Source organism: Saccostrea echinata, unplaced genomic scaffold (assembly GCF_033153115.1).
Source record: "Saccostrea echinata isolate AGI-Se365-2 ecotype Australia unplaced genomic scaffold, CSIRO_AGI_Sech_v1 ptg000002l, whole genome shotgun sequence".
NCBI classification, from domain to species: domain Eukaryota; kingdom Metazoa; phylum Mollusca; class Bivalvia; order Ostreida; family Ostreidae; genus Saccostrea; species Saccostrea echinata.
The window spans coordinates 9,103,048-9,175,136 of NW_026889751.1; the positions used below are offsets into that span (position 1 = coordinate 9,103,048).

General features: G+C 33.9%; 1 protein-coding gene, 1 long non-coding RNA gene and 1 pseudogene across 2 annotated transcripts; all 3 read left to right on the forward strand.

The window, feature by feature from the left end:
• Positions 1–5,644: 5,644 nt before the first annotated feature.
• LOC133204117 (uncharacterized) lies at positions 5,645–7,057 on the forward strand. The gene has a single exon (XM_061339888.1). The coding sequence runs from the start codon at positions 5,645–5,647 to the stop codon at positions 7,055–7,057; it is 1,413 nt and encodes a 470-aa protein (XP_061195872.1).
• Positions 7,058–24,232: 17,175 nt separating this feature from the next.
• LOC133200048 (uncharacterized) lies at positions 24,233–27,755 on the forward strand. Its single transcript, XR_009722877.1, has 3 exons — positions 24,233–24,298; positions 24,737–24,865; positions 26,757–27,755. It is a non-coding gene; the product is annotated as an uncharacterized LOC133200048 (long non-coding RNA).
• Positions 27,756–54,122: 26,367 nt separating this feature from the next.
• Positions 54,123–57,587, forward strand: LOC133204126 (uncharacterized; annotated as a pseudogene).
• The last annotated feature ends 14,502 nt before the right edge of the window (positions 57,588–72,089 follow it).

Genomic DNA, 72,089 nt, shown 5'->3' on the forward strand with positions numbered 1-72,089 from the left:
TCTAAAATAGATTAATCAATGTTTATCAAATTTTAGACATAGTGCTTAAATATTTAACTGTTAACAACAAATTGAAAGATTTACACAGATATCGAAACTCTATTCATTTTAGTAAAATTTATGATTTCAAATTATTGACCTCCTATTTGAAATTTCACACCAGTGGGACTCTTTGATTATGTACAACCCAAGGAGGTAACTTCAAGTGGCTATTTCTTAAATAGTATTACAGAAGACATTCCCAAACCTCTTGGTTATAGCTTTTTTTTTTAATTTTAATTTTGACGTAATAAGTTATCTCATTTTGATCACACTGGCCTCCCTGTTTACTTACTCACCGATAAATCTTTTTGAAATCAAAGAAATCCGTTTCTTTTTTCTTTCTTGAAAGTACTCAAAAGCTGGAAACTGTTTATCAAATTATTTTAGATTAGAAGAGTTAAATACTTTGTTACCTTATATATGGGGTAGTGACATTTCCGTGTGATATTAAGTAGATTTGTTTTCTTTTTTTTTTCTCAACAGTTCATAAATTAATGTGATTCTAGTACAAGACTTATAAATCATTTATGATCGTTCTATACTTTTTTTTTCATTGTTTGATATTTATATTTTATTTGTGACAATGTATTGGCAATTAAATAAAGAATAGAACACGTAAGTTGAAAGAATTTTTTCCTTTTTGTACTTGCAAAATACAATTACATGCCTTTTGTGTACTATTAAAAGGATGTGGATTTCTCGATCGTGCAAACAGAATACAATAAAGGTAAACACTAGTACGTTCCTATTTAATCAACATAACTTCTAATAATCAGAAAACTTTGAAATTGAATTGAACACTAAATCTTACTAAATATGAGATCATTAAAAGTCTGATCTCCTCTACAGTAAATATTATAATGAAAGACAATAATATTTTTTGGGGGAAGACAATATGTTAAATTATGTATCTTGGCGTGACAAATTGTTTAGGAAGACTGAAATTGTGTACAAATTGTAGTAAAAGAACAATATGAAGAAAGTTATTTACAGGCAGACAGATGAACAACTGACACCTTTCCTTCACAAAAGCTCTTCTGGTCTTCGAGAGTAGAACTATCATTTGCATCGAAAGCTTGTAATCTACAATAGATTTAAAAATAACCCTAATTATCAGGAAGACCCCTGACTCCCATTTCTTATATCAACCGTTTGGTGTTTGGTAACTGACTAAAGTTAGTAATTCGAACTCACGACCTTCCGCTCACTAAGAATAAAAAAAGGTGAAGATAACGAAACAGTGACCGGTCTAAACAAATTTACAAACAATACAAATCTGGTAACAGGGCATAAAACACGGACCCCCGGAAATTCCAAAGGTGGGATCAGTTGCCTAAGAGTAAGGATCCCCTGTTGACCGTTCACACCCGCCGTGAGCTCTATGTATTGATCAGGTAATCGGTGATAGGTTATATTTGCTAAAGGTCATTATAATGACCATAAAATTTACTTTTTAAATTTAAAATTAAATAGATTGTTAAAATTCTTGTGTTAATCATAGCCTGCCTCGATTTAAAAAATGATCGTACTCAGGGCATGCTCTTGAGTATCGAATAAGTTGGGAGACGTGAACACCAAATGCAGGTAATAACTGAATATAACTACATAAACAAGAAAGTTGACGATGGAAAAGCTGACGTCATCTCGTTAAGTTGCTAACTGGCACTTATCGTCTATAGTCAGTCAAACATCCAGATATGAAACAGATGTGACAGACTTTGTGGTGTCTTTTAAGTTCACTGGGATATACTGAGTCGACATATGAATGGAAGTAACTATTGTTAATTGATAAAACGTCGTCGATATATCTGAATGTCGAATTGAAGGCCACAACAAGAACCTAAATATGTACGAGGGGTGATCAACAAGTTCCAATTGAATTGCTTCCATAAAAGAAATAAAATTTGATTTCAGTGTTCATTATTTTTTAAAGTAGTCTTCGATTTTAATGCACATCTTCCACGTTAGATGCCCGTGCGCGAATCACGTGATCCAGGCGGTCACGTGACATGCTCCGTAGCGTTCTGTTAACAATGTTTAAAGATTTTTCCGAGTCTTATACTTTCCATGAAAGTTATTTTTTATAACAAGAACAGTCTATTTGTCAGAAATGGCTAAATCTCGGCAATAGGATGGGTGGATAAGGATATCCTTTCCCAGGATGAGCATGGTGACCATCAAAACCCGAGTCCTCTGTCTTGGGAGCGTCGTTTATAATCCAATGTGGATAGAGCATGGACGCCTTTTTTTCTTATCATATCTGATGTTTCAAGTCTAAAGTAAACGATATTTTAGTGATTTTATAATTATATTATTGTTAAGAAATTCTACTATTTTTTCTAATTGTAACTTGGCAATCTTTCATAACAGATTGCTCAACTAAGGACACATCTTTTCCCCAGCTTGCTTTCACTGGGCAACAGAACAAACATCATTTTTAACCATCTCCCTTCCTTCGCTAAAACAATCAATCCAATTAATGATTGAACTTCTGGTAAGTCTTTTGTCTTCATAATCTTTGTACAAATTATAATATGTTACTGCAAAGGAATTTCCAAGATATATGAAAAACTTTACAGCCGTTCGTTGCTCGAGTACGTACGACTGAGTAAACCATTTTTTGTCACAAGTCGTCTACACATAGACGTCATTTTCACATTGTGACGTCAAAACATCACATAACATCTGCTATTTATAGAAAATTTGTATGACTTCCTGTGCCAAATTTCATTCTGATCTGAATTGTGGTTTTGTAAATATAGAGATAGTTTCCGAACTTTTTGATCACCCCTCGTACTTTTAAGAAGTATAGAACCAAATGGTGCATCTGTATCTGGCTGCATTCAGAATATGAGTTAATATATTTTTTTAAATAAACAAACTGAAGAAGCTATTTTAGCCCTCTTATTTAAGAAGGAATTTTAGCCTCTTATTTATAGAAAAAAAAGAGCTGAATTTAGGAAAACAGTGAGAGATTTCGATTTAAATTTACAGCTCAATGAAAGGTCAGGCAATTCAAATGACCGTTGTGCATGGACAATGAGATTTTGTTCAAGTCCAGTTCCTTGACATGCATCTTATGAGACGGAAACTTCTTCAGCTGAACCATACTATCAGAAGTGTTAATTAAAATGGATTGCAACTACAATAAACCAAAAGCTCAAAGACTAGTTTTTACAAAAATAGTATAGTGATATGAATAATTCCAGGAAAGTTATTACATATAGAATTATTAAAGCAAAGTTTGAATGTGAAAAATACTTAACTATTTTACCAAAAACATTAAAAAACATCTTTTCAAAATTCACAGTAACCATCGTCTTCCCGTAGAGGTGGGTAGATGAAAAAATATTGAAAGAAATGAGTGTGCTATTTATATAATAATAATCAAATTGGAGACGAATTTCATTACTTACTGGAATGTAATGTATAATGTAATATTCGAAAATATTATTTACATCCAAATATAATAAAATTCTGTAATTTGATGACAAATACTGATCCAGCATTCTTAAGAAAATTATGTATATTTATCACGAAAATTTTTGACACTGTCTGTCCTCCTGTAATCTCTGCTCGTCCACAATTATTGTAAATATGTATATATGTACCTCTTGTACCATTCATATGGTTTTTGATAGAATAAATGAATGAATGAAAAAGAAGGGAAGGAAGCCAGGGATACGACAAGAGTTCTACATTGAATTTCCACTCCCTCTTTTAAACAAAGAGATATTTTACAAAATTTGAACTTTTTAGCACACTGACGCACATGCAAACGTCGACTAAACTGTATACTCGTATATACTAATTCCTTCTCTGGACGGATTAAGTATAATCTCATTGCAAAGATTATAAACTTCTTTTGTTTCCCAATCGAAAAGTTGCCAAATTTTCATTATACCTGACCATATACAGGTATTTGATGCAAATCCTCATTAAGAAATATATCGACTGTAATAAAGGAAAAAAGCCCGTTTAATTGCGTTATATGAATAATATTGATTACCGGATGTGAGAGGTAGGCGATATTGTCAAATTCTATAGATTTTCATATTAATTATTTTACCTTTTTGAATTAAATGTTAATTGTAATGCATTGTACGACCACATTTTTTTTCAGAAATGTTTAATTCTACACTTGAACTGAAAATTAAAAACTTCGTTAAAAAAATTGTCGCAGCACTTTCATGTGTACATGTGTAAAACAAACTCGGAAAGTAAAATTTTGTGATCCGTCATATGCTTTATAATATTCAGAAAATTGGTCTCTGTCTTTGTGTGACATATAGGGCTTTACTTTAAAAAAAAAAAAAGAATCACTACATATTCAACAGTGAGATAATAGCATCTCATACAGTGGCGGATCCAGGAATCTTGAAAAGGGGAGGGGGCGATAATAAATAAATGGAGGTGGGGTAGGGGCCCACGGCCACACACAAAAAAAAATGATTTATTAAATTTTATGAATATTTTGGACACAAAAAGGGGGGGGGGCTCTAAACTAAATAACAAACTAAATATGTAACTTCCTTTTTTTTTTTTTAACTCTTTGTAACTAATATCTACATGTACTTAATTAGACATCAGTATTGAAAATGGTTTCTTGTAATCCCCGACCTGTTTATCTGGTACGGATCTGTAAACTAGGGCGTTTTTTTAAATTATTTACTTTAATAATCAACATTTATATTAACCATGTTACAAGCAGTGTTACTCTATTTAGAAACTTAATCTACTAAATCTCATTAATCTCCTTTGGGACTGAGTGATCCTCGTGTATAATGTTTGTCTGTAATTGGATTAACACAACTAGTCTACCCGGTGGTTTAATCCATTGTAAGTGTGAGAATTTCTGAGGAAAAGGGACTCCATGCTAATAGTACTTTAATTATATTTTTGCGGTTCCATCCAGGGTTATTAGAGTTCATGTAGTCAAAAGTTAAAAATTTTGAATCATGGTTTTAAAAAAAATTATTGGTTTTAATACCAATAATGAAAGTAAACCTTTTTAGTCTTACATTTTTGTGAATTTTTAACCTCATCATTTCATCCTTATGCAAAGAAAATCATACGTGTTTAACTGTTGAATTTACCCGGTATTTCGGTACTTGTTTGTCATCTGGGAATATGAAAGTTTATTTGAAAAAAATGAAATCGAGAATAAAATGTAAATAATGAAAAAAAAAAAAAAATTAACACGACAACCCTAGTCAAAAAATAAAAGAAGCTAGTGGGATTACGAAGTGGGAATTATTTTTACGTCGTGATGGAAAAACTACTTTGTAATGAGCTGCGTTATTATCACATGTAAAACAATGAAGTTTAGAAATTTTCCTCTTCGAAAGTAATTCAGAAAGAATAATCTGATCTCCGATGGAACTGCTGAAAACAAATATATAAATTATTCAACATCTCAATCACATACACAAACAACTGAAACTATGAAACTAAAAATATTTTGATTTATCATATAAAAAAATTTAAAATCTTGAACATTTTCGAGCATATTTTAAAAATAATCTACTCTAAACATAAACTAAGCCTACTATGTCACCAATACGCAATATTTTTTTTTTTTATACTTACAGAAACCACAACCATGTCGCGTCCAAATTCCGTTAAAAATGACAAAGAGGTCAACGCTGTCATCTTTAATATGAAGGAACAGAGATGTCTCTTGAAAAATTTACATACACTTGATGCAGAAGCCTCATATTCGTTAAAATTGATCGACCTAAATAACCGTGGAATCAAACTCTTCTACCGACGGTTCAAAGACAAAGTGAACAAAATTAAGTCCCATCTCCAAACGGACGAAATTGCTCATCTCAAAATTCTAGATGAAAGTGGCAAAATGAAAGAGCTTGTGAAGCCCTTAAACATAACAGGTGCGCTGAGAATCGCAGATGCAGAGAAACGTCTGAAACTTCAAGGACGCGATAACCAAAGAGTGACAAGAAGCGCGATGCATAGGAAAAGTAGTGAAGCATTCCTCGAATCGCCGCGAATGCTTCGTCCAAACACTTGCATGGGTAGTCTTAGAAGAGATTCAGTACGCCCAAAAAGACCAAGAAGTCTGTCAACGGGACGGAAAAGTCCAATTATTACTTTATCATCCCCAGTGGCTGAAAAGCAGTTAAAAGACGAATTAAGCAACCAGGGGATTAGTGACACCATGAAACTCGATCAAGCTGCGAGTAGCCCTGTTGCGAATGAAACGAAAATGCTGAATGCTCCTACCTCAACAAATTCTCCTGAGAGTCAGCCGCAAAATACACATCAACCTTCTGCTCATTCGGTTACGGAAAATCAGTCTGAAACTGAAAAACTGAAGCCTGCTTTTAACCAGACTGCAATCCCACGAGTATTAGTAACACCAATTGACTTAAGTCAAATAACGGAAGGTTACGGAAATTCACAGCAACCCGAGGAGTCTAATAAAAATTCGCAAAATGAAAAATCATCAAACAAAAAAGTCACGATAGTGGAAGATTTTGAGACATTCCGAAAATCAGCTGTTGAAAAAAGATGTCAAAGCAGAGGTTCCTCGATATCCAGAATGAGTGCCAATGCAGCCATGAAAGCAGGATTATTTTCTTGTCATATGCACAGTCAGGATCAATTGAAAGAATCTGCAAAATCACTCTCAAATCAAGGGGATCACTTGGGAAATTACATAATAGATGATCCGTATGAAGAACGCCGTCGAATGCTACTTGATATTGAAAACTCTTATGCCAATAACTTGCTGGAAAGAAAAGAAGAGTTTTTAGATGAACTTGATGCATATATCACGATGCAAAAAACAGTTGTTCCAAAGAATCCTGCTGCAGGAGACGGCGATCCAAATGATCCACTTCAGACGCCAAAACATGGAGAAACTTCATTAGAAAAGCTTACCCGGCGGGAAATGAGACTTTTGCGGGAACAAGCAAGGCGTCTTTCGCAGGCAGAGGCTAAGCTTCGAGGGTTAGATTTATGGGAGGATAAACCGAAATGTAGGTATAAATAGGTGAAAATCTGAAGAGGTTGCAATGTTTTTGGACAAAGACTAGTTCGTTGATACTATATATCTAAGTAATTTATAGGTACGATTGTTAAGTTCACCAGAACCAACATTTTTTTCTGATTAAATGAAACTTTGCAGGCTAATTTCTAAGAAATTTATCAATTTATCAATTTTGAAGGAAAGATAATCATGTTGTTCAAACAAAAAACATGTCATTTTCCAAGGGAAAATAGTTATGAAATAGTGAAAATACTGTGTTATACTATCTTAAAATCCATATAGATTCAATTTTTTTCTTAAATTATGACCCCTGATGTTTGAATAGGACTGATTGAAAGGGTTTAAAGATTAAGAATTGTTTACAATGTTGTCCAACAAAGCAAGGCTCTAATTGCTAGTAGTAGTAGTACTAGCGTATGACTCCCTCTGGAATTAGCTAAACGGCGTTGCTGTAATAGGTATCATGGTCTCTTTCTGTAAAATAGGTGAACCCTGCAGCCTATAGCTTTGCTCTTTTATATACCAGTACTAGTGCCTTTTGTGGGGTATGTGACGTAGAGCTCAGCTGTCAATCAGGTTTCTAGAGCTTCACTTGTAGTGTCTCGATTCCCTTAGGCTGAATTCCATATTCTAAATACAGAAAGGTATAAATGCCGCCCGCGTGGTGCAGTGGTTAGAGCGTTTGCTCTAGAGTCGCGGAGTAGGGAGTTGAACCATACGTCGCGGGTTCGAATCCCACTGTGGGACGCGGAGACCGGTCCATCGGAGATGACCGTATAAATCGAGGTCGCGTGTCGTATAGTACATGAATGTACTGGCACGAAAAAGATCCCTCACTGCTCAATGGCCCTGAGTGCCGAGTATAGGACAAAATTTGCAGCTCTCCACCAGCAAGTGGTGGCGTCTCCATATGAGTGAAAAATGGAGGTTCACCAATGTTACCCTGACAGACACTCGTTCATCTTTCAGACGCTTATGACTAGTATCTGCCACAATGGCAAACCCATTCATACACTGATGACCAGCCTCCTCCAACAGTAGATACTGCGTAGCCCTTATTCTGGACGAAGCCTCATTGCATATTCATTTTGTTGTCATATGCAACTCATGTGCTTTTCACATTTTTAAAAATCAACTTAACTTTTAACTTCGGTACAAAAAAGTGACTTTTCTTGGTAAATTATGTCAACTGGTTTAAATACTAGTATAAAAACATCAGAGACTAATAATTAACGAAATGGTTGCTACTAAATTGCCGGATTTAGAGCCCCCTTTCGCTGACGACTATGTGAATTTTACATAGTACTGAAAAAAGTCTAGTAAAACTGTGTTTACAAATTCTTTTTTATTTTCGAAGAAATGTTATGAATTTCATACAAAAACATGTTGATAAAGTGAATTTTTTCTTCTTGTTTCTTCATACTTATAATCAAGAATCATGGAAGCTCTTGAGTCGTTAATTAACGTTTGATCCAAGTCGAGGTCACTTGAATGAAAGAAAAATATTTATATTTTTCTTTTCTAATATAACCATTTTGTAAACCTTTAATTTTGATTTTGCATTTGTAGAAGAACAAACTACATGATCCGCAAAAGCCAACCATCTGCTTCTTATTTTCCCACTTCCTTGAGAAGTTGGATACATCAGTCAGACAGAGTGCTTCTTGTTGCAGAGATAAATATAAAATGGGGCTCAACATTAACATTTGACCGCTCGCCAGTGTCCAGTTCATGTTGTGATCGGACAAATCAAACTCCACAAACACGTGTCCGATCGGACAAGTAAACTTTTAAAAAAAAAATCTTTATGGAATGAATCATTGAGAGACTGATGGTAGAATCAAGATTCAAAATATAATTATGTTCCCCAAACGAAGTTTGGGAACATGTTGTTTTTACTCTGTTTCTTCTTCTTCTTCTTCTTATTATTATTATTAAGGTCTTCCGTTCCAGACGGAAGACCTTATAGTGATTGTACTGTTTATTATTATTATTATTATTTTCCCCTTTTTTTGTCGGCAGGATTTCTCAGAGATGACTAAATGGATTTTCCTGAAATTTTCAGGGTTATTCTTTTTTGAATTTTTTTTTTGCATCACATTATTGCATCTCATGTGTAGTTTCGAAATATGTCAGTCCCACCGGAAACAAAAACGACAACTTCCGGTTAGAAGAGGAAAACTACATAATTTGAGTATTTTACTTTCCCTTAAATATCTTTTATAGATAAAGTATTTGAAAAGATTTTTAGATATGTTATTCAGACTGCAAATGTCTAGAGTAACGTCAAAAATCTTAGTAAAATTCACTTCCGGTCGCGTGTTTTTCCTGTCCTCAAAATGAAAAGTTATCTCAGCGAGATCTCGGAAACGTCATGAGATTAAGACACCAAACTTAAATTAGTAATAGACCTTGAGGAGTAGGCAAAACACATAGGGTTAGACGCGTCAGCCGTCACTTCCGGTCGTCACAGGAAGTGATCAAAAAATCGAAAATTTCAACTTTTCTTTATAAAATTAAAACTTGCATCACTTTGTTGCATCTCTTTCGTGTTTTGAAATATGTTAAATTCCACCGGAAACAAAAACTGTAAACTTCCGGTTTAAAGAGATAAACTACGTTATTTCGATGTTTAGCTTTCTCATAAATATCACTTACAGATAAGTATTTGAAATGTTTTTGTTTTGTTTTGTTTTTTTACATATGCTGTAGATACTACAATTGTCATGAGAAAAATTCAGAGATTCTTATTCAATTCACTTCCGGTCGTGTGTTTTCCTGTCCCCAAAATTAGAATGTGTTGTCACAATTGCTCGGTAAGAGTAAAAGAATGAAGTCTAAAACTTTCAGGAATTATAGTCAGTCATCAGTTCATTTGCATCGTGTAAAAATCGTCTGTCGTCATTACTTCCGGTCGTGACAGGAAATGAAGAAAAAAGTATTTTTTAAAGTTATTTTGTTTCTACATCAGTTTTAGGCTTAAACCGACGTTGGAAAAGACATGTTCATGCAAACAGGAAGTAGTATAACGGAAGACCTTCTCATTACTAGTAATGAGTTTCTAGTTATTATTATTATTATTCTTTTTTATTCTTATTTCTTCTCCGGTACTTTTTGTTCCGCGAGTGTTCTCGGAAACTGCTCATCCAATTGAGTTAAAACCTTTTTAGGGTTAATAGGCATGTTGTGTAGATGTGCTCGTCGAAGGTCATTTTGCGCGCACATGCATGCACGTGCGGGCGCGTGCAATGAGTGAAATGACTGACATTTTTCATATAGCCGTAACTTTTACATTTTTTGATGAAATGCTTTGAAACTCATAACATAAGGATATATTAGTAGAGTAAACAAGATAACATGGTCAAATTAGCATGAACTCACGAGCGTGCACGTGCACTTCGCTCTGATTGGCTGAAACAAAAGTCTCAATATCTTTCTTGGTTTCTGACAAAATTCTTTGAAATTTAAAACATAGTCAAACATTAGGAGGTTCTACAATATAATATATAAGAATTATCATGAAAACATGCGCGTGTGCTGCAATCTGATTGGCTTAAATTTTAAATGGCTATAACTTTTTTGGTTTTCAACAAAACAAGATGAAATTTAGAATATAAATAGGTATAATGGATTCCTACATTATGTTACTATCAAAATTGAATGCAAGAACATGCATGCACGTGCGCGCGCGTGCAATACGTAAAATGACCAATATATTTGATATAGCCGTATAACTTTTAAATTTTTGATGCTTTGAAACTCAAAATAATAGAAATATATTTTAAAGTGTAGACAAGGCGATATGGTCATCATGCATATGCATGCATGTGCGCGCGCGTGCAATGCTAAAATGACCAATATATTTGATATAGCCCTAACTTTTATACTTTTTGATGAAATTCTTTGATACTCAGTTTTATAAAATATATTTACAGTGTAGACAAGATGACATAGTAATCATAAACATGTATGCACGTGCGCGCGCTTGCAATGCTTAAATGACCTATATACTTGATATAGCCGTAACTTTTATATTTTTTGATGAAATGTTTTGATACTAAGAACACAGAAATATATTAATCTAGTAGACAAGATGATATGGTCAACATGTACATGCATGCACGTGTGCGTGCGTGTTATGCGTAAAACGATTAATATACTTGATTGCCTTATTTAATGCAGCTTACGGGAAATAAGACACCAAAAGGGAGTTGGGGAGCGTTTGGGGAACATCTGTAACGGTCCCCGTTACAATTATAACTAGTTTGTTATTGTAACTCATTGTATTTGAAACAAAAATGCATTCCCAATTAAAAAAAAAATCAACTCTGAGCCGGTTTGTTTATTGACCATTAATAAAAAGATATGGAGTTAGGACAAGAGGCCCAATGGCCTTTACGGTCACTTGAGTATAATGCAACACTGTAAATAATCAATACATTGAATAAAAAATAAAACAAAATACGCTGATACATGCAAATGAAACTATGTTGTCCAAACGCAAGAGAAACGGGCAAATCAGGTATCAGTTAAATAATTAAATTAGTGCTCAATTACAATTCTTAAAGTTAATCTATTTACTTTCCAGTACTTGTCCCCATTTGTCACTATCCCCATGCAGACTAAAGAAAACAATATTTCTTAAAGTACTATCAGTAAAACCATCTCTTTCCCTCTCACAATGGCCTCTCTTGGTCTTTGAAGAACATTAAAGGTACACTGTACAAGGATGAGGTATTTTTGTCCCATTTTTATTTATCTATTATTTACAAGTCTAATATTGAAACGTCCTTTAACTTTTCATGTGTGCTTAGTAACACTGCCTTCAATTACTTTTGCTATAACAATATCTCATTGCTTGAAGTTCAAATTCTTTTTAGCATATTGTAGAATCTAAAGCTAGGGAGAAAATTCAAATCTGAGTTGACATAAACCTTTCATCTAAGCACTGAAACAAATAAAATGGAGTTGTCTTCCTTCCACCATATTAAGGTCTGGCCAATTTTTTAAACTCCTCACTCTAATTGGTTGTATAACGTTTTCCTGTGGCAGGGACAGGAGCTTGGTTCTCATTTCCCTTTCACGCTAGTTTCTTTGATCATAAAGACAACACCTTCTCCGTCCTGGTTCCCCATTTGTAAATAAATAGATTACTGCTGGTTTTTCTGTTAATTTTACACAAGTCAACTGTTCCTCCATGCTCCATACTTGGCATGACTATTACTTCTGAAGCTTTGGACTGTGAACTGAGCGGCATACATCAATTTAACTTTTCATTGTTTGACCGGTGCACCAAACTGGAACACATTTACATATCATGTAAATATTGTGACAGTGTAAACAATACTATGTTTAGTTTCGTCTTTTTTTATGTACCTCACAGCACAGGTGTTAGAATGTTATTCTACTAGCGTTGCAATTTTAAACTGAATTTTTATTAATTAATTATAATGTGAACTTGACCTCTGTCTCTCCCAGGGTCAAGTTCGCATTAACATTATACAACAGTAATTCAAAGTAAGTGTTCGTCATATAGAAAATGTATAATAAAAAATCTTAATTAGTAATATATTATTTTTATCACGTTTACCCCATTATCCAGTGGGTATTGTATTAGTTAATGGATATACTCTTTAGTATCCAACAGTTCGTATTCCTGCGCTTGGTGAGGTTACCATTTTAAGAAGGGATTTATCAATGTTATTTTTATTACCAGTAAATGGCACCTTTCCCCTCTTAAAAAAGAGTAAAATTTCCTCTTTTTAGATATGAAATAGAACATAGAATATCTAAAACATCGTTTGTAAATTTCCGATCTTGTCTGATTGAAATTTAACTGCATATCCTTGTGTAACGTGTTCTTTTCTGATGTATGGATCCCTCAGTTACTAAACTGAGACCGAGACTCAAAAATAATACAAACTTAAATATTAAATAGATCGCCTGCCAAAATATACAGATACGGCGAACGTATGTACAAAAATAATCGCCTGCAAAATATACAAATAAGGCGAAACGAATTCCTCTCGTGAAAAATAACCAGAAGTCTCTGACGAGACTGTAGCTCTACTGGTTGTATTTATAAAGGAAGATAAAAGTAGCACTTGGACTTGAAACTTTGCAACAGCAATAAATAGAATAATGATCCTTGGTTTAGTTTCTTTTGTGGCAAGATTTATTATTATATCAGACTAAAACTGTAGGAGGAGTAGCCTTTTAAAACAATTTTACACAGAAATTTTGATTTAAGTAACCATGGCAACATCATTCAACAAAATCAAAAAACAATAACACCAATTATGTATCTTTGTAGTCTACTTGTATACCACATTATACTGAAATCAGACAAAAAAGTGCAGGAGGAGTAGGAGGATTTTCAAGAAAATTTCTATTTTTAGTAACCATGGCAACACTGTTCATCGAAATCCGAAACTGGTACAGAGAATTATGTATCTTAGTGTAGTCTACTTGTGTGCCTAGTACTACTAAAATCAGACAAAACTGTAGGGGTAGCATTTTGAAGGTATTTCAAGGAAATTTCTATTTTTAGTAACCATGGCAACAATGTTCATCGAAATCATAAAATCAATATAAGGAATTATGTATCTTAGTGTAGTCTACTTGTTTGCCAAGTTATACTGAACTCAGACCAAAACTGTAAGAAGGGTAGCATTTGTATTTCACAGAAATTTCTATTTTTAGTAACCATAGCATAGTCTACTTGTGTGCCAAGTTATATTGAAATCAGATAAAAACTGTAGGAGGAGTAGCATTTTGAAAGTATTTCACAGAAATTTCTATTTTTAGTAACCATGGCAACACCGTTCAATGAAATCAAAAACCGGTATACAGAATTATGCATCTTAGTATAGTCTACTTGTGTGCCAAGTTATATTGAAATCAGATCAAAACTGTAGAAGGAGTAGCATTTTGAAAGTATTTCACAGAAATTTCTATTTTAGTAACCATGGCAACACCGTTCATTGAAATCAAAATCCAATACACAGAATTATGTATCTTAGTAAAGTGTACTTATGTGCCAAGTTATACTGATATCAGACCAAAACTGTAGGAGGAGTAGCGTTTTGAAAGTATTTCCCAGAAATCTCTATTTTTAGTCACCATGGCAACACTGTTCATTGAAATCAAAAACCGATAAACAGAATTATGTATCTTAGTGTAGTCTACTTGTGTGCCAAGTTATACTGAAATCAGACCAAATCTGTAGGAGGAGTAGCATTTTGAAAAATTGTTTACGGACGGACGGACAGACAGATGGACGGACGACGGACACCTTACTATCGCATAAGCTCTTCTGGTCTCTGTCCAGTAGAGGTAAAAATAAGAGAAAAATTGGTCAAGTAAACTTCAGGATTTCGGTTTTACTGTAATATCAAATTATGCAAATTGGCATTTCGAGTGGTGACCCTACATCTGAATTGGTCTAGATTTTAACCCATCTTTTGTCTAAGTGCATCCAATCACACAATATAAGTAGATTTCAGAGACGCGAATTCCGATTTATTTCCTGTAGTGATGCACTTCTCCAGATGTGTTTTAGCTGCATGAAATTAAAAAAAGAACTGGTGCTTTATCACAATTAGGTTCGATCGATCATTACCTCGACACTTTATAGAAAAAGACAGAAAAGATTCATTTGATCGCACACAGAAATGTGTCTAATGAACCTCATTACCTAGACTTCCATCTGCAGATGCAAGACAAGTTGTCTTCCTTCAAAGACCTTGAGTGTCAGTCGTTCTAGATATATAAATTAAATAATGTTAAATTTTGTTCATTGAAATAACACTGGCACCAATTATAATATTTTTTTTCTTTAAAACAACACAATCTTGTAAACGTATTTTGAAGGAAAGAGCATACATGGTTAACAGCGTTTACAAGGTCTACTTGTTATGAAAAGTGAAACAACAGTAATAAACTGTATTTAACAGATAGTCTTACTTTCCACATTTCACGAATAAATGTATCAGAGGTGTTAATTAGCTCTTTAAGTAGGAAAAAAATAGAAACTTCTGTTACGTAATTCGGCATCATTTTGACAGTTCCTTGTAAAAAATATGGTTCGACTTTGAAAAAAATAATTTGACAATATCAATTTAAAGATACGTGATATTTGTGTACTATAAGCGGGTAATGAAAAATGGCCGTCATATTTATGTTTTAAACATCAGGCTCCGGTGCCATATAACTTAGACGCGCTCATTTTTGATCTCAGTCTCACTTTTACCAAAGGAATTAATAGTAGAAACTATCTAAAATTTATGGCCCCATGGCGAAGGGGGGGGGGGGGGGTTGTCCCCTCAAAAGTAAGGTCTGAAATGGGGGGGGGGGGCTTGTCAAGAAATTTTTCTTTGGTGTCCCCTCCCAAATGAAATTGCATCCTACGGGTTTGAAAACGAGAAAACACGCAAAAAATGATATCATACATGGTATTGAAATTAAATATACAATATTTTTCATGCTCCAGGAAAATATTTCTTAATAGTACATGTATGTTTCGAAAATTGATCACAAGACGTACATAAAAGGCCGTAGAGCTCCTTTTCGTTTCAATTTCATCCGGATTACTTAATTTAATTCTCTTAGTCCTACTTTTTAATTCAAACTTTCGTTTCTGCTTATAGTTGTACCCAATAAAATTAGTATAACGTTAGGTATAGTGAAACAATTTACCAACTTTCAAGTCTGGATTTTTGAACACGATTACTCTCCATAGACGCAATTATAGTGTATATTTGCTTACTCATAATAACCATAGACTTTACGAAATGCTGACTTCAAACGAGGTTGTTGAAATCCCTGTAACATCAACATATCTGTTAATAAACTATCTCGGTTTAAAACTGATCATACTCGGGGCACGCTCCTGAGAATCGAATAAGGTGGGAGACGTGGACCCCATATACAGGTGATAGCAGAACACTACTACATAAATACAGAAAGTTGATGATGGAAAGCTAAAGTTACCTCGTTTGTCACACAATTTTGTTGTTAATTGGTCCTTATCGTCTATAGTAAAACATCCAAACATGAAACAGATGTGGCAGACTGTGATGTCTTTTTTTTCGAGTTCACTGGGATATACCGAGTCGACGATGTGAAGGGAAATAACTATTGTTAATTGATAAAACGTCGTCAATATATCTGAATGTCGAGTTGAAGGCCCCTGCAGATATGCGTCAAAACACTATCAATAAAAGATTACAATTTCAAATAAAGTTAATTATGGAACCTATGTAAAGTAGCTGAGCTTGTTTGTGTAGCACCTATATACAGGGTCTCAGACTAAGCACCAGGTATAAGACATGGATTTTACAATTTGGTCAAGACCTAACATCTTCCTGCAGTTTGTCTATTAAATGGTCAGAAGTTTGAAAAACAAGATAATTCAGAGAATTTATGTCCCCCGCTTAAGGAAAAAAGAAGAGGTTGGAAGAAAGGTAAACGTTGACCTTTCAGATTTTGGCCTTAATGCCACATACATTTTAAGATTTTTTCCTAATTTGCTCGACTATTGGGGCAACATGTAAACATCTACAAAACGATCTTCCGAAACAGAGTTTTTACATCGTAAATGCCAATATGGATATAAGGATTTGATTGCGTAATCTTGAAAATGTGTACAGAAGATTCATTTTATATAAAATATTTATCGCACTTTATGAGAACGTTTGTACATGCCACACATAACTGCTTGTATGAAATTGGGCGCGGATCCAAATACTTTGGGCATATTGGTGCTTTACGTGTTATTCACCACTTCTCGGGGGCTTTTTTTCCGTTTGACAAATACTTGTGCTTTGTCTGAAAATATCAGATTTCCACTGTCCTTATAACGTGTTTATTTTTATGCCCCTGTATCTAAGATACGGGGGTATATAGTTTTTGCCCTGTCCGTCCGTCTGTTTGCCCGAAAAAAACTTTAACCTTGCCTATAACTTTTGATTGGTTGGAGCTATGACTTTTCATATTTCACATGTGTATTACCTTTCTTTGGGTACCAGCATATTTGACCTTGACCTTGGAGTTTGACCCACTTTTGCAAAATTTTATGAGACTTAACCTTGGCCATAACTTTTGAACAGTTAGTGCCTGGGGTTTCAAACTTCACATGTGTATTTCTTTTGAATGGTTGGTGCTAGGGCTTTCATACTTCACATATGTAATCCTTGTGACAAGACCTTCCTTAGAATACCAACTACTCTGACCTTGACCTAGGAGTTTGACCTACTTTTGAAAAATTTTAACCTTAGCCATAACTTTTGAAGGGTTGGTGCTTGGCTTTCATACTTCACATATGTTATCCTTGGGACAGAACTTTTCTTTGGATACCAACAACTTTGACCTTGGGGTTTGACCTTCTTTTGAAAATTTTTAATCTTTGCCATACCTTTTAAACATTTGGTGCTACGGATTTCATACTGCACATGTGCATTCTTTGGGACAGAACTTTTCTTTGGATACCAACAATTTTGGCATTGAACTTGACTTTGGAGTTTGACCTACTTTTAAAAAAACTTTAACCTTGGCCATAACATGTGAACGTTTGGTTCTATGGCTTTCACATTTCACGAAACATGTGTATCACTTTTGACAAAACCTTCCCTTTGGGCCCCACTTGACCTTGACGTTTACTTACTTTAAAAAAAAAACTTTAACCTTCACCATAACTTTTGAACAGTTGGAGCTAAGGCTTTCAAATTTCACAGGTATATTCCTCGAGACAAGACCTTTCTTTGGATACCAACATTTTTTATCTGTTGACCTGGATTTTGACTTGCATTTGAGAAACTTAAACCATCGCCATAAGCTGACATAGTGCTTCACAAACACATATTGTTCTTGACATGTTCGACATTGTCAGAATTTTACACAACACGTGGGGCCCGTTTCTCAAAAAGGCCTACGACCAGGCGTTAGCTTAGTCCGGACTTAGTCAGTGACTAAACCCCAAAATTGGACTAAGTAGCGTTTCACAGAAAGGCGCAGACTTAGTCGAGACTAAACTTAAGCTTAAATCTACGCCTGCTCACGAGTAGGCGTAAGTTCTTAGTTTGTACACAACTTGAAAAAAAGTGGCAAGAGTTTTGATCATAAAGAGATAAAAGAATATTTTTTTTGTATGTATACTAATTAATACCTATTCATGTACATATATGATATGCGAAAATCGTGAAAAAAAAACAATTATTATATAGGTAAATAGAAAGGTAATAAAAATCCAGCGAGGATGCAGACCTTTTTTTTCCGTAAAAAGGTTTAATGAACTAGAAATTTGTAAGTAAGAATTTTGAATAGTGAAACTGGGTAAGATATTAAGAAGTGGCCGAGATTTACAAAAAAAAATCAGGTACGCGTAGTGTTGGGGAGAGGACTGCAATCCTCCCAATCCTTTCCGATAATAGTGTTTTCTGTTAAAAATTAAGTTGTAATTTAGTCTGACCCAACCTTCAGTATTTCTTTTCTTGTACTGTCAAAGTTTTCTGAATATTTTGGTTACTCAATTACCTACCCCACCCCACCCCATCTCCCCCACACATTGGGTCCCTGATAGTTTTTATTTTTGAAATGGATAATGTTTTTAATAAAAACATCCCCAAACAATATACATTTGATATATTTTCGATAATAAGAAATATTCGGTAATTATGCCATCAACTTAGTTAATGCACCTTTTACCTTTAGGTAATTTCTCCTTTAATTAAATATAAAATTTACAGAACAATAAAACGTGAATTTGTAAAATGTTTCAGTAATTAAACTATCTTGTTTTTTCCTATTTCAAAGGAGTAACTGTCATGGCGTATAAGATGTGCAGATGGGTCTATCATTGGGTTTTTTAAATAGGTATTTGTTTTTAATTAATTTACAATCTATCGAAACTTTGCTGTCATTTAATGCATTTACTCATAAAACATATCAAGAAGAAAATTTGAAAATCATTACTTGTTAATATCTTTAAACCTAGATAAACTCTTAAAAAACACTCTGCATCTATAAAAGAAATATTATATGATCATATTCTTAATAGAAATTGAAATGGAATTGCTAGATTTAAAAGAAAAAGATAGTAATGTTGAAATCTGTACCTTTCCCGATCTAAATAAATCTGATCCCGACATATATCAAATGAAAATATTTCAGAAATTTATAAAAAAAAAAAAAAAAAAAAAAAAAAAAAAAAAAAATAAATAAATACTAGATTGCTTGTCGAATATGGTTTACATAATATTCCATGACTTGGACCGTAAATTAGGTTACCCCCCCCCCCTTCTCCAATTTTGAAGCAGTTGCTAAGAACCTGTTCCAGCCCTTTGCCATTACCTAAGTTATTTAGTTTAATGTAAAACATAAGTGAAAGGACAATATGGCTTACTTTCAAAAGAGAATTACAACAGTAAAATTCTTCGTCCTTAAATCCAATTTTTCACAAGTACGTATGTTATGTACATCGTTTGGGTTTTTATGTACGATTGTATATCGAAATATCACAATCTTGTATATGCACGTTTAATTACGTTTTTCTAATGTAATTTGTACCTATAAAGATTTTTAAAAATTTATCTGAGCATACAAAAATAGTTATTTGATTTTAATGCTTTGACCTTGAAAATACAGATAGGTTTGCGTAATATGTCTGTTTGAAAGATGGCGAAGAGAGAAAACATGCACGCGCGCTAATGCTTTCCGTGCTTTAGTTCTGTATTTAGGTTTAAGTTTGATATAAAATCGATCCGCCTCATGTATAGTAGTCTCTAAACCAAATTAAATACGAACTGCGCTTGCTTAGTACTTAGCGGGGAGGTCTTAGTCTTAGGCCCAGTCTTACGTCGCTTTCTGAAACGCGATTTAGGCCCATCAAAATTTTGCGTAACTTACTTAGTCGGACTGAGGCCCAAATCTACAACTTTTTGAGAAACGAGCCCATGGTGTCTAATTTAGCGTTTACTAAACAGTTCTTAAATATTTACCGTGTAACGTCCACAGACAACCTTTATTACATGTAATAAACTTTGCTCTCTTTGTTCTCTACATGCTCCTGCGCTAAAAATAGTCCTATGCGACTTTTAATACAAACGGATGTAACTCTAAAAATTTCACCATTTCGCCAACGAACTTCCAATTAATTGATAAGAACAACAACAAAACAAAACAAAACAAACAAACAAAAATACAAAATAAATAACAACGGTGCCGGGGCCATGGGGAGATCTGTATAAAAATTTCTTTGCAAAAGCTCAAAAAGCTTTTTAAGAAATCGTCCGGAAACAAAAGTGTGGCACCTGATTCCACCTCTAATGTTTTAGAGGTCCGTGTTTGCTCTCATCCTGAATTTATGACCTTGACTTTTGGACCTCATAATCAGTAAGGATCTTCTTTATACCATAGGGCATTGTGGTATAAAATTTTATTGCAAAAGCTCAAAGGCTTCTCGAGATATCGATAGTGTTAAGCACAAACAGAACGTGTGAAATTATTACCTTGACTTTTTTTTTACCTCAAATTAGTAGGGGTATTCTTTAGGCCATAAGGAGTTGTGATTTAAAATTTCATTGCAAAATCTGAAAGGTGCATAGACACAGATTTGAAGTTTATATTTTCTCAAATTTTCTGTATAATATCACAACTTATATGTTGCTATTATAGCATTTCACACGAAAATAAAATTAAAAACTTACTTAATCTGGAAATTATTGAAACTACGAATTTCGGGAGGCGTTTGATTAACACATCCTTGCATTTTCACAATTTCTAACTTCATCCTTAATACTTAAAAAAAGTAGCAATTTTGTTGTGTATTAATGAATAATATTACATCTATAATCCAGAAAATTCAGAGTAAAAATGTGCGAAAGCAAACCCCACTCACTTAGTATTGTCAGCTCGTGATCAGTGTTGTGTAGTTGTGTACAGAGTTTAACAAATTGAATACACCCGTGAAACGTAAACTGTTTTTGTAAACAGGGCACGAGCTCTGTTGTTGTTAATGTTTACGTTTCACCAGGTGTGTTCAATTGTTAAACTCTGCACACACCATTGAGCAATGACTGACAATACTGGTGAAAGGATTTTGCTTTCTACATTTCTATTTTGAAATTTCTGCATTACAGTTTTAATGTTTTTCATTAATAAACACCAAAATAGCTACTTTTCTAAAGTAATAAGGATAAAGTTAAAATTTGTGAAAGTGCAAGGATGTGTCTATCAAACGCGTCCAGAAATTCAAAGTTTCAATAGCTTCCAGATAAAATACGATTTTTATCAAATTTTCGTATGAAATGCTATAGCAACATATAAGTCATGAAATTATACAGAAAATTTGAGCAAATATTTACTTCAAATCTGTGTCCAAGCACCTTTAAAGGCTTCTTGAGTTATCGCCCGGAAACGAAAGTGTTACAGACGGACAGACAGACCCAAATTAATATCCTTCACTTTCAGTGAAAGCGGGGGACAATAAGTCTTGTGAATTTTAAATTAATGATGAACAAAACCTTATCTTTTAGATCGAGCCCACACAATTCACAATTTTGTTAAGTACTCATGGCCTATTCAAAAATGCAAACATTTTTCTTCTTAAGTGAACAGTTATATATATTTTCAAACGTACTCTGTACATATAAATACCTTTGCTTGAACTTCGAGTCTCAACCAAGATGACATGAATTTGAAAATTCTGCAACAAAGTGGCGGATTAGAAACAGTTGCCTGCTATATTTCGTAGATTTCCACGAGAAAAGATTTTTCAATTGCTTATGTATTCTTAAAATTACATGACCCAATAAATTATCCTTTAATCTTATTCGAGAATTTTTAACTCATGTAGAGATATCAGCATATGCTAATAAAAGTTTACTTGGCATTCAGTGCCATTGAGCAGTGAGGGATCTTTATCGTGCTAATTCACGCCTACCGTGACAAAGGGGCTCGGTTTATTATTTTGATGGTTTTTAAATTTAACCCAAAGGCTTGGATATTGGAATAAAATTCAATTTATTTTGTTTTCTTTCATCCATAGATGCTGCATACCAACCTTGGTCGAAATTAGCTAAGCCAATTCAGAGGATGGCAGTGTTCTATAAACCATTAAGTTATTGGACCTATAAAAAATCATCCTCAATTTTCTTATAATTAGGCTTTTGCATGCATTTTGAAACAAAATAAAACTCGTTACCTCGTTTTTATCCTTTAGTTATTACATTTCTTCATAGCAAATGGAAACCAAGTGAATTTATTACCAATCACTATCTGGATTGGTTTTATGTAGGTTGAACAATGCATAACGGTAATCAAATCTTGAAAGACAAATGATTTTTGCGATTGCAATGATCTTTCGTCAAAAATGCAAGCGAATGATCCATTTTCAGTATCATGACAAGAAAATCGGAAATACCAATTCAGTAAAATGTCTTATTTACATCATTACGAATTCTCCTATTCCGACCTGTAGAAAATATGTCCCACTCCCTGTGAGAGCGCTGTTTCGACCCTGAAATAAGATATCATAGTCGCCCGCGTGGCGCAGTGGTTAGAGCGTTCGCTCTAGAGTCGCGGAGTAAAGAGTTGATCCTTACGTCGCGGGTTTGAATCCCACTGCTGGACGTGGAGACCGGTCCTTCGGATGAGACCGTATAAACCGAGGTCCCGTATCGCAGTAATTGCTGGCACGAAAAAGATCCTTCGCTGCTCAATGACCCCGAGTGCCGAGTAAAGGTCAAAATTTGTAGCTCTCCACCGGCAAGTGGTGGCGTCTCCATATGGGTGAAAAATTGTCGAGAGGGACGTTAAACAATAAACAAACAAACAAAACAAATAAGATATCATACTCTTTTTATTTCTTGTTACATGATTTGCTTAGCGAACCTGTCGCTGTTCAGTCCTTCGCCGTCCCTCGTTAAACATTAATTTTCAGCTTTCTCGCTGGAACGTCAAATTATGCCCCCGTAATCGAAGATTTAGGGCATACAGTTTTTGATCTGTTTGTCTGTTCGGAAAAACTTCAACCTTGGCCATAACCTTAAATTGATTGGAAATAGGGTTTTTTATATTTCACATGTTTTCCTTATGACGAAACCTTTCTTTGCGTACCAACAAATTTTAGCTCTTGACTGACCTTTGAGTTTTACATACTTTTGAAAACTTTTACCAAACTTAAACATTCACCATAACCTTTGAACGGTTTGTGCTAGGGCTTTTATATTTTAGGTATATTTTTTGTGACAAGACCTTTCCTTGGGTACCAATATATACAACCTCTTGACCTGGGTGCATAGCTCTAATTATTTTTAGAATCGGTAGGAGAAGAAAGTAGTGCAGAAAAAATTACAAGTTCCTTAATTTGCAGACCTGAATAAAAAAAACTGTGATAATGTATTAAACTGAGCCTCATACTTGTTGATAAGGAGTATGTTTCCTTGCGAAAAGGCTTAGCAAATGTAATTTATCAAGATCAGCAGAATTATTTTATGCATTACAACACCAGTGAGAAGTCTAGAATTCCCCTACTTTCACTTTAATTTTCAGAGGTTAATGCAGACAGACGCATTTTGCAGGAAAACGAATCTGACATGCCACCTCGAGATTTTAACCAATAAAAGACAACTTGATGTGCTTTGATTTGAGGGGTTACTCAATGCTGAACGAAAATTAGGGACATTGCTATGTGAAGAAACGTTAACATTGCCGCCTAGTGGAAAACAATTAGTGGGCTGTACCCAATATGTGGAGCCTATTGGTAAGAGAAAATTCGCATAGATCTTTACTTTGTTTTGAACTTGGTGTTTACTATCATTTCCAATTGTTTAAATTTATGAAAGAAGCAAATTTTAATTTGTTTATACATATTTTGAAACAATTAAATCGATATGTTAATACCCCCCTCACCCCCACCCCCCCTTAGGAACAAACAGCTTATGCCTCATATCTCCCATTGTGTACACATGTAGCATGTAAATTAAGTGTATCGATTTTATACAATTTATTAATTCAGAGCCATTAATAGATATTTAGAAAAGGAACAATTATTTTAGAAGTACATCCACCACTATTGTTTATTTTCCAATACACAAAAATTCACAAATGAGGTCGGAATCGGTATTCAGTGAAGTTCAAGGTCGGAGTGTTAGTAGAGTGGCAGTTAGTTATCAAAACTGCTTAGTGCTACCTAGTGCAGAGTCTTGCAGTATGTAGGTGATATGGATATTTCATTTTATGAAAGAGGTAAAGAAAAAAAGGTTTCCATGCCTTATTACAATACTTGTAGATGAAAACTTTCATGGATTAGAATTACATGAACGAGGACATACATGTGCATTCTTTCAAAGAAGTCGGTCAGGCTACAGTTGTGTAGAAGTTAATTTAAGCAGTGTGTGCGTGAACATGCACACTAACATTTTATTAACTGCTTTACATGTATTTGTCTAATGTATAATTATTGTCAGTAAATATGCTTTTTACCTGTATTATTAATTTACATGTAATTTAACACTGCTGAGACTAATCAGTGCATATTCATAATTTTCAATTGATATCAAATTATGGGCATAAAATTAATGTGGTAAGATTGTGTGTGTTTGTTGTCTGCATGTCTGTGAATGTTTTAGGTGCTTTTTGATGCTGATAAATTATTGCACTGTTTTTTAAATTGATTTTTTTTAGGTTCATGGTGATACAGGACAACTTCGAGGTTCATGCAGATGGTGTTTAAAACTATCAGTCAGTAAAAAGAAACTCATTTGAACACATCTTGAGTCTTCACATGTAAAATGATGGCAGTACTTATAATATGTAAGTTGAATTTTCTAAAGCTTCTTTGTATATATGTGTGTGGGGGGGGGGGGGGTGTTAAAGCTAAGAAAATGGAGATTTTAAATGAATATTTGAGCTATGAAAGTGACCATCCAAGTAGTCTGTACATGTATGCTATATATTTTACAGCTAATTTTTTTTGAAAAGAATTTCAAAACAATTACATTTATAGAGTTGTGTCATCTTCGCTAGGCAAGGGTTTCCGATCCGAAATCTACTCTACAACCCTTGGCAGATTTAGTCCTATCAAACGGGAACTTTAATTGCGCCGCCTATCGCCGTAATTGAGTTAAGTCCCTTGAAGCTCTTTAATATTTGTCCAATGAAAATAGCTGTAACATACGTAAATCAATATGACGTTTGAAACAATATGGCGACCTACATGCAATTTGATGTGGAATATAACCCAGCAACCTCATACAGCTGTTGGCACACCTCAAAAGTGGTAGAAAATATCGTTCGTCGTGATTTTTTGTCAAGAGTTTGACAACACTTTCTACATGTTTCCGTATCAATTATTATCAATAAGCCGTGACATTTGATTGGCTTAAATTGATGCACCTAAAATGCGGAACACGGACTTATGTGGTCCTTTCAATAATTCTTGAAAACGTATAGAATCAAAAGAAAAAATTTCGAATTAATTACTCCCTTGTTTTTTAGCATATATCACGTCACTTTCATCCCTTGTAAATAATACTCTTCTTTTGCATAAAACACGAACAGACTTTAAATCAGTCGAAAATCGTCGATTAGTAAAAACCTTGCGTAGACTGGGACTTCGCAGCCAATCAAATTCGTTTGCGCGAGTTCTAAAATTTTCAGCCAAATCTGCCAAGGGTTGTAGAGTAGATTTCGGATCGGAAACCCTTGGCTAGCGAAGATGGAGTTGTGTATGATAAGATATTAAGATTAAAAAATATAAGAGTTGAAATTTCTTTAATATTTGTCACTCAGAATGAGCGACTTGTAGGGAAATTCAAAATTTTCAAAGTTCTCTTTCATTTTCCTACAAATTACAAAATGGTTACCATGGAAACAAAAATTTTTCTGTAGACTATTTGATCTGCTCATGCAAGTATTTTTATTATTTTTATTGTTATAATGAATATTTTAGTTCTTATTTCATCTTTAATTAAAAGTCCGGGAAAAGTAACACTACATGTGTAATAAGCAATCCATTATTATGATGTCATTATGACATTATGGACAGGAAATAATCAGTACTTTCTAGTTTTACTACTTTCAGGGTATTTGTAAACTTAATTTTTTTGTCAATCATGGAGAAACAATGAATTCAAGGGTGAGGGATGATAAAATTTTGTGCGAAAATGCATTAATTTTTTGAAATAAGAGAAATGGACCCATATGAATGCTTGATTATGATTTTGCTTGATGTATTTAAAGTTATAAAAGACGATGACTTAAAATTTGGGTGCAGTTGTGGCTAGATTGAAGCATTTAAAAAGGATTTTGCATATAGAACTGTGCATGCTGTTAAATCTTTATTAATGATTGAATTTTCCTAAAATTTGGCATGTCACTACATAGACTGTAGTACGACTTCTGATGTAAAATGTTGTAAAATCCAGAAAATACTTTTTCACATTGGGTACATACCTCTAATTACTTTTAGAATCGGTAGGAGAAGAAAGTAGTGCAGAAAAAATTACAAGTTCCTTAATTTGCAGACCTGAATAAAAAAAACTGTGATAATGTATTAAACTGAGCCTCATACTTGTTGATAAGGAGTATGTTTCCTTGCGAAAAGGCTTAGCAAATGTAATTTATCAAGATCAGCAGAATTATTTTATGTATTATAACACAAGTGAGAAGTCTAGAATTCCCCTACTTTCACTTTAATTTTCAGAGGTTAATGCAGACAGACGCATTTTGCTGGAAAACGAATCTGACATGCCACCTCGAGATTTTAACCAAGGAAAGACAACTTGATGTGCTTTGATTTGAGGGGTCACTCAATGCTGAACGAAAATTAGGGACATGCTATATGTGAAGAAACATTAACATTGCCGCCTATGGGAAAACAATTAGTGGGCTGTACCCACCTACACCTTGGAGTTTGAGTAACTTTGGGAAAAAACACTAGCCTTGGCCTTATCTTTTTAACGGTTAGTGCTAGGGCTTTTTTACTTCACGTGAATTCATTGTGACAAGACCTTTCCTTGGGTACCAATATTTTATTTACCTTTTAACCTTGATCTTGGAAGTAGACCTACTTTTTAAAAGCTTTAATCATGGTCATAACTTTAAAAATGTTAGTGCTAGAGCTATCATATTTCATTTGTGTATTCTTTGTGACGATACCTTTCATTGAATTCCAATATTTATGACCATTTGACCTTGAGTATGACCTACTTTTGAAAAACTTTTAACCTTAGTCATAACCTTGGAACAGTTGGCACTATAGTTTTCATATTCTACTTCCGTATTACTTGCAACAAGACCTTCCTCTGGATAATAACATTTTTGACTCTAACCTTGGAGTTTGTCCTATTTCTGAAGAAGAGACCCAAGGGCCTTGACGGTCACCTGAATATAATACAACAATTTAGAGGATCCATAGAGTATAAAATAAACTGACAGATAAAGCTTTGTTACCCAAAAGAAGAGAAATAGGATGATCAGGATCAACAAATTAATTAGTCTAGCATTTAGTAACAACTCACAAATTAAGTTTTTTAATCTGTCCCCCATTTATCACTATCACAATGCAGACTATAACAAACTATAAGTGCTTCTTTACTATTTAAACCCGATGTTAAAACCTCTCGCATTGGCCTTCCTTGATTTTTGAAGAACATTCAATAAGTTATTTTTGTCTTATTTTTATTTATCTATTATTTACAAGTTTATCTGATCATTAAAACTATGAAAGTATTTTATATATTATACAATAAAAATTCTTACATAATTCTCTTATTCTATTAACTTTTCAAATACATTATTTACAGTGATCCATTATCAAAAGTGAATGGCAAAGGGAGACAACTTCTCTCGGTAGAATACAAATTAATAGAACCCTGGTCAGGACCAGAACACTTGGCCAAATAGTCCAGATGTTCAAAAATCTGGTGAAATACCCTTGCTTATTGAAACTATTATTCTCCCTCTGATATGTCCAGGAGCAGAAATATTTCAAAGAAATAATGTATTTTCACTACAGATTCAACACGGCTCTACCCTAACACCAGAACCCAAGACTCAGGATGAGGAAATTTACGAATTTGGAAGAGGTACCCTAATCATCATAACTATGCACTTACTGGAAGATTTTCAAAGAATTGACACATTTTCACTATATAATCAACACCCCCCCCCCCCTTGAGAAACACTAGAACTCCTTACCCTGGGACCACAAGTTTAAAAAAAAATTGTTAGAAGCACCCTTCTTCATCATATATTTGCACTATGTTTATCTGCTCAACACCTATATATTCAAAAGAGTCCACCCTTATACCAGAACATTTGACCCAGGGCCATGAAACTCGCAATTCTGGAAGAAGCACACTTGCTTGTCATAACAATGTACTTAGTTTTTTTAAATATCCAGGAGCAGAGAAGAAGATTTTTAAAGAATGATGCATTTGCACTATATAATCAATACCTCCCCCCCTTTCTTGACCAGAACCCTGGGATCATGAATTTCACAATTTTGGAAGAGGCATCCTTGCTTATCATTATCATGCACTAAGTTTATTTAAATAATAACCAGGAGCAGAGAAGAAGATTTTCAAAGAATTAATGCATCTTCACTATATAATCATTAGAGCACCATCCTTATACCAGAACCCCCGGACCAGGGGGCCATAAAATTCACAATTTTGCAAGAAGCACTGTTGCTCGTCATAACTATATACTTACTTAGTTTGATTAATATCCAGGAGCAGAGAAGATTTTAAAGAATTTATGCATTTTCACTATATAATCAATAGCGGTTCCAGAAAAGAAGTTGAAAAATGTCCAAATGTTAACGCAGGACGACGGACAAAAACGGATAGCAATAGGTCACCTGAGTGACTCTGGTGACCTAAAATACTTTAAACTTGGTCAAAACTGTTGAACAGGTGGATTTTACCTGTGTATTCCTTGTGACAAGACTTTACCTTGCATACCAACATTTATGACCTCATGACTTCACCTGAAGTTTGACCTACTTTTGAAAAACTTTAACCTTGACCATAATTTCTGAATGGTTGGTGCAAGGGCGTTCATATTTCACATGTATATACTCCTGGTGACAGAAACTTTCTTTGGGTACCAACATTTTTTATTTCTTCACCTTGGAGTTTGACTTGCATTTGTGAAACTTTAAGCCTAGCAATGAGCTATCAGTGTTGCAAAAACACATCTTCTTTCGGTATATGACATAATGGGGGTCATTGCTATTGTCTCCTTCGATGTGTAGAGCTAAAGCCATCAAAACTCTAATCTCCTTTACTTCTGGGCATATAGCAAACTAACTTTGCCCATGATTATTCTGTTTGTTTGCTTATGTCCTTGTTTAACGTCCTTTCGAGAATTTTTCACTAATATCGAGACCCACCACTTGCCGGTGGAGGACTGCAATTTTAGACATATACTCGGCAATTACGGCCTTTGAGCAGAGACGTAAGGATCAGATCCTTACGCCGCGACTCTAGAGCAAACGCTCTAACAACTGCGCCACGCGGGCGGCTGATCATTCTGACAAATGAGTCTATCTACCGAAATCGTATTTTATTTCATATCCACTTGGTCATTGGTTCAGGTACCCAATTTGAAACTTATTTGGGCACAATGAAGGTGCATTATGTTCTTAAAAATCTCTTTTATCCGCAAAGATATGGCAGAGAATCTAAGTGGAGCTAAGAGCATCATATATAGCTTTTTAGCTCCACTGGTCAGAAACCAGAAGAGCTTACGCATTGGTAAGGTATCCGTTCGTTTATCTTTCTGTCTATAGACAATTTTCAAAATGCTATTCCTCCTACAGTTTTGGTGCAACTTCAGTAAGACTTGGTACACAAGATACAAAATTCTTATTGCAACAAACGATCTTTCCATGGTTACGAAAAATAGAATTTCTCAAAATGCTAAACCTCTTATAATTATGGTTTAATTTAAATAAAACGTCTACACACACATTTATACTAACTAAAGATACATAATTCTGTTCATAGGTTTTGACAGAAAGTGTTGTCATTATTACTTAAAATTTCTTTGAAATTATTTTAAAACGTTGATCCTACAATTTTTGTCCAATTTCAATATAACTTGGTACACAGTCAAGTAGACTACACTTTGATGCACAATTCTATATATTTTTTTATGGATTTCGATGAAGGGTATTGCCTTGGTTACTAGAAATATATTTTTTTGTGAATTTCTTTCAAAATGCTAATCCTCTTACAGATTTGGTTGATTCATATAAGTTGAACAGACTAAAATACATAATTTTATATATCAGTTTTTGATTTAGGTTTTGCCATAGTTACTGAAAATAGAAATTCCTGTAAAATTCTTTGAACACGCTACATGTACCTTGTATTTCCTACAAATATACATCGACTATTGCTTCCAAACTTTTTAATTACAAGAAAACTTTACAGGGCCTGGATATCGAATATCTGAAACATAATCCTCCATCGTGTTCATGTTCTTCTTCGCCCTATAACTATAGTCCTGCTGGACACGTTATTACTGGTGACGTAAATATAGATAATAATGAGGATCTTAGATCACTAATTGTAAAAGGTCCAAAATTTAGGGAACTCAGATCCTTCAACAAGCGTAAGAATTTCATAAATATTATGGATTCTGTAGAGGACTACGCCAGGCGATGGGCCAGACATGAAAAAGAAGACCTTGACACTTTGTCAGAATGGATTTAATGTATCAGATGTATGTTAAAATCGCGCATTAAAAGATTGAGAGGCAATATGAAAACCATCTATCCTTCTATATTCAATAATCCAGAAGTGAAAAAAGAATTAGATAGATTACATGATCAGTACGTACTGGTCCCTGCTGACAAAGCAGGTAACAACATTGTCTTTGTTTGTAAGGCTCATTATATTAAATGTATTTTAGAGGAACTTGGATTTAATTCTACAAGTGGTAATCCAACTTATACTCATAGTTCCCTTTCTAAGGAAGAAATTCTTCAAAATCATATGTCAGTTTTGAATAGTTTTAATATTCCAAACAACCAAAATGAATTCGAATTCGAATTGCCATATTTATATTGGATTCCGAAACTTCATAAAAATCCTTACAAACAAAGATACATAGCGGGTTCCAGTAAATGTTCAACCAAGCCTCTATCTTTACTCCTCACCAAGATATTAACAGTGGTGAAGGAGAAACTTCAAGAGTACTGTGCAACAATATATTCGAGAAGTGGTGTAAATCAGATGTGGATACTTAAAAATTGAAATCAGAAGACAGGGCTCTCGATTCTCTATAATTGGGGCCGTTAAACGGCCCCATTCCCTATGCAAAAAAGGTACCTTTTTTCCCAAAAGCAAAGTGTAAATTTCCAAATTTTTTTTATAGCAAAATATTTTTTTTAAAAATCTTAATCAATGAGACTTAATCGCCAAAAGTGAAAGTAAAACAAACTAGTTCTGTGTTAGACTGTATAAATTAATGCATGCTACCTATATTCTTTAGCTGGATCGGCTTCGATAAGGAACGAGGTTTTCCCAATTTTCCTCAAAATGACAAAAATTTTCCCAATTTGAACGGCTCCGGCCCCAGTCCCAAAAAGTGGTGTGAGTGTCCTGCCAAGATTTTACCAGAATCAACAGCTTAAAAACTTACGACTTTTCAACTTTATACACAACCATTCCCCACGATAAATTAAAGTCCAGGCTTTTTGATATCATTGACAGCTGCTTTTTCAATAAAAATGGAACTCGTAAATATACTTACCTTGTCATTGGTCATTTGCAAAATTATTTTGTTAAAAAACATTCTGATTGTACACACAAGTACTCTGAAATTGACATTAAAAAGATGCTTGAGTTTCTGATTGACAATATCTATGTGGTTTTTGGAGACCAGGTCTTCCAACAATCTATTGGAATTTCTATGGGTACCAATTGCGCCCCGTTATTAGCAGACCTTTTTTGTATTCATATGAAGCAGAATTTGTCCAAAATCTTGTACGTGAAAAGAAGAAAACACTTGCTGTGGCGTTCAACTCGACATTTAGATATATCGACGACGTATTGTCAATTAACAATGGCTATTTTCATTCTTATGTCGATATGATATATCCTGGTGAACTTGAGATAAAAGATACCACAGAGTCCGACACATCTGTTTCGTATTTGGATATTTTACTTGAAAAAGACGTTAATGGTAATCTAACAACCAAGCTTTATGATAAACGTGATGACTTTAACTTTTCAATCGTCAACTTCCCTTACTTATGCAGCAATATACCTTCATCACCTGCATACGGGGTATATATCTCTCAGTTGATTCGATACGCAAGAGCATGCTCTACGTATGTACGATTTCTAAAACGAGGTAAATTATTGATAAATGAGTTGATGAAACAAGAATATCAGCTGTCTCGTTTAGATTCATCATTTCGTAAGTTCTATGGTCGATACAATGACCTTGTCAGCAAATACAATTTATCATTGAGTCAAATGCTGACTGACGTTTTTCATACTAATTGTTAGACCATTATTTACACACTGAATTGTCGACGGATTTTTCCGTTATTTCCCGATCATGACAAGGAGCACACGGCGGGTGTGACCGGTCGGCAGGGGATGCTCACTCCTCCATGGCACCTGATCCCACCTCTGATGTTTGGAGGTCCGTGTTTGCTTTGCTCCTATTTTGTATTGTATAATGGACTTTTGAGCTTGAATACTGTTCGTTATCTCCATATATTTCATGTACCTTCAATAGTTTTGTTCTGATTTAACATAAGTTAACTTGAAAATCGGTTTGTGTAAAATAACGAAAGTACTAATGTATCCTACTTGGGCATCTCAAAATCGTAAAGTTGTAGGTTGAATGACCTACATTAAAAACTCGATTGGGTTCTTCATTCAGCGACAGACTCTGTGTATGCCATTTGGGGTCAAAACACCTTCAAAAGATAGCACTATTGTCGGACCAAGGTTAGTGATTCTGTGGTTTAGCTCAAGGTTCTGAAACTTCCAATCTGAGCCAAACTAACCACAACTACTACAATTACTCCTATTCTGAATTTCACTTGGTAATATGGCTCTCTTTATTACCTCTGGCATATAACTAAATATCAGTGATTGGCTTCTAATCCAGGAATAAATTTGCTGATTAGTGCAAGCTGATTGCTTTACGGAATACAATGATTTTATAGGATGACCTTACAACAATTCTACTAAAAGGCCCTTGACGGTCATTTAGAAGTCGCAGACGGTACACCTCTTCGGCCAAGTAAGTGACATGGATTTTACTATTTGCTGAAGACTTTAGCTTTATTATATCAGTACATGCAGCTTGTCTCCTAATAGATAGAACGTTCTATCGTTAAAATGATATTGTCCTACGGATCCGGTTTATCGATAGAATTCTTTCCGTGTATTGGCAATGTAGCAAAATAAACACGGGCGATAACTCAGAACTCTATGCATTTTCTATGACCAATTCAGAGAGTTCCGAATGGCAACATGGCGTGTGAATTTGAAGCGAGGAAAAAACGTTCAGAAAATGAGATGAATTTTCGTATTTATATGGATTATTTTTTTAGGTTAAAGGCATATGCAATGTCCAAAAGGTTTGTTATGATTAATTTTGTAGTTTTTTTTTTCCAGTGCAACTCCTATTGTGTTCTTCAAAACCATTTTGGAGCGGATCCGCTACGATTTGCTACATTGCAAGTATATAGGACGTATTCTAACTGTGGTGAGGGCTTGTACCGAGACACAGTTAGATTACTCTAAGTAGTCTCTTAAATACTCAAAAGACTGATTTTAAAATAAATGATGAACAAAACCTTATCCTTTAGACTAAGTCACAGATATTTCACAGTTTGGTACATAACATTTCACAAACATGGCCTACTTCAAAAATGCATTCAGTTTTCTTGATTAATAAACAGAGTTAGACATATTTTTGAAACGTACACTGTACAAAGAATTTCCAATACATGATTACACTGTACCTTTGCTTGATCCTGGAGTCTGAACCAAGGTGACATAAATTTGAAAACTCTACTACAAAGTTAGTGGCTGATTACAAGCAAGCAACCATTTTGCCAGATACATTTTGTAGATTTCCGTGAGAAAAAGATTTTTCAAATGCTTATACTCATAATAATGACCCAATAAACTACCCTTAGAAACCTAAGAAAATGCATTTCCCGATTTTTTGTATAAGGATACTTGCTCATTACACACTGAATTCATGCCAACAGTTCGTCTTTTGGATGTCCATCAGTAAAGTGAAAGATTTTCACAAGTGTGATGTATTGTAGTTTCATTATGTGACCAACTTTGCCCTAAAACGGAGTCTGACTACTTGGACAGACAGACGGACAGATGGCGGACAAAACAGTCTGAAGAGAGGTTTGTAAACGGACTTTTGACATAAGGAAAAGGGAGAGCACTGGTACAAAAGAAGAAAGAGAGGTCATAAGTGAAGAATGTTAAGATTTATAAGATGGTTATGCACAGAACTTGTGCAATATAAGGATTATTGGAACTCATTTTCGTTAGAAAGCAATTTTTTAATGATTTTTAAGGGAAAGGGGGTGGGGGTCATTAGACCCTAACTTTAATGGAATGATGCACGCAGCGTTACATAAACCTTTGAGTTATTGAACTAATAAATCAATCCTCAATTTTCTCAGGCTTTCTGATGCATTTTGAAACGGAAATAAAACTCGTTACCTCGTTTTTATTATTATTACATTTCATCATATCAGCAAATGGAGAAAAAAGTGAATTTATTAGTAGTCACTGTCTGGATTGGATTTATGTAGGCTGAATTCACAATACATAACATAATGAAACTCTGAAAGACATACGAAAATTGCAATTATCTTAATCTAAAATGCAAGCAAACGATCCAATTTAGCATCGTGACATGAAATTCGAAAACATCAATTCAGTAAAATGTCTGTTTTACATCGATATGATTTTTTCTTTTCTGACCTGTAGAAAATGTCCCACTCCCCATGACAGCGTACTGAATCGTATCTACGTAGCATTAGTCACTTGACTGACCTGCCGCTATACCAGTCCTTCGTCGGCCCTCTATAAACATTTTCGAATATTTGCTGTGTTTTTTTTACTAAGCCAACTATGAAATTGATTTGAAAGCCATTTTTATGTATACTCACGCGTAGAAATATACACGGAGAAACTCGCGCTGAAGTGACGTCACAATGAGGCTACAAATATGACGATATATGGCAGCAAAAAATTGAAACATTGAGCATATTTTTGGTGCATTAAAATATGTAAAATGTAAAAATACGGAATGTTTTAACTTAAGCGTGAATTATTGGTGTGTAAATCACACAGACTTGCGCTAGCTCGCTTCATGAAATATGCTTATGTGACAAGTCTGTGAGATTTCCACACCAGTAACTCACACTAAACTTAAAAAGATTCCTGAATTTAACTAATTTCGGTATACAGCATTTGGGGGGGGGGGGGGGGGAGCCAAAGTCATCAAAATTAAGATTTACTTTAAAAAAAACGTCTCCTATACTTCTTGTAACATAGAAAGAAGACATTGATGCAAGATGCACTGCATCAAAATTTTTGACCTTGACCCCTTTCTTTCTTCAAGGTCAAATAGAGAAAAAACACGGTTTGAACATAACATGAGAACTCTTTAACATTAAGACTTCAAACTTGGAACATGCAGAGGTGGCGTCAAATGCTTTGACCTTGATCCAATTATTATTAGGTCAAGGTCAATCTTTTACATCAAAATAGAGTCCAGGCCATAGGTTGAATAACCTTTGATATTAGGACTTCAAACTTGTAACATAGAAAGAAGACATTGATACAAGTTGCAACGCACCAAAATTTTTACCTTGACCCCTTTCTTCCTTCAAGGTCATATAGAAAACTTGATTAGACCATAGCTTAAGAATCCTTCGTTATACACACTTCAAACTTGGAACATGCAGAGGTCGTATAAAGGAGGGATGCAAGCCACCAAATTTTTTTTTACCTTAATCTAATTTGTAAGGTCAAGGTCAATCTTTTACATAAAATTAGAGTCCAAGCCTTATCCTGATAACATTTTAATACCAGGATTTTAGTCTTGGAACATAGCAAAAAGACATTAAGACATACAAGATGCACTGCACCAAAATTTTGACATTTATCCCTTTCTTCATCAAGGTCAAATTGAGAAAACATGACTAGACCTTAACTTGAGAACCCTTTGACATTAAGACTTTAAACTTGGAACATGGAGATGTGGTAAAGAGGAAGGGTGAATGATTTTTTTTTTCACTTTGGCCTATTAATAAAGTCAAGGTCAATCTTTTACATGAAAATATAGTCCGGGTCATAACTTGAGAACTTTTTGACATTAGGATTTTAAACTTGTATCAAGGGTAGACAACATGAAGACTAAATGCACTGCATCAAAATGTTTGACTTTGACCGCTTTCTTCACTCAAGGCCAAATTAAGAAAAACACGACCAGCCCATTACTTAAGACCCTTTTGACATGAAGATGTGAAATTTTGTACACAGATCGAGGAATTTGATGTGAGATGCACTGCATTATTATTTTAGACCTTGATCGTATTATTGCACTAGGTGATGTTGGTAAAGAAGGGGAGACATATGTTTTTTGTAAAAAAAAAAAAAAATAAATAAATAAATAAAAATACCCACTAGGTTTTCAGTGCTTTAATTTTTTTGTACAGTGAAATATATAGATTGTACATATCGCATTTGAAGTTGTTTTATCATTTTTAAAGACACATTTAGATTAACCTTTTTATAACAGTAAATATCAATTCACCTGTATATTATAATGAAAACATAAATAAATTTCTGAGTCGTTCATTTATTATGATTGTTAATGTAAAAGATAATTATGAAAAAAAAGCTACCTACCCACTTTGAAAAATGTGGGAGAAGTACATCAATTAAAAAATTATCTAAAGTGTTGGTCTGATTTATATAAGACTTAGGTTCCATTTTAAGAAGACACAGAACAACTAAGGTACTTGTATGAATCAAATTTTTCAACCGTAGGAAAAATCAGGTTATTAAAATAGTGTGAAATGGCGGGCGGCTGCCAAAAGGGTACATCATTTGTTCGGATAACTCCTCCTATAATTTTTAAGACAGGAATTTTTGTTTTGCAGATCAATTATATATAAACATGTATCAGAGATGTCCACACTGCTTGGATTTTGATAATTTATGAGAAAATTACCAGCTGTTGAACTTAGTCATTTTAACAAAATATTACATGCAGAGTACCCCATTTGTCCGGATAACTCCTCATACAGTTTTCAAAATAGAAACTTTTTTATTTTGCCATTTAATTGGACATGTATCATAGATGTGCATATTTTATCGGTAAGTTATAAAGGATTAAGTGAGAAAAATGGGTATTTCACGACAAAGGGAAATAACTCGTAAATTTGTGTGATTGATTTTAAAGCCTTGGGGCTGTCAGAAAGCGTGCTTTAGGATGAGGAAGGAAGTTCCGGTGATTTGCGTTGTAAAGACGATGATACAAATGAAGAAGACTGGTGAAAATGCTACTGTACCAATTTGTAAATTTCAGAAATCTGATAAGCAGATTAAAGTGTTGCATTTGAATGTATGTGGGATAGTGTCTAAAATTAGAACCCCTGATTTCATTGAATATGTTTCACAATTTGATATTTTATGCTTCACTGAAACTAAAATTGATGTTTATGATGATATATGTTTTCATAATTATGAATTACTACCACCAATCATTCGTCAGAATTGTAAACATAAATCAGGTGGTATTGCAGTTTTGGTCAAAAGTGAAATTTATAGATATGTTAAGGTCGTAGATACATCTAGTCAATGCATTGACTTATTCTCTGTTGAAAATATTATGCAACATGACACTTTATTTGGGGTTGTATATATTCCCCCAGAAAATAGTCCTTATAGTTCTGTTGATATGTTTGATGAAATTGTTAATAAGTTAGTTACAGTTGATAAAAATTACCAAGTGTGCCTACTTTGAGACTTTAATGCTCATACAGGGTCTCTTGCAGACTACATTATTGTAAACGACACTATTCTCGATAATCTGCTGATTGATGAAGACTCCAGGAAGGATATGAACAGTTTAAATTCCTTATACGAACTCGGTATTCCAATACAGAGGTATTCAAAGGACAAGCGTGTTGATAATTATGGAAGTAAACTACTTGAAGTTTGTGAAAGCTTAGATATATATATTGCAAATGGTAGAATCGGTGATGATACTTTTGTAGGTGCTGCAATCACAAGTAAAGATACCGTTATTGACTATGTTATTACGTCTCCATCTTTATTTGATAGTATTTCTTCTTTCAAAATTTGTAATTTTGATCCTATGTTGAGTGATATGCATTGTCCTGTTATTGTGCACTTTGGTCTGTGTTTATGACAAAAACAGATATAAATGAGCTTTCTTGTAAGTTTAATGAAAATACTGTAGAAAATCAAGTTGTTTTAAAACCAAAGTGGAAAAGTAACAATGCACATGTATTTATTGAAAATTTAAGTGAAGAGAGTATATATGAATCTTGAGAATGTTGACATGAATCAAGTCGATATTGGTTTTGTAAATCAGGTTGTTACTAATTGTAATTCTATAATCAAGAATGCAGCAGAAAAGGCAGGTATGTTTATTGTGACTAATAACAATGTGCAGAGGTCTGTAAGTTCTAAACTATGTAAACCCTATTTCAACAAAGAATGTTATTTGAAACGTAAAGAGTATCACAAGTGTAGAAATCTCCATTGGAGACTTAAAAGAGCTGAGACCGAACAGAGTTTATTACAAAGTAGTAGAGACTATAAAAAACTTTAAATAAACAGTTTAGAGAATATCAGAAAAATTTTATTAACAAATTTGAGAAATTTATATAGTACTAATGCGAAAGCATATTGTTCATTATTGAATAAATGTGAAGGAAAGGGTAGTAAAAATGTTGGAAAAATTGCTCTTGATGTTTTCTATGATCATTTTAAGAATATGAAAAATTAGATAATGATTCTGATGATGATGTCAATCAGCTTCCTAATGTAACTGATTTTAATATTGAATTGAACCAAGCTATTACTGAAACGGAAGTGTTGAATGCTATAAAATCACTGAAAAACAACAAAGCATGTGGTGGTGATTTTATATTGAATGAATTCTTGAAAAACACAACTGCAAAATTAATGCCTGTATTTGTAAAAAAAAATTAATATTGTTTTCATGACTGGTATTGTGCCTGACAGTTGGTCAGAAGGTTATATTTGCCCAATATACAAAAACAAAGGAGATCCTAATAGATAATTATCGTGGTATTACCATTCTAAGCTGTTACGGAAAATTGTTCACTTGTATCTTAAATAATAGGTTGGATAAATATTTAGAAAACTCTGGCATGCTCTGTGAAGAACAAGCAGGGTTTAGAAAAGGCTATAGCACAACAGATCATATATTTAATCTTAAATGTTTAATTGATTTGCATTTACACAGAGGTAGAAAATTGTATTGTGCTTTTGTTGATTATCGTAAAGCATTTGACACTGTACGAAGGGCTTACTTATGACAAAAAATGTTGAAACATTCTATAGATGAAAATATGTTAAAAATAATACAAAATATATACAGTAATGCAAAGTCTTGTGTAAGGCCAGGCAGTTCTTGTTCCAATTTGTTTTATTTCAAATATTGGTGTACGTCAAGGTGAAAATTTATCACCTGTTCTGTTTGCCATTTTCCTTAATGATTTGGTTGAATTTATGTCACATGCCTATAATGGTCTTGTAGATATGAACACGGCAGCTCACTTATTAGATACTGACGAGATAACTGTTTATTTACGTTTGTATTTGTTGTTGTATGCTGATGATACAGTTATTTTAGCAGAGTCAGCTGCTGAACTGCAAGCTTCTTTAAATGCAATGTACTTGTACTGTCAAACTTGGAAGATGCAAGTTAATTCTCTTAAAACAAAAATTGTTATTTTTTCTCGCTCTAATATGAACACTGATAATTTACATTTTACTTATAATGGTGATAGACTAGAAATTGTTAGAAACTTTCAATATCTTGGAATAATTTTTTCTAGTAAAGGTACTTTTAATGACGCAAAGTCACATCTGGTACAACAAGCCAGAAAAGCTATGTATATTGTTCTTAGAAAATCCAGGAAATTAAATTTACCTATTGATATGCAACTGCAACTTTTTGACACCATGGTTGTACCTATTTTGTTGTATGGTGTAGAAGTATGGGGTTTTGAAAACTGCAGCATTTTAGAATCCTTTCATATGGAATTTTGTAAGAAAATTTTGAAAGTTAAAAAAACTACTCCTCATTGTATTGTTTATGGAGAGCTGGGTAGAATACCACTTAGTATATTAGTAAAGTCTAGAATGGCTGGTTTCTGGCAAAGGATTTTGTGTGGTAAAATGAGAAAATTTCCTTCACATTGTACTCAATTTTGTATCAATTTAGCTCAAAAGGTTTTTACCATTCAAAATGGCTCATGGAAATTAAGAATATTTTACATGATTGTAAGTTGGATCTAATGTGGAATGCTCAGTATGTTGATAAATCATGCAAAATTGGTGTGTTGGTTAAGAATACTCTAAGAAATAGTTTTATCCAAGACTGGAATGTAAATGTATTAAATTCTCCAAAATGCCTGTATTATAGAATGTACAAGTGTGATTTTGGTTTTGAAAATTATCTAAACATATGTTACCAAATAATCTTAGATTATATTTATATAAATTTCGTTGTGTCAGTCAGAACTTGCCAATTGAAGCTGGTAGATTTTATAGTATTGATAGATCTGAGAGACATTGTAATCTCTGCAATAACAATGAACTTGGTGATGAGTTTCATTATTTATTTAAGTGTCCTTTTTTAAGAATGAAAGACAGAAATTTATACCTAGCAATATTTACACAAATCCAAACACAGTATCGTTTTATAATTTGATGAATACTTCTGATATATATGAACTAATAGGTTTAGCTAAGTTTTGTAAAACTGTTCTTAAATTATTTCATGCCTGAACTTCCTACAATGTAAACATTAAACGATTTTTTTTTATATACAACCGTCAGTACTGTCCATATCAAAGTTCTTTTTGTGGTTCATTATGTTGACTGTTCACATGTTGATTTGTTCAATTGTTAAACTCTTATTGTACTAACATACCCCATGGGGGGCTTTAGTGAAAATAAAAGTTTCAAGTTTCAAGAGAAATACCAGTTCTGCTAACACAAAGAAAATCCTGTTTGCTGTCACATCGACAGCTTTCCACTTGTTATGGTGTTACCATGGTAACTGAAATAGAAATTTCTGTAAAATTCTCTCAAATTGCTACTCTTCATACAGTTTTGGTCCCATTTCAATGAAATCTTGGTATACTTTTCCTTCCAAAGTTAATTGATTATTGACATTAATATGATTTTATTCTTTTCTCTGGCATGCTTTAGAAGAAATTAGGTTATATTGATTTCACAGGTGTTTTGTACTACCTTAACTCCACAAATTAGGCATGGGTGCAAAGCAAACTTGCTCACTTTAACATTGAAAAATAAAGCAATCCACATAAAATTAAATGAAAAAAAAATCAACAGGGATGATGCATTTTGAGATCCTTCCTTTTTTATGCACTAAAGATGATGCACAGAGCATTTTCAGATGCTTCCTTTTTTATGCACTAAAGATAATGCACAGCTAAATACCGGTATTTAATTCAAAATATGATTAAAGTAGATTGCAAGTGAACTTTAATAAATAAACAGCTTTACATCTCAGTATTATTGTTCAATTCACAATTTGCAGAAGTTCTTAAAACTGTTCTTCATAATAATCCACCATGAACTAAATTAATCTAAGTTAACAACACTTAACTTGAAATTTTGACCTTGACCTCACCCATCAAAAATTTGTGATAAGGTCAGTTTTAGAGATACTGTGTCAAGGTATTATTATCAAACTGCATATACTGATACATATCATCTGAATCAACATTTTTAACCTTTCCTTTGACCTCATACAAAATATGTTAAGCTACGTTTTAAAGAAAGTAATCAAGATATTTTCATCAGTCTTCATACACATTTTCATGTTGCATTACTAATGAGCCTTGGGAGGGGCATTCACGTGGTACGGACATATTTCTAGTTTGTAAGTAGCTTACGTAACAATATCTGATTACAATTATTCAATGTTATCAATCAAGTTTTTTTCATGAATTGTAGCAAGTGCTGCAAACAAATCATCGTCATCAATTTCAGTTTTCAACAAATGAATTTGTGAATCTTTGCTGGCTAGGCGCGAAAAAAGAGGTGATTTGGGTGGGGTTTAACCATTGATTAACCTTGAAAATATGTTCACCATTTACATCTCTCATTCTTTTCATATCTTCAGCAACTTCTGCTAGGTTGCATTTTTTTTCCAGCCGTCTTATCTTCTTAATATTGCATAAGAGAAAATTCTTTACACTTTCTGGAAATCTTGAAATTTTGTTGTTTTTCCTTAAACCCCAACCTATAATATTCACATAAAACTCGTTGGGCCTACTCTCAAATGACAGATTTTACTTTGCTTGAAAACTGTTCGTTACACAGTTTAACCCATTGATGTTTCAAATGTTGTCTCCTTTGTAGCTGAAAGGAGTGCTTACCAAATAATAAATGATTTTAAAGTCCTTTGAAAGTTTTTTTCACGCATCCTTCAACTGTGCTGTGAAATGTTGTAGGGAGGGAATCCACATGTTCCTTTCTTTTATGATGCAGTTTGGTGAATAATATGAGTACAAAGGTTATTACACGGTATTTCACAAGAAAAAATCGTTCCCAATTATTTGGCACAGAATTTTGCATTGAAGAATGTATCATCAAGACCAGTTTTGTGGGATTTTGGCCTTTTTTTATTGGACTTAGAGCCCTTAAATATGGGCCAGAAAGTGGAAGTAGTTTATTGTTTGACTTGCACTTGTTATGAAAGGAATTAAGTTATCTTTCCCTGATTCTACAGCTGTTTTCATGTCTGAGGCTGTCACATTGTTGTTTCCACTTGCTACCCAGGTTATCATTTTAGTTCGCATGTGTGCAACCTTGAATCGCAATATGTCTTCCACGATTGTGCCTCAGAAAAGCAATACTCATTGATATGTATTCCTACAAATACTACAGAATACCGTCAAAAATTACCTTCAAGTGACATCATGATTTTAACATTAAGACTTACAGTCAACATTTTTGGTTGTTGTTAATTGTGTTAATGAAAGAGTATTGCAACTTTTCACATATTGATGTCATATTACCTTTTTTTGCATGGTAAATATAGACACAGTAATCCACAACGATAGCATAGCACCCTGCATTGTTTTAACATAGATTTATATTTTGAATTTGCGGCAGTTGATCTTTTATTGCACAAATCACACTTTCCAACAATGATGCTACGCAAAACCAGTCTTGTTTGACACTATGAAACACATAAGTGAAAGATCCATGCTGCAAATCGAACCACAATGAAGTTAACTAACTGAAGAATTTCAATAAAAAAAAATGCATGGAAATTTCTCAAAGAAACATATGATGCACTGACACTAATTGATCCATCCTTTGCTCTATTTATAAGACAATCACATGCCAATTTCTTCCCCTTTGAGCAAACCAATCAGTTTGCTTTTCCCGGTATTTCTGTGGCATAATCTCCATTTCACAATCCATAACGAAGAGACAGTTTTTATCTAGATAGTCAATTACATCTGTTCGATATTTGTCTTGGTTCACTGTTCGAATGATATGGGATTTCCAACTGAATATTTTCCTCATAGCTTCTGATAAAATGACGGTTATTCATCCTTGTCTTTACCATCATCCATTTTGTTCATAATTTTATGTAATTCAGTACTAACATTTTTCAAGAGTCCACATCTGTCACACTTTAGGATATGGATATGGTCACACCGGTTTTGAAAATCTTAAATATTACTGTCGCACCAATTCCAGTTGATACTGTGATCTTCGCATAAGTCCGATCGTAAAATATGAAGTTTATAGTCTTTCTCCATGTAGATGCGACTGCAAGTTAAAGCTGTTGTAAGTTCTATGTGTAATTCAGCAGACATCAGAAAATGATTCTTATAATATGTTTAAAAACAAGATGTGTTTGTGAAACACTGATGCCCCCGTATGGCAGCTTATGGCGAAGGTTAAAGTTTCTCAAATGCAAGTCAAAATCGAGGCCAAAAGATAAAAAATGTTAAATTTGAAAGCCCTAGCTGCAACTGTTCAGAAGTTATGGCCAAGGTTAAAGTTTTTTAAAAGTAAGTAAAACATTAAGGTCAAGGTCAAAGTTGTTGGTATGCAAAGGAAGGTCTTGTCACAAGGATTACATATGTAAAGTATGAAAGCCCTAGCACCAACCATTCAAAAATTATGGCCAAGGTTAAAGTTTTTCAAAAGTAGGTCAAACTCCTATGTCAAGGTCAAAGGGTCAAAGTGGTTGGTATTCAAAAGAAGGTCTTGTCACAAGGATTACATATGTGAAGTATGAAAGCCTTAGCACCAACCATTCAAAATTTATGGCCAAGGTTAAAGTTTCTCAAAAGTAGGTCAAACTCCTAGGTCAAGGTCAAAGTGGTTGGTATCCAAAAGAAGGTCTTATCACAAGGATTACATATGTGAAGTATGAAAGCCATAGCTCTAACCGTTCAAAAGTTATGGACAAGGATAAAGTTTTTCAAAAGTAGGTCAAACTCCTAGGTCAAGGTCAAAGGGTCAAAGAGATTGATATCCAGAGGAAGGTCTTGTCACAAGAAATACACAGGTGAAGTTTGAAACCCCAAGCACCAACTGTTCAAAAGTTATGGCCAAGGTTAAAGTTTTTCAAAAGTAGGTCAAACTCCAAGGTCAAGGTCAAAGTTGTTGGTATCCAAAGGAAGGCCTTGTCACAGAGAATACACAAGTGAAGTATGAAACCCAAAGCACCAGCTGTTCAGAAGTTATGGCCAAGGTTAAAGTCTCATAAAATTTTGCAAAAGTTGGTCAAACTCCAAGGTCAAGGTCAAAAGGTCAAATATGATGGTACCCTAAGAAAGGTCTTGTCACAAGGAATACACGTGAAATATGAAAGTCATAGCTCCAATCAATCAAAAGTTATGGGCAAGGTTAAAGTTGACAACAGACAAACAAATAAACAGACAAACAGACAGACAGGACAAAAACAATAAACCCCCGGGATCTTTCGATCCGGGGGGCATAATTATGGAAACACTGGAAAGCTTCTACTCCTTCAGCAGTTGTATTATCCAGCCCATGATGATTGTTCTCTTTCAAGCAGCACAAGCTTTTAGAATTCTGAAAATTTAACTTTTTCCTAAAGGATTGGATTCATTTTCTTTACAGGAAACCAGAAACCTTTGTACAATCTATTCATGACAAACAGTTTGATTGATATCTGGAATTCTTATCTTTCCCCGGTATCAAATTCCAGCGCTCTAGTGCCGTAGGAAACAGTTTGAGTGAAAAAGGGATCAAAAAAGAAGTTGACTTTTCTTCATCCGTTTTTAGATCTACTGGTCAGAGTCCAGAGGAGCCTATGCGATAATAAGTTGTCCGTCGTCCGTCCGTCTAGCTGTTCGTCCGTCTGCACACAAGTTTTCAAAACGCTTCTCTTCCTACAGTTTTGTCTGAGGCTATTTTTGACCTTGACCTAGAAACTTCTTTCAAGGTCACTGCACATCCATTGACCAGTGGCACTCTGTGAGTGAAGAATGAGCCACATTGGACCAAGGGGAGAGAAGATATGCTCCAGACAAGGATTTTTCATACAATTCTGCTATGACCTTAATCTTAGACCTAGAAACATGTTTCAAGGTCACTGCACACCTTTTACCCAAAGACACTCTGTGAGTGAAGTGTGAGCCAGATTTGGCCAAGGAGAGAGAAAATATGCTCCAGACAAGAATTTAAACAGAGAGGCTATTTTTTACCTTGACCTAGAAACTTTGTTCAAGGTCACTGCACATCCACTGACCAGTGGCACTCTGTGAGTGAAGTATGAGCTACATTGGACCAAGAGAAGAGAATGTATGCTCCGGACAAGTTTTTTTCATTTAATTCTTTGACCTTGACCTTAGACCTAGAAACATGGTTCAAGGTCACTGCACACCCTTTACCCAAAGACACTCTGTGGGTGAAGTATGGGCCAGATTGGCCAAAAAAAGAGAGAAAATATGCTCTGGACAAGAATTTAAGCAGAGAGGCTATTTTTGACCTTGACCCTGGACCTAAAAACTTTGTTTAAGATCACTGCACATCCATTGACCAGTGGCACTCTGTAAGTGAAGTATGAGCCACACTGGACCAAGAGGAGAGAAGATATGCTCCGGACAAGGATTTTTCATATAATTCTGCTATGACCTTGACCTTAGACCTAGGATAATGGTTCCAGATCACTGCACACCCTTAACCCAAAGACATTTGTGGGTGAAGTATGAGCCAGATTGGGCCAAGGAGAGACAAGAGATCTCGGACAGACTGATCACTATAGGGCGCCCGCAGAGCGGGGCCCTAATAACTTGGTACACAAGTAGATTACAGTAAGATACATAATTGGATTTTTGGTCTGATATCAATATAACTTGGCACACAAGTAGACTATAATAAGATGCATAATTCTGTGTATCGGTTTTTGATTTCAATGAGCGGTGTTGCCAAGGTCACTAAAAATAGAAATTTCTGTGAAATACTTTCAAAACGCTACTCCTCCTACAGTTTTGGTCCGATTTCAGTATAATTTGACACACAAGTAGACTACACTAAGATACATAATTCTCTCTACCAGTTCTGGATTTCGATGAACAGTATTGCCATGGTTACTAAAAATAGAAATTATCTTGAAATACTTTCAAAACGCAACGTTTCCTACACTTTTTGTCTGATTTCAGTATAACTTGGCATACAAGTAGACTACAATGAGATACATAATTGTCGTTATTGTTTTTCGATTTTGTTGAATGATGTTGCCATGGTTACTTAAATCAAAATTTCTGTAAAATTGTTTTAAAAGGCTACTCCTACAGTTTTAGTCTGATTGCAATAAATCTTGCCACAAAAAGAGACTAAACCAAGGATCATTATTCTATTTATTGCTGTTGCAAAGTTTCAAGTCCAAGTGCTACTTTTATCTTCCTTCATAAGTACAACCAGTAGAGCTACAGTCTCGTCAGAGACTTCTGGTTTTTTCTTGGTCTTCTTTCTCTTGTTTTATTTCTAGGGCAGTAATTAAGTTTATGTAAGTCTGGCTTGACTATTTTGTAATTCCTGGCAGTCGTTGCATAATTTTATCTTTAGTTAATTCCTTGTGCAACACTGATAGGATCTGATATAGCATAGTTGATTGTTGCTTATTCTTCTATTCTAAAGATGGTGATCATCTTTTGACGGTTCTTTGGTTGGTTTATAATTAGCTGCTTCAAGTTTGAAGACAAGGATCTCTGAGATTGACAGAGAGACTCTTCTGCTTTTCTTTTTCAGTCCGTATGGTACTTTCCCCTAGCTGTTAATAAGCTGTGCACGCAAAGGGCTTGATTCATACTTTATTTGCGTTTTGCAGCGTTGTTTCCATTTCACCACTGTACGTTGATTTGCGAATTTAGTACATCTAAATCCTGTAAGAAGAAATATTTTTTGGATGAAATTTGAAACAATTGTATATGTTATGTCAACAAATTTATAATGATGTTCAGATCAATGTATTCCTTAGCTAAGCGCAAGACAATGGCATCAGATCCATGGGCTACAACATTCATTTTTGTCACTTCTCCTGTGTTATTTCGGAAGTTATCATGTATAATATTCTCTACATATACAGACGTACAAACAGACAATGTGATATGACCCCAGAGTTATGGGTTTCTTCATGTTACATGGCCGTAAGAAACGGCGGGGGGTGGGGTGCCCCCAATAATTTTGCCAATATTTAGAAATACTATTAAAAAACATAGCTACATGTACTATATGCTTGTGCCCCTCAATAATAACATCTGATCACCTTTTTTGGCTTGTCGAAGAAATTTTTGAATTTTTGGTAGTGACCCACAAACTGAAAACGTTTGGTTGTGCCCTCCTCCTCCCAACTTAAATTGCTTCCTACGGGCTTGTAATCTAGAGTATTCCAACTTGAAAATATAAGTGAAACTGGGGTAACAGTGTTCAGGGATAAAGTGATTTCTAAAGGGTTGCTGCATATCATGACGGACCCTAATGCGTCCTTTTGTGTTCATAAGTGTTATATGTTTGTTTATTTGTTCCCCTTACTCTTACTTGGGGAGTTTCTGTAATATTGCCCCTTTTGGATCCATAATTGGTCAGTAAATCATCATGAACAGTATAAATTGTCGTTTTCAGACTTGCTACATTTTTCATTGCATACTTTCATTGTACCTAATTTTAAATGTTATCTTATCTTTCAGTACAAAAGAGCCTAAAACCAAATAGATGTTCTGCCTGATAATATGCAGATTGGTCAACCATTCAGGTTAAGTCATCACGTGAGCTAAAGTGTGACGGAGTGATAGGAAAGGTGTTTATTAAACAAATAACTGAAGTGCATAGTTATGATGAAGAAGGGTGCTTCTTCAATAATCGTGAATCTCATGGACGCTATATCAGGGGTTCTGTTGTTAGAGTTGGGCTGCATTGATTATATAGGGAAAATGCATTTAAATCTTGAAAATCATCTTCTCTGCCCCTGGGTATTGAGCAGACAAACTAATTGCATGGTTTATGATGATCAAAGGTGCCTCTTCCAAAATTTTGAAATGTGTGGTCCCAGGGTCAGAGGTTCTGCAGGAGTGGGGGCTCTATTGATTACTAGTAAAGAGCGGAAGTGCATTATTTCTTTGAAAATCCTTTTCTCTGCTCCTGGGTATAAAGCAAACAAACCAAGTGCATAGTTAGGATGAGTAAGAGTCTCTTAAATTCCGGAATTGTGAATTTCATGGCCCCTGGGTTAGGGGTGGGGGGGGGGAACTATTGACTATATAGTGAAAATGCATTAATTCTTTGAAAACCTTATCGATCTCCTCCTGGGCATTTAGCACATAAACTAACTGCATCGTTATAACGAGTAAAAATGTCTCTTCCCAAATCGTGGCCCCACTGTCAGAGATGTCAGTTGGTGCTGGTAGTGAGTTCCTGTTGAATATATAATGAAAATGCATTATTTCTTCCCTGCCCCTGGGTATTTAACAGACAAACAAATTGCAGTTATGATGAGCAAGGATGCCTTTTGATTAGTTTGAAATGAAATATATGGAGATAACGAACAGTATTCAAGCTCAAAAGTCCATTTAAACAATACCAATCAGGGGAAGGGCATCCAAGGACCTCTAAAACATCAGAACTGGGTTCAGGTAGTGAACATCTCCTGCCGACCGGTCACACTCGCCGTGTGCTCCTTGTCATGATCGGGAAATAACGGAAAATCCGTAGACAATTTAGTGTGTAAATAATGGCCTAACAATTAGTATGAAAAACGTCAGTCAGCATTTGATTTAACGATAGATTGTATTTGCTGACAAGGACATTGTATTGACCATTGAACATATGAATTGATTACTTTAAACGAGACTGTTGATGTTCTTGTTTCATCAACTTGTTTGTCAACAACTTACATCGTTTTAGAAATTGTTCATACGTAGAGCATTCTCTTGCGTATCTAATCAATTGAGAGATATACACCCCTTATACAGGTGATAATGGTATTTTGCTGCATAAGTATTGGGAAGTTGACGATTGGAAAGTTAGTCATCACGTTTATCATAAAGCTTAGTTGTTTGGTTACTGTTAACGTTTTTTCTAGTACAGAATGGTGGTATATAGAGTTGAAAAGTCGTAAGTTTTTATGTTATTGATTTTGGTGAAATTTTGTAATTTCAAATTTTGGATTCCAAACGTACAATGGAATTTTTAAGAATCCAAATCTGATTTACACCACTTCTCGAATATATTGTTGCACCAGTACTCCTGAAGTTTCTCCTTCACTGCTGTTAATACATGTACGAGGGGTTATCAAAAGGTTCGTGGTCTAGCGCCATAAAATTAAAACCGCTATATGTACATCAGTGAATTTTTAAACATTTAATCAGCATCATCTTTTCTGTCTGTAAAATAAACTATAAATCATAAGTTTTATTTTTTAGTGAATCTTAAATGTTTTTGTAAGTAATGGTATTTCCAGGCGGCGCAACCTCGAAAAGAACGTATTTTCTACCTAAGTGTAACTGAGAAAAACTTTTCTTATATGAGCATTTGGCATCCGAAAATCCCATTAATTCACTCATGTGATATGACACAATTTTTTCGTAGAAGTTGCAAGTTTTACCTCATTCTGAACATTCAATGAAATTTTATCCTAAATTTTATTTTGAATGTCCAAACAATTAAGAGGTTAAAAATGACGTCGAAAGGGGGTAAGGTGTCATTTTACAACATTTTATAAAGTTTCAGTCCCTGAAAAACCTTGCATAGCCTTAGAAAATGTTTAAACAGGCTACAGAAAATAAATTCATCCAAAGTACTTGTTTTTAAATACCAAAAGAGATTCAGCAATAAAGGAGATACGCGGTTAATATCGATTTGTAGTCGGGTGTTCAAAGTCAGTCACGTCGAAAAGTGACGTTGATCATTGGTTGATATTGAACTCCGACAAGGAAATTGTGCTGGCAAAATTAAGCGAGGATATTTTTCTATGTATAGATTTAATATTTACAATATTAATGCATTGAAATCAGGAGTTCATGACATTGTAAAGTCATAAAAACAAGACGGATTTAGGTCTTAACTTTACTCCAGAGAATCTCATCAAGATAAGTGTATTGAGACAGAAGGAGCGTGCATTGAGAAATAATGACGTTGTCGGACATATTGAAACTAAACGGCGACAGCGCCGGGTGATCATATAATGCCCTTTTTATTTAATGATAATTTGGCAAATAATCATCATATCAAGCTGAAATTTTCAACACTTCTTCAAATTTTGTTTTTTATGTTCCCTATAAATTTTGTAATCAACGACTACATGGTATTAATTTTATCGCATCGGTCCACGAACTTTTTGATAACCCCTCGTATATAAGTAAGGAGTAAAAAATGAGGCTTGGTAGAACAATTACTGGAACCCGCTATGTATCTTTGTTCGTAAGAATTTTATGAAGTTTTTGAATCCAATATAGATATGGTAATTCAAATTCATTTTGGTTGTTGGGAATAGTAAAAATATTTAAAATTGACACATGATTATTGAGAATTTCCTCTTTAGAAAGGGAGCTATGGGTACAAGTTGGATTACCACTTGTAGAATTAAATCCCAGTTCCTCTAAAATACAATTCAAATAATGACCCTTACAAAGACAATGTTGTTACCTGTTTTATCAGCTGGAACCAGTACATACTGATCGTGTAATCTGTCTAATTCTTTTTTTACTTCTGAATTATTGAACACAGAAGGATAGATGGTTTCCATATTGCCCCTCAATCGTTCAACATACATCTGATACACTTAATTCATTCTGACAAAGTGTCAAGGTCTTCTTTTTCATGTCTGGCCCATCGCCTGGGGTAATCTTCCACAGAATTCATAATATTTATGAAATTATGACGCCAGTTAATAGATCGGAGTTCCCTAAATTTTTACTCTCTTAAGGCCTATTTACATGATGTGACTCGCCAAATTTTACAAATCATGCCGTGTAAATAGGAAAATCATAAGCCAGATATGAAGTCAGATGGAGTCAGATGGAATAGAGACATGCTCTATTCTGTCTGGCAAGTCAGATGGTTTCAACCAATCATAAGCAAGGTCAGAAAGGTTGATCTTAATTAGGTACAATTAACACGTGAGTTTTTCCCGAACTTTTGATCAGATCAATTTTAGGATCAATGTGATATATTACACGGCCAAATCTTGGGGGAATTTTTCAGTCCATGTACTTGAATTGATAATGGCAGGAAAGTTCAACTGAACAAACCCATTGGTTAACAAATCATACTTTGAAGTAAATTTGTCGGAAAAAATGAAATCATGCAGGTCTTTCATAGCCAATTCCTTACTTATTGCATAATATATACCATGTCCTAACCACAGACTTGCCCATGTTCTTCTAGATCTGTGTTCAAATGGTACATAACTGGTATCATTATGAAAAGGAAAGGTAGTATGTAATTGCCGTTTTCCATTGTTAAATTGTAAACAGTAAGAAATTTGGAGGGAAATATTAATGAACTACATATCTGACAAATCATACAATGTAAGTGAAACACTGGAGTCAGATGTGAAATCACATCTGAAATCACATCTTACAAGTCAGACCATGTTAATCGGCCTTTAGAGTAAGTGATTTAAGGTCCTCATTTTAACACATAATCATAACTCCCGGGTCAGGGGTTTCGGTGTTAGGGTGGGCTGTGTTGAATCTATAGTAAAAATGCATTATTTCCTTGCTCCTAGGCAAACAGGGTATAAGCAAGGGTATTTTTACCAGATTTTTGAAATTCTGCGCCACATGGTAATTTTATTAATTTGTATTCTACTGAAAGAAGTTATCTCCCTTTAATTTGCTATTACCTTATGATTATTAATAAATGTAAAAAATGCAATTGAAATGTCAATTGAACAACAGAGAATTTTATAATATTTAATACGAAAAAGTATTTTCATAGTTTTTAATGGTCAGGTAGACTTGTAAATAATAGTCTAAGATAAATACAAGTTAAGATAAATACAAATGGGACAAAAATATCTCATCTTTGTACATTAAATGTTCATGGCCAAGAGAGGCCATTGTTAGAGGGGATGAGATGGGTTTACTAATGGTGCAATAGAACTGTCGTTTTTAGTTTGCATGGGGAGAGTGAAAAAATAGGGGCAAGTACAGGCACGTAAACAGATCAACTTTGTTACCGAGTTTTTAATTAATTATTTTGTTGATACCCGATCATCCTATTCTTGCATTTGGGCAATATAACTTCATTTATCAGCTTATTTTGGTTATATTTTATACTTCAATCTTTGAATCCTTACAGTGTTACATTATACTCAGGTGACCGTCAAGAACCTTAGGCTTCTTGTATTGTTTAGCGATTTATAAAGGTTGCGGTGAATCTTTGGGGGCGGCCGCCGCCTCGTCCTACCAACAATGAACAAGTGGCGACTCCAAGTGGGCTAAATTGTGCACTGGGTCAGGGGTTTCGGTGTTAGGGTGGGCTGTGTTGAATCTATATAGTAAAAATGCATTATTTCTTTGCTCCTAGGTAAACAGGGTATATAAAGTTGTAATAAGCAAGGGTATCACGAATGCACAACGCCACACAAAGTACAATGCAATACAAATATATATACATTGGGCCAATGTCCCATCAACAAGTTATCAATATCAAACGCACAATATGGGCCAATATTCCATCAAGTCTTATGAATGTCAAGTCATAAATTGTTTAATGGGCCAAATCTCATTAACATTAGATATCCAATTAATACACAATTTCAAATATAAGTTGAGAGTTTAAAATACAATAAATTCCGTTAATAGCACCACAAAATTGACTCATCCTTTTGAGGTGAAACAATTGTCCTGTCCAGTGAAAACAATAATCAAATACAATGTTTCTACATTTTAAGTAGGTCCAAGTGTGTCCCATGCCTCCTGTTTTGTCATAACTGTGGCCAAACATTAACTCGTTATCAGTTTTCGGCAGTGTTATCAGAAGCCCTTAATATACTGGATATTGATAGTTTCAATTTCTCGCGTTACGATAGTATAGTTGTGCTAACGACATGTAAACAAATTGTTTGTACCGAAACGGAGGTCTCCTTTGAAGTGTGTAGTAACATTTGTATACTGGGTAACAGCCAATAAAATTAGATTTTTCAAAATAACGTGTTTGAATAGTTTTCTTGTACATGTAGTGTTAGAGTTCAGTTTCTCGCGCACATTCTGTCCGAGCGAGTATATTTTCGCGGGATGGACGCTAGGAGAATGGAGTTTGCTCAAACTATTTCGGAAGAAGTCAATTTGGCAGTTTCTAGACAGCAAGCAGATTTATTGAACAATTTGCAGACCATGATAGATTCTAAGCTTTCGAATTTTTAGCAGAACATTCAACAAATTTCGACTTCGCAGATAAACAGAATCGAAAAGAATCTCAGCGATCATTACATTTTCCGGAAGAAAGGCAATGAAAATCAAGCATAAGGCGCGTGTGCTATCAAAACTCAAAGAAGCAAAGGAGCACCTGAGTTCAGTCACGATAAACGAAGAAAATATCAAGTCAGCCAAATCAAGGATAACAGAAGATATTGAGTTAGTAAAGAATAGACAAAAGCTTATAAAGTTAGCAGGCACGTCTTAATAAGTATGGAAAGTTGTAAAAATATACGAAACAAATCCTATTGCGGGCGACTCGGACGACGAAAAGAAAATGTATCGAGCCACAATGAGAGCAGAACGGAAGGTCAAAGAGGACAGATATTTGAAAAGATCTTAAAGATTTGCACCTTTCTTCAAGAGGCCAGCTGCAGAAACTTTTTATCGCATATAGACGGATGAAAAGACTTCTACAAGCAAGCCAGGCAGATACTTTGACTGTGGGGCGAAGGACCATTGGAGCTGGGACTGCCCAAGAAAAGATGAGAATACGATTAAAGATAAATGAAAATTTCAATGCAATATTGAGCAAAGAACAAGTCTCAATAAGGCTTATCTGTGGTCAAATTTTGAACTTTTATTAAAATCCCTAAGAAATAAATTATATTATTAACCGATGTCTTTATTATTTGAGTCAACATTTGAAAATGTCAAACAATAGATATAGACAATATACGAAGCTGCGTTTTGAAGATGGGGTCCCTTGATTTTCATGAATAACAAAAGAAATCAGTGACAGGTGCACACTTCAAAGCTTTCGTGAACACCGCGCACAGATTTGTTCAGAATCGAGTTCGAAATATAATGTGTATTTTTTATGTGTAAAGGTTTAGTGAAAATATCTTTGTTGAACAACCTTGTGCTCTATGTTTTCGAATTAAAAGTATTATGATTTTGAATCTCTTCGGTGACTTCCATTAACATGCGATTAACCTGTTTATGACCTGTTTAGAATCATAACAAGCCACGTGGATTTGTATCGTCATGGGTAAATGCCTCTAGTAAACGTGCTAAATCGCAGTTGAAACGTACTCAGTTTTATATCGGTCAGCCTGGAATTGTTTCGTTCATTATCGGCCGATCTATTTGTGGTTGTGTTAGAATGTGCACATGGGGAAATGAGACGTTATTTTTTTATTGCTTCGTTGGAATAATTCCTTATTGATAACAAACATAAAAGTTACGAATAAAAGCCTTAAAAATTTGCATAAAACTAAGTCTAAATAGTTGTTATTATGTTTCAATTTGATTTTCATTTCTTGTCAGATATTTCTTAATTTAATAATTTTACAAAAAGTTGTTTCATGAACTGCTCCCTAACATGAGCGTGCGTAAGATATAAAAAGAAAACGTATTGAGTTTCCGGATATGAATTACAGTGTGGAAATTCTTCAAAATGAAATATATTTTTGCGGCCGATTTGATGCTTTGCATCAATTTAACTTGTCTTATTGTGTACCGTTTTATTGCAAACAATTTGTAAATAGAAAATTTTAGTTGTAGTTGATTGTGAAACATTTAATTGTTTGCAAGAAAAATGTCAACAATATTTCTTTCTGTGAACATCACCTCTTTGAACCATATATTTTTTCTTCACTCGAAAGGTCCATTGTTTGTTTTTCTCGTGTAATTCATTGAACCTTGCATTTTTCGTTCCAATGAATTTTATACATTTATTGACTACGTTCGAGGGCAACATATGCGTTTTGTCGGACCCAAGAACCAAACTATTTGCCTGAGGCCGTTATGCCGAAGGCAAACAGTTTGGTTCGAGGGGTCGACAAAACGCATTTTGCCCGAGTAAATGTTTTAATTGCTATACCTTTTATTTATTTATTTATTATTATTATTATTTTGTTGTTGTACATGTATCTATTGCTGGTTTCCATACCAACAAATGCAAATAAGATTGTTGAGCCCGCCCAAAGTGTGACGTAAGCGGTCCAATATATCGTCCACAGGTCCAATATCTCGCTCTGCGGTCAAACATCGATTTTTTTTTTTTATGACCGCTCAGTAAAACATTAGAAATTTTAGAATTTTTTAAGTATATAGATTTACAATGTATATAGGAACTAATTTTTAGAGGTATAACAATGTTTATTTCTTAACTCTTTATTATACCTTGCCAATGTACACTAAAACAGATAATATGTTCGAAAATACCTATACATGTAAATAACAGCGCAACACTCCCTTCCTAAACAAGAATGTAAATAAATCATATATGATGTAAAAGAAAAAAAATAAAGAAAAGAAAACCTTTCAGTCATAAACAATGTTCTTTTATTTTGATTGTAAAATTACTTGATTTTTGTCTGCAATGTGTACTTTCACAGTTTCAAGTATCTTCTTTTTATAGTATCTAATTTAAATGTTTCCGCCCATTTCCATGTAATTGAGAAACCGCAGTCTGTTCGGGGGGAAATGTTCCGGAATTTTTAAGTGTGATAAGTATTAAAAATTGGCGCTTTTTTTGGATATGTTATATTATTTATCATAAATACACAATGCTTTAATTAGAAATACTCCGTTATATACAATGAAAACTTATAAAATACCGTGTGTTAATATTTAACCAGTAAACTAAGGGTGAAAAAAAGGGACCACGCTACTATACTTAAGTGGACAACTTCTTTGAAAATGAAATTTATCCCAATGTTGATGAAAAGTTTTTAAAAATTCTTAGTCCGGTTTGGGCGTTTGAGGTCACAGGTGAATAAATGGGAAGCAATGGGAGCGAATGAAAGCATTGTTCAATTGATCAAAGTAGGTTATAGAATTCCGTTCAAAACTGAACCACCATCGGTTAGTGTTACGTCATAACAGGTCAGCATTGAATGACAAAGAATTTGTGATAAAGGAAATTGAAAATTTGTTAAAGAAGGGGTGTGTTTCAAAGGTTTGTAATATTTCTAAAGTTGTCAATCCACTGACTGTCGCGAGAAACAGATACGGTAAGCTACGCCTGGTACTTGAAAATCAGACATATAAATCTATATTTACATAAATTTAAGTACAGATATGAAGATGTTTCGGTAGCAAAAGTAATGTTAAAAAGGGGAATTTTATTTTCACATTTGATCTTAATCCGCTTATCGTCATATTGAGATTTTTCAATGACCACAAAGATTTTTTAGGATTTTCATGGGAAGTCGATGGGAAATTTCATTATTATATTTTTAATGTTTTGCCTTTCGGTATATGTTAAGTTTTTGAGAGCAAAAGGTATGAGAGTAATTACTTTTTTAGATGATGGTATTGGAGCTGAATCTTGCTTAAATAGCGCAAAAATTTTGAACATTTTGAAAAGCTAGGATTTTTGTTTGCTGAAGATAAATATAAATGGCTTTCTACCCAAATCCGGATATGGTTAGGCTTCTGGGATGTGGCAAAAGGAAAAAAAATTATAACAGAAAACAGGGTTTTGCGTCTTAAAAATTGCTAAAACATTGCTCATTCGAAAGTTATGAAAAGAACTGCGAACGATAGCATTGTTCTCCCGCCTACCTCCAAGTCGATTTTCAAAAGTTAACATATTTTGATGATTTTTCATATTTATATAAATATTTATATGAATTTTCATAAAACATTACTTCTTTGGGAAAACAAAGTGAGGTAACTCTATAATTTGGGTAAAACATGTGCTTTTCACAAAAGAAATCAACGAAAAACGGAAAATATTTTTAAAACATCTTTCCCCCCCGTGAAACAACAAATCCTTTTTACACGTAATATGGACTGTCATTTTACAAATTCATACCAAAGCTTTTTGTGTTTCACGGGGGGGGGAACGTATGTTTACAGACAAAAAACTACAAAATGCTCATTTTTTCACCAATTTCAAAGGGTTTTACAACTGAAATATTGTATTTTTTAAATAATATATGTTTAATTTTATATGCGTAAAACATAAGAAAAGATTTTAGGAACATCTATTCATATCCAAGAATATTTTAAAATGTGTTGATGCTTTAAAGCCCGATTTCAATGGAAAACATCGTCTACCCCCCTTATTTTAAGAGCTGGAATTAGGAATAATTAACTATTTAACACTGGCATTAAAATTATCAGTCAATTACCATTGAACTGTTCTTTGCATTCAACAAAGATTTTACGGTCAAATTGTCATAAGTATTGAAGTATATGGGTATAAAATGTAGGCGGGAATCGAAAGTTAGCGTGCGTAGTTCTTAGCACTTTCTTCCAAGTTGAAGAATTGGCAAAAATTGTGGGCGAGATTATTTCAATGAAGGCAGTTATTGGAAATACTGTCGGACTGAAAAAAGGTATTTGTACGAATGCATAATGAGCAGAGCAAGTTGGAACTCAAATGTAACAAGAGATGTTTGTGAAACACGTATCCCCCCCCCCCCCCCGGACATACATTATAGGGTCACAAGCCTTTATTAAGGACAGTAAACATTTTGGGCAGTGTAAATGGAAATCAAATTGATCCTTAAAACTTAAAATCAATAGGGGTCTATCAAAAATTGCTCAATCTTACCAAAAACATAACTTGACCTAGATATTTTTATGATAAATCTGTATACCAAATTTCATTTCAGTATGTGCAACCTCTGCGAAGAAAATGAACGGAAACTGCAAATAATTGGAATTTTTCTAACTTTAAGGGGCATAACTGTCAAAAATTGCTCGATCTTACCCAAAACAGAACCTGACCTGGATATTCTTATGATAAATCTGTATACCAGATTTCATTTCAGTATGTGCAACCTCTGCAAAGAAAATGAGCGGAAACTGCAAATAAATTAATTTTTTTCTAAGTCCAAGGGGCATAACTCTATCAAAAATTGCTAGATCGTACCCAAAACAAAAGTTGATCTAGATATTTTTATGATAAATCTGTATACAAAATTTCTTTACAGTATGTGCAACCTCTGCGAAGATAATGGTGGACCGACAGACATCAGCAAAGCAAGATGCTCTCCCTTCTTCGAAGGGGGGGGGGGGCATAAAAATCTCGGCTAATGCTTTAAATGAAATTGAATCTTGGCGGGAAAGCTTAAATTCTTTGAACGAAAATGGTTGTCTTCTTGAAAGTTTTGACGCAACAGATGTATGCAATTTTCATTTATTTTGTGATGCCTCGGATGAAGGCTATGATGGTTTTATTGAATGTATGTCGGACGACAACGAAAAAATCAGTATCAGAAGTGAGTCTGGTAGTTGGACAGAAAATGAGAGTCAGCAAAGTTCTACATGGAGAGAGCTAGAAGCTGTTAAGAGGGTTGTCAAGAGCAATATTTTACATTTAACCAATGAAAACATCAAAATTATTTCAGATAACAAAAATATTTCTGGGATTTTACATGTTGGTAGTAGAAAACCTGATTTGCAAAATATTTATGAAAATTTTAATACTTCAGAAAACATTATTCAAATAAATCCTGTTTGGAAGCCCAGGGCAGAAAATAAAAAGCGGACAGTTTAAGTCGTTTGACAGATATGGATGACTGGCCAATAGATGGTGAAATTTTGGAATATGAAAAACTGTGGGGGGGGGGGGGGTGCATACGATTGACAGGTTTGTCACACATTACAACAGAAAATGCATTAGATTAAATTCAAAGTATTGGTATCCAGGCACAAAAAGTATGAACGCTTTTAACGTTTGTTGGTCAGAGGAAAACAATTGGTTGGTTCCTCCTCCAAATTTAATTTTAAGAGTTAGAAACAAATTTGTTTCAGACAGAGCAAAGGCAACTTTGATTTTTCCAGAATGGAAATCATATTCTGGGTGATGTTGTTTGATGGTAAAAAAAAAAAAGAGATGGGTGAAGAAGGCGTGCAGAATGCCTATAGCTCCAGATATGTAAAAATCTTATTCAGTTTGTGAGTTTAGTATTTAGAGTAAAGATCTCATTATTGAAATTTATGAAATTATGATTAACAAAATTTTTCGACGAATTTTTTTCGGCGAAAATTATTCTGTTGTTAAAAGATTATGTGGTATTCGTGGGATCTGAACCCTAGCAATAAAATCCCAAGAATCATTTTCCTTTGAGACTAACGCGCTAACCACTACGCTACACAGCTCATGATGAATAATGGCATTTAAATCATGTTTGTGATATGACTCTTGCCTAAATGAACTTTAAGTATTTCTCTGAAATATGCGAATGTTGTGTCATAAAAGTGTATTTTTAACGTGTAGTGGGTCTTTGCTCCATGTTTTTGTTAACCAATAAATGTATATTTTTACACAAACTTTGAGGATAAACTTTCAAAAAAATGGAGGAAAGACCCACTCATATCGAAAAATTGTGTTAAAGTATGAGATAATGATCCTTTTTGTCCTCTTTAGTGTGTGTATGCTATTTCATAGGCAAATAATTTCTATCTTTGTGAGATTTGTGCAAATTGTGGAGATTTTACATAAAGTATACTTTAATGTTAGATGTAATGTCAAAGAAAATTTAGTTAAAATTGAGATTAATTTTTCATCTTCATGTTTGTCGCACTATAGGCTTCAGACTTGGGAATATTTACCAGAGAAAAGGCTAATTAATTGTGGTAAAAGTAAATCTGTATTTGCCAAATTTCCTTTGGATTTCAAAATGGTACCACTAAAAATCAGATTTTAATTTAAAAAAAAAAGTAAATATGAATGTTTTAAATTTGTTTTTTGCTTTTAGGATTAAAATTGCAGTCATTTGCAAACAAGCAGTACAAGATAGTGGTGTCCCCTACAAGTAACCTGGGAAACCTTAGCAACCACATATCGAAGTATCTTCCCTTTTCAAAAAGTGAAAATACTAATAAAGCGTATACAAACAGTTTTCACCGATGGAAGAAGTTTATCAGCGATCATAGATACTGTGAAATACTAGCAAAACTTGTGCATGTTGCATTATATATAACCCATGTACTGGATAATGTTGCATCTTATACCGTGAATTCTAAAATTTATTCGATCAAATGGATGCACAATTTATGCGGTTTGGATGATCCCACACAAAATTCGTTTGTTTTTTGTTTGTTTGTTCGTTTATTATTTAATGTCCTTCTCGAAAATTTTTCATTCATATGGAGACGCCACACTTGCCGGTGGAGAGCTGCAAATTCTGACCTTTACTCGGCACTCAGGGTCATTGAGCAGTGAGGGATCTTTTTCGTGCCAGTACCTACTGCGACACGGGACCTCGGTTTATACGGTCTCATCCGAAGGACCGGTCTCCACGTCCCACAGTGGGATTCGAACCCGCGACGTAAGGATCAACCCCTTACTCCGCGACTCTACAGCAAACGCTCTAACCACTGCTCCACGCGGGCGACTGTTAGAATATGAAAAATGAACATAAATTAGGTGAGATAACCCTAGTCCCTAGACCAAGATCTAAACGGAGAGATTGGAGATGTTTATTCTAGCCATTGGTACCTTGTTTATGTCATTTGTCGTGCGTCATCCGTTCAATTTTGAATATGTGAAGCTTGTTTTCTGAAGTGCTTGAAACAATTTAGGTAAGTAACATCAACGGATATAAGGGAAGTAAAATTGTGACCCAAACACTCTCGGTCCTTAGAGGTGAAGAGAAAACTAAAAATCCACACAATCTTTTTGTATACGCCTGATCATATAGCAGGAAATCTATAAGTCTGACACAGCTTGAGCAGATATGTTATCAACGTGAAAAAATTATGTCCACTAGGTCAACGGTCTATGCCACAATATGGGGACTAAGTTGAACATTTGATGGAAATATTTTACTCCATTTGAAATCGTTTTCTTGACTCGGGGACTTGTTTGTATGAATATTATATGCCATTGCATCTTCTCGGGCCGGCAAACTCGGAAAAAACACATGGAAAAACTCCTCTGTATTTATACAACCGGATGTTAAAATTGTATACAAAATGGATTAGCTTCTCATTTTTAAAAGTATTAGAGTATCAGAGTTGAGAATCCCTTCTGTAGTATATTTTAAGTGATACCTTTACGACTGATGCAAATCAACAAAGCGGCAGCATTAAGTATTTCAAGGAATTTTCACAAGAGAGTCCAAGGCAAAACACAAGATTAAGTTAACATATATATATATATATATATATATATATATATATATATATATATATATATATAATGTTATATTTATTTTCACAGGAGTACTAACAAAAAACATGCCCTTGATATGTGGGTTTATGTCCTCTATTAAGACATTATATGAAATGCAGAGATATATATCTTTTAAAAATAGGGAGTCTTTTGACAAAAGCTAGGTGCCCTTGAGGGATTTATTTTCATAATTCTCTCTCTCTCTCTGTGTGTGTGTGTGTGTGTGTGTATTCTTAATGCTTTACAAACTACAATCAAAATAAAAATAAAAAGAATGAATAATTGCAAGAGAAAGAGCACATAGTGCGTGTATTCTTAATGTTTTACAAAATGCAATAAATTCAAAAATGAATTTTTAAAAAAAAATTTAAAATGAAAAATTGCAAGATAGATAGAAAGGGCATATAGTCTACTGCTTAATAGCATTTATTTTAATCAAAACAAATTAATTCATCGATATGAAATTCAGTGATAAATTATAAGAAACTACTCGGATGACAAAAACTTTCCAATTCTTTGATAATATCCTGGATCTTTGTCACGTGATGATGCAGATGATTTTTGCGACTATACATGCTGCATGGCGCGGGTGATGTACAATAAAATAAATGCGAAGTATAAAAGGATACACATCAAGTCGAAACAAATCTCACTTGTTCTAATTTCTTAATTTTTATTTGTTACTTTTGACACTGTGATCAATACCCGGGCGGAAGCTCATAAGATTTGCGTTCATATCTTATTCAATACCGCTTATACTTAGACACGTGTATAGATTTCTTGAGCAATGTCTCTTCTATCAGTAATGATGTACTGATCAATTATTCAATATATAATGTACTTAATCCTACTTTTACATGATTATTTAAACAGACATATATATACAATAAATTGTCTTTCTTTATTAGTATGGAAATTAACGTAAAAGCTATTGTAGAAAAAAAATTACGTAACACACTAACGCGGGTGATGTATTTTTTCTGCTGTAACATTAATTCCTATACTAACAACCAAAGAAGGAGCACGCAGTGGGTATGACCGTCGACAGGGGATGTCTACTCCTCCATGGCACCTGATCCCACCTCGGATGTTCTTAAAGCTGTTCCAATTGACTTTGGGCTTGATTACGGTTGAACTTTGTTATCTTCAAATTTCTTAACATAGTTCCTTGTTTGTGAGTACATTTTCTGTTTACTTTTTTAATAAATTCATAAATTAACAATTATCTGGAATGAAATGAAAATAAAATAAAATTATAATGACAATAATAAAGACAGTTTAAAGCAAGAAAAACTTTGCTCTTTACTTTTTTAATTACATTATTAAGGAATTATTCTATGGAACTACTTAAAACTAACGTTTCATTTCCCCACTTGCACTTTCTAACACAACCAAAAATAGCCTTAAGTATTTAACATCAATTCTCTGTAAGGACCAAAAATGCTTGGCCACGCACTATCATGGAATTTTATTTTATCACTATAATACTAGAGAGTGCCCTATATAAAGACTATTGGTGGGTAAATTTTGGATAGTACCTCCTTGGTTTCCATAGCAACGACTTTGAAATATTTTGTTATGGCAAAACTGACCTGATTGTCATCACCATGTAAAATAAATCCGTGCTTCCTTAATGTAGGAAAGTTATCAACATAATATGGGTTTCATTTTATAGCTAAGTAATTAAAGTTTCTGTGCATCTAAATTTTATTCAATTTAACCCAAGGTTTTTAATATGATACAGATCAATTTACATGAATTTGTCATAAAAATGAATACAAAGGTGCCTATTTCTTGATATGCATATTAATTTTTGCAGGCAATTAAAACTTAGAAAAAGCTCTTTTAAGTAAGATCGAGCTTAGATCTAAAAGATGCAAAAAGATTTGAGGTGGGGAAATCAGTTAAAAGTCATATTCCAATCCCCTCAAATTATAACTTTTCCTAAAAATTAACGTAGAGTTATTTCCCTTTGCTGACTCTTTTGCACTGAAGACAAAAAATTAATTATAACTGGTGTTATTTCCCTTTGTTGATTCTCCTGTATTGAAGTCATAAGTAGTTTATAACAACATGTGGCAAAAACAGACGCCAGAAAAATAAACATGAAACAATAACAGAAAAATGATGTGTTTTTCAACTTTTTAAAATGGAATTCAGGTGTGAATGACAAAGTAAGTCATCAAATGAAGGAGACACTGCTTTCTCAGCATTCAACTTGATAATGATGTACAGGTCTTTATTAATAATAGATTTTTTAAAGCCAAATTCACTTTGCGAAATATTGAAATTTTATGAAGTCTGACTTGCATTCCCATCATGTGGGATCCCATGTACTCTAAAACTCATGAGAAAAATGCAAGATGCAATTGGAGGAAAACAACAAGCAGAAGATACGGCAGTCAGTGGGAATGGTTAGAACAACCCTAGGCACAGGTATAAATTTGAATTTTTTCAAATATTCATTTTGTATAAAAACTACATGTAAGAAGCTTTTTCAATTAAATTGACATAATTTTTAAATTAAGTATTTTTTTTTTATATAATAGACTTAATTGGTCTACATTCAAAGATCACCATGTTAGCAGGACATTCCAGATATATATCTTATTAATATATTTGCATTATAGGAATTTTTGCTTGCTTCAGAAAGCAACTTACTTTGGCATTAATCAAAAATATACACAAGGCAATATAAAAAACATATATATTTTTGGTAACGTTGTACACAGTGGCGGATCCAGGAATCTTGAAAAGGGAGAGGGACCAGTTTGGTGTTGGGGTAGGGGCTCAAGGCCACACCAAAACATTGATTTATTAAATCTGATGATATATTTTGGACACGAAAGGGGGGGGGTTATGCTGGGCCCCCCTCTAAATCCGCCAGTGTTACAGTTTAAAATCTGATTTGGCCAAAAAAGTAGCAGTGGTAGGTGGTGGGTAAAAATTAGAGATGGTCGACTTAACTGAAACACATAAAAAAAATTTTAGCCTAAAAAGAAGTCATAATTCATATTCACTGTAAAAGAACAAAACATATTTAACTGCAGCTATAAATACACACTAATAAGATATAAATATAATATACCCATGTAAATGTATGTATTCATGATTGACAATAAGAATGAATTTCTTTAATTTGAAAAAAAAAAAAAATATTTTAAACATATTTTAAATGTACTGGTGCCTCGAAAAGAAAAAAAAGAAGATGAAAAGATACATAGAGAAATAATTTTCAGTAAAAAGCAGGTGATTTTTTTTTTAATATTACAATTGTCTGGATATGGAATTTTCATTTTTTAATGCAAACTTCAACAATGAATTTATCAAATCTTTTATAAAAGTCATGATTTTGACAGATTCTGGGGGTGTAGTAATTATGAAAATAAATACAAATTGGTTGTTGATTATACTTCTATGTATTGTTACATTTTAGGATTGTGACACAGGAGCATCACTTATGAAAGGTTGCACTCAAATAGTACAACGATGAAGGATATATGAGCAACTGTAAATACACTATAATTTAATTAAATCAATTTTCTTTTTTCGCATGATGTATGTTTTATTAAACTTTTTTAAGATAATCTTAATTCACATGCAAATTCATGGTGGGTATAATTTACAAATATTCATTCAAAACTTGTTTAGGAAAGTTTCCCTTGTGAGTACAAGTTCATACACTGAATATGTATAAAATTTATTTAATATGCAATATATATATGAAATAGTGTTGATGACTTGTATGAATATCCCTAATGCATATGATTTATACAAGAAAATTGCATAGGCCTACATGTATAAAATAACTACAAATATAAATATCCCATATTCAGTAATGATCGATATAGTTGCAAATGCTTGGGAAATAACTGATTAAAGAGAACCTTTATTCTTGTGTTTTTATCATCTTTATTTCAACACAAAGTCTATATACCAGAAGCAGGAGGCAGTTACAAAATTGACTAATGGAGACAGAAACCTTGCAAATGACCGTGAGAACTGACCATCGGACAGTAACTTAACTGAACAATATTCTTTTGGAGAAGATTCTGTTAGAACATGGGGACAGCTTTTGGAGTAGGTGGTGGTAAATTGTTTCAGTTACTTTTATCTTGCAATTGGCTACACTGAAAATACTGTATATGTACATAAATTGGCGTATTCAAAATTTAGTGCAATCACTGGGTATGGAGTGGTTGGCATAATCATGAATTAGCGCTACAAACGTCTGCGCCATGTATTATATTTATTGCGGTATTCATTAATTAGCAAATTGTTGTCTGCGTTAAAGGCGATAAAATATGAAGAACAGGTGCTTGGGGATGGGACCCCCTCCCCCGTGTTCCGTACCCCAAGGGTTCTCCCCGACTTTTTTCAAATAAAATATATTTCTTTGACACATTCACAAAGTATTACAATTGAAAAATCCAAAATATAATCTAAAACTAACCTTTTATAAAAATTCATACTCTCTGATACTAAAAGTTCTTTTTTAGTATCCGAGAATATGAATTTTTATAAAAGGTTAGTTTTTAGGTTATATTTTGGATTTTTCAGTTGTAATACTTTGTGAATGTGTCAAAGAAATATATTTTATATAAAAAAAAGTCGGGGAGAACCTTTGGGGTATGGAACACAGGGGAGGGGGGGGGGGTCCCATCCCCAAGCACCTTTGATAGGAAGCCTGCTTTTTCAAGTACACATACAGGATTTTTGATGCAATTTATTTCAAGGTGTAAATACTAACTACTAACTTAGTATTATATACATTTTAATAAAAATAGATATGCTTATATACTTGTATTTGTTATCACATGAAAAATGTAGTAATATTAAACAATTGCTTTTTTAATTAAAGTATACATGTATGTTTTTTATTCCAGGGGAAAAGATGAAGATGATTACTTCAAATATCACTTTTCAAACCCATTTAAAATTCTTCTTGACTGGTCAGACACAACACCATATAATGGTCAACCTCTGATGTAAAGAGAAATCATGGATTGATTGATTGATTGATTATATATTGTTTTACGTCCCATTCGAGAATTTTTCACTCATATAGAGACGTCACCATATACCGGTGAAGGGCTTCAAATTTTGACCTTTACTCGGCACTCAGGGCCATTGAGCAGTGAGGGATCTTTATCGTGCCAACGCCTGCCGTGACACGGGGCCTCGGTTTTTAAGGTCTCATCCGAAGGACCCGCAACTTTCACTTCAAAGTGCCGAGCGCATGGCGAAGGAACAGTTGCTACCTATTTTTTATCGACTTAGGTCTGTCGCGGCCGAGATTCGAACTCACAACCTCCCGATCACGGAGCGAGCGCTCTACCGACTGAGCTACCGTGAACGGTAGAAATCATGGAAACATCAAGCCTAGCTGTGTCTATTAATTGTCTACAAAATTGCTATATAGCAGCTTTTTTTGTACATTTTGTTTATCTCTAAATACACATTTTGGATAATGTTTAGATGTAGATTCTTGCTTGATTAATAATTTGAAAAAAATAAAACGTTTTAAAAGTAACGATAAAATTATACATATACACATGAATATGTGTATGTTTTCTGATTGTAAGACTATACATTAATGTTTTATTTTTAATGGGGTGTTAATTTATGGTCAGTCTAAATAATTCTAAATTTCTTTAACCAAATAAAATTGATATCTAAAGATTTGCATCTGGGAACAAGCAATATTTAAATGGAGGATATTAACATCAGCTTATCAAATTTCAAACCTGCTAAATTAATATCTACCTACCTATGCATGAAAGAGTAATAATTTATTATTTATTTATTATTTTTTGGTTGAAAAGTATCATTAGAGTTTTTATCCATTATCTTTTTCCATTTTTTATCTAGTATTTGAAAATGTTGTTTACTGAAATAAATTCCAGTGAAAAGTTGAATAGCTAATTTTCTTTAGATTTTGAGTTATCTGCCCTTTGTAAAGGATCATAGAGAAACAATAATAATTCATTTAATTTTGTTTTATCTTATTTATTATCTTTAATAATATTTACTAATCATTCCGTTTGTCTTATCTATTCGTGAGAAAAATGTTTGGAAAAGAAATTTTGTAAAACAACCAGTGTCTAGTAACATTTTGAACAAAATATTATTTGGCAAAATGCCAAATTTCGATGTTAAAAATACCAAAAACGAAAAAAATCCCCACTCTATTTTTCATAAAAGTTAACAAATATTATTATGGTGAGAACCGAGATCTCTGACCTATTCGCATAAACTGGTCCTTCAGCAGTCTGAAATTCGGTGATAGTCTGTTTTAGTGCAATCATTAAGAAAATTACTTTAAATTAACTGTTTAAGCAACTATTTAGGCTGTCATTTTCTCCATTTCTGGCCTTAAAGAAATTCAGGATCATGAACTGACTTTTTCCATAATATACAGTACTGTATTTAATGAGGGGGAAAAGTAATTTGGAATTCTTACTTGAAGACAAAAAACTAAGACGGAAAAAAATTAAGGATTAGCAAGAGCTTTGCCTGAAGATGAAGGGTTATTTGTTTAACGTTTAGATTATTCAACCATTTCCATTTGGTTTCAATATGATTCATTATGATTTAAGACGGATTGTAAAATGGTTTTGAGATGTATTTCATTTTGCGGACTGTAACCCCTTTTGCGGTCATCAACATTTAGGCTAAAATCCGGAGTGAAAAGACCAAATTTACCAAACAATTGGGGAAGTTCGAATACGTTTGAAATCGTTAACTAAACACAGTGCAATTTTATCATTTAAATAAGTCTAGTCTCTCTCTCTCTCCAATATGAACAAGGCATGTAACAATATCGTCTTTGCTAATAATAAAAAAAAATATCGTCTTTGTAAGACTCATAATTATAATAACTGTATTTTAGAACTTTGTTTTAATTCTATATCTGGAAATCCAACTTATACTCACAGTTCACTTTTTAAGGATGAAATTCTTCACAATCACATTATTTTTATTCTTTAATACTTTTAACATTCCAATTAATGAAAGTGAGTTCGACCTACCCTACCTATACTGGAATAATAAACTTTTCCTTACCAAGAAAAATAATTTCCGGGTCAAGCAAATGCTTCCTCAAGCCCCTATCTTTACTCCTCACATAAATATTAAACGCTGTAAATGAGAAGCTTCAGATCATTTATGCTACAGCATATTCGAGAAGTGGTGTAAATCAAAGGTGGATTCTCAAACACTCTAAAGAACTTTTAGAATATTTCAGATCACATTTTTTTTTTAAACGTCAGTAACATAAAACGTATGACTTTTCTGCAATTTATGAAAATATTCTTCAAGATAATTTTTTAAAAATAGGCTTTTGATGTCATAGATAACTGCATCTCCAATAAAAAGGGAAACTCGGAAATTTTCATTCCTGTGATTGGTCATCAACAAAATAACCTTGTTAAATATCACTCCGAATCTACATAAAAGTATACTATGAAGTTGATATTTAAAGGATGCTGAAATTCCTCATTGACAACATATATGTAGTCTTTGGCATATTGGCTGCTTTTATCATTGACGGAAATGAAACAAGAGCATCTGAAGTACAATTTCTATAACATAGTAAAACAGGTTTCACAATAAACGTCAATTAATGAAATTGTTATTTTTCAAGTTTTTTGCAAAAAAAGAGGGGGGGGGGGACGTACATCTACTTCATGCGGGATTTCGAACAAAGTATTTCTTCCTGCTATAAGCCTGTAGACTGTCAGTAGAAACTACAATATATTTTCTGTCAGTAGTGGTATAAATTCAATTCCCCGCGCTTGCGCGGGATTTCATCTAGTTACTTCTATCGATAAATTCGGTAATTTTTGAGATGAAGAGTGCATCCCTAAAATCAGTTGAAATAGACCGGCATATCTATGTTGTAAGGTATCCAATACTGTTAAATAACTGTCCCACCTGCCGGAAACAAAACTCCTCTCCGTAACGAAAGAGCGCACCAAGGGAGATAATCTCGAAACTTGTGTATTGTTAGGCCCTTGTGTTTATACAAGATTTGACTACGGATTATTCCTTCTACCTGATCAATACAACATAGGGTTCACGGCGGGTGTGATAGGTCGAAAGGGGATGCTTACTCCTCCTAGACACCTGCTCCCACATCTGGAATTTCTTAGGTCCGTGTTGTATGTCCTGTTTACAATGACTTAAGAATTTTCAAAATGTTGACGTTAAACGAGGTTTAAATTCCTGTTACATGAACTTTTTGATAGAATCCTGCCTTGTTTAAAGGAAACCAAGTGGTATATATTGATGCCTCATATGAATGAAAAATTCTTGAAAGGAACGTAAAACAACAATCAATCAATCAAAATTGTGAAATCCATGACCCCGGGGTCAGGGGTTCTGGCGTTAGGTTGAAGTCTTTTGATCACATACTAGTAGTGGAAATGCATTAATTCTTTTAAAAAATCTTCTTTGTATATTTAGTAGACAAAGCATGTATAGTTATGATATAAGCACGGGTGCCTCTTTCAAAATTGTGAAATTCATGGCCCCTTTGCTAGGAAATCTGGTGTAAGGACGGGACTCTATTGATTAAAGAGTGAAAATGCATTAATTATTTCAAAAAAATCTTTTCTGCTTCTGGTAACTTAGCATACAAAGTGCACGGTTATGATGAGTAAAGTGACAAATTAAAATATTGAATTCTAAGAACGTTGTTTAAGGGTTTCTGATGTTGGGGGTGGGATTTGATTATATTAGGAAAATGCATCAATTCTTCGTAAATTTTCTTCTCTACTTCAGGGTATTTAGCAGACTAAGTGCATGGATATGATCAGGGGTGCCTCTTCCATGATTATGAAATTACTTTTGAGCTTGAATACTGTTCGTTATCTCCATATATTTCATTCATGACCCCAGGGTCAAGTCAGGGTTTCTGGTGTTATAGCAGGATCTATTGTATATTATGAAAACGCATAAAGTCTTTTAAAAAATATCCCCCCCCCCTCCCTTATACATTATGCAGACAAGGTAAGTGCATCGTTATAATGAACAAGAGTGCTCTTAAATCTTTTTTAAATTCATGGCCTCTGGGTCAGGGGCTTTCGGGTATTTAGCAGACAAGGTTAGTGTATAGTTATGATAAGGGTTCTTCAACCTAAATTCATGGTCCTTGGGTCTAGTGTTAATTTTTTTTTTAAAAATTGTTTTTCTCCTTCGCCTACTCTTAGATAATAAGCTGGAATACGACTTTATACAGATTAAGTTTTAGTTACACATCTGTTAACCTACTTATTATGACCCTTCTATTTAATTCTTGAAACTAGTTTTTTTTTTCTTTTGAATATTCACATATGATAATTAGCAGATGTAAATGTTACATTGATAGTATATTTTCACCCTGAAGCACTGTAGTTAGCAATGGCAAGTACAGGAAACCCTGAATACATGTTTTTATTGCCCCATATATTGACTGTCGTTAAATTGAATGAATTTATTCTCTTGTAACTTAATCCCAAACAAAAAGTAATAAAAAATGCAAAAAATGATTGATTAATCATCCAAATTTGACAGGAATTCTAAACAAAGCCAATAAAATCATCAGATGTAAATAAAAGATATCGAAAGGCTAAACGAAGTTTTAAGCTTTATCAATTCATTCATGAGATCCGAATGGTACCATCATGTCTAGATCTGGCACAAGGTCCTATCTGACTGTATCGACG

Bases quoted from the DNA above. Each gene is read 5' to 3' on its own strand.
- LOC133204117 (XM_061339888.1), top strand. From the start codon at position 5,645: ATGTCGCGTCCAAATTCCGTTAAAAATGACAAAGAGGTCAACGCTGTC.